The sequence below is a fragment of the Cygnus atratus genome, chromosome 16, assembly GCF_013377495.2.
Source record: "Cygnus atratus isolate AKBS03 ecotype Queensland, Australia chromosome 16, CAtr_DNAZoo_HiC_assembly, whole genome shotgun sequence".
In the NCBI taxonomy this organism is placed as follows: Eukaryota; Metazoa; Chordata; class Aves; order Anseriformes; family Anatidae; genus Cygnus; species Cygnus atratus.
The window spans coordinates 2,596,946-2,667,299 of record NC_066377.1 but is presented as its reverse complement, the minus strand read 5'-3'; the positions used below and the strand labels follow the sequence as shown (position 1 = coordinate 2,667,299).

The 70,354-nt window shown below is 46.6% G+C and overlaps 3 protein-coding genes across 3 annotated transcripts in view; 1 reads left to right on the top strand and 2 right to left on the bottom strand.

Moving 5' to 3' along the window:
* The window catches only part of YTHDF1 (YTH N6-methyladenosine RNA binding protein F1), a 14,765-nt gene extending 14,414 nt beyond the window's left edge, over positions 1–351 (bottom strand). Inside the window, exons 1-2 of the mRNA XM_035548408.2 lie at positions 315–351; positions 7–88 (exon numbers count right to left, since the gene is read on the bottom strand). Coding sequence (XP_035404301.1) covers positions 7–33 — 27 coding nt within the window. The 5' untranslated portion in view covers positions 34–88; positions 315–351. The remainder of the gene's footprint in view (positions 1–6; positions 89–314) is intronic.
* Positions 352–2,782: 2,431 nt separating this feature from the next.
* On the top strand, positions 2,783–18,226 carry BIRC7 (baculoviral IAP repeat containing 7). The gene is made up of 8 exons (XM_035548347.1): positions 2,783–2,899; positions 11,218–11,746; positions 14,468–14,567; positions 15,170–15,248; positions 15,346–15,391; positions 16,350–16,565; positions 17,459–17,530; positions 18,027–18,226. The coding sequence occupies exons 2-8, from the start codon at positions 11,227–11,229 to the stop codon at positions 18,224–18,226; spliced, it is 1,233 nt and encodes a 410-aa protein (XP_035404240.1). The 5' UTR covers positions 2,783–2,899; positions 11,218–11,226.
* Positions 18,227–27,125: 8,899 nt separating this feature from the next.
* On the bottom strand, positions 27,126–69,834 carry NKAIN4 (sodium/potassium transporting ATPase interacting 4). The gene is made up of 6 exons (XM_035548346.1): positions 69,781–69,834; positions 45,975–46,112; positions 45,397–45,477; positions 37,208–37,405; positions 30,425–30,485; positions 27,126–27,214 (listed from the first exon to the last, which is right to left on the bottom strand). The coding sequence occupies exons 1-6, from the start codon at positions 69,832–69,834 to the stop codon at positions 27,126–27,128; spliced, it is 621 nt and encodes a 206-aa protein (XP_035404239.1).
* Between the last annotated feature and the right edge of the window lie 520 nt (positions 69,835–70,354).

The following is a 70,354-nucleotide window of genomic DNA, read 5'->3' as shown; positions in this document are numbered from 1 at the left end:
TCTTACCTGAGGGTCCACGCTGGTGGCAGACATAATTCATGCACGGGGCCGCCGTGGTGCAGCGGGAGCGGGCGGGAGGCGCGGGCAGGGCCCGGCGGGGCCTCTCCCCTCAGGCGGCGGCCGCGGGCCGAGGGGGAGGGACGGGGGCCGCTGGCCCGCGCTCGGCGGTTCCTCAGGGGACGGAGGGACCGGACGAAGGGCCGGCGGGGAGGGAGCCGTGCCTCGCCGAGCCGTGCCGTGCCTCACCGAGCCGTGCCGCGGCGGCCCCGTCCCCTCACATCCCCCCGGGCCCTGCCCCCGCCGCCCCGCTGCAGCCACGGAGCCGGAGCCGCCGACTCCAATGGCGGCGGTGACGTCAGCGCCCACAGAGCGCGAGGCACGCCGGGAGCGCGCGGCCGGGTTGGGAGGGGGGGGGGAAGGCGCGCAGAGCGCGGCGGCACCTGTCGCGCATGCGCGGTGCGCGCAGGCCCCCGGGCACCCGCGCCCACCGCTGGGGCCGTGAGGAAATGGCGGCGGGCCCTCTGAGCGCCTCCTGGGCTGCATGGGTGTAGGGCTCCAAAGACAGCCCCTCGTAGCCCCTCACGACCTTGTATCCCCTTCAGGTAGCCCCTCACGATCACCCTAGCTGCTGGTGCAGCTGGTCCCGTTCCCTTTATTTTTGTCAGGTTAATGCATTTTATTTCCCTTCCAGCTATTGCTGTGCCAAACCTGAGTGAAATGTTGCCCCCGTTAGCATCGCTGATGCTGGTTTCACAGGGTTCAGAAGCACACAAGTGGTTTTTGAGGGATGTTGGCAGGCACCACCCCTGTTGGGCTTGGTAGGGAAATGAAACAGTGGCAAATAAGGCTGCTGAGTTGTAATTGCTCAGTGCTGGCTTCTGCTGAAGCTGGATTTTAGCAGTTTTCAGGGTGGCCTGGTGTTTCCTTAACAAGAAATCAGGTGAAATAAAAGCAATGCCCTTCCAGTATTTGAGTTCTGGCTCATTATCAGCTGCGCTTCAGCTGCTGCTTGTGCATAGTAGTTTTTTCGGTTGCTAGCTTGCTTTTTGGTTTTGTTTTTTTTTTTGTTAAATGGGTGGAACATGCAATGACAACTGTTGCAACTTCTTGTTAGTTTTTAGGATCCCACTCAGAACCCTCTGGTCAATATACAATGTTTTGGTGCTGCACAGAACAAAAAGGCAGCCCATGCCCTCCCCAAGGCCCTGCAGTTTGTTAGATTACTTATTATAATACAGAAAGTTGTATGATAATCCACTTTATATCTATTTGAGTTCTGATGAACAAATCATAAATGTTTTGTGATGAGACAGAACTCAGCACTGTGTTGCTATCTTATTGTTTATAATTTTGTAATGACCAGAGGCCTTATTGCCCTATTGACTTACAAACTTAGTAAGTGATAGTTCAATCATTGCTTGATTGGAGTCTGGTGGACTGGGAGCCTATTAAGCCACACATGCACACACAAAAAACAAACAAACAGAAGTTTCATCTTAGCACTTCTGCAGAACAGTGGAAACATGTTATAAGGTATTAGAGATTTGTAGAATATAATTCTGGCTTCTTTGGAAGTTGCTGCAGTAATAAGAGTTGTAACAGAATTTTCACTGATTAACAGTATTACTGAAACTGTCCTGTAACATGTTATATAGGTGCCTGATATCTGGAGAACGGAAATAAATGTCCAGAAACCTGACTTTTTCTTGAAAGTATCAAAATAACTGCAGAGATTTAGTTTGGTAAGTCTCTTTTGCCTTTGAACATACTTCTTGTGTAGGTTTCTTCATACAAACATGCACCGTATACGGTTACCAGATACACACAACATTAACATATTTAAGAGAAAAATGAATCTGAATTAGGTCCTCAACATGTGTATAATATATTGTGTACTTGTTTGAGGTAATAACTAGGCCCAAACTGGGCCTAGTACCAACTTGTACAATGCTCAGAGTTAAGACTGACATACCAAACAGTAGTTCCAGAGATTACAAACCTTTCTTGTAACCTTTTCATGCTTAATTTTGGGGGTAAAATTGATAAATTTTAGTCCTCATGAATGGTACTATACAATGATACAATGCAACCATCCCTTCTTTTAGATACAGTTAAAACCAAAGTTTTCTCTGTCTTTAGAAGTTCAGGAATTGTTAGTTTGAGTTTGTATTTGTTATTCCAATAAAATATCTGAAATGTACAGTCCACTTTTTGTCCTTTTTCTGATCAGTCATCAGATGTAAGAAAGAATACTGCGTTAATGCTCAGCACCTGGAGATGCTTTGAATTCTTTGTCTTAGCTTGAAAGTAATAATTGGCATGTTTCATTTTAATTGTTTGCCAAATGGTATATGTTATGGACACATTTAGTAAGTGTGTGCTCTTCGAAGTCCCTGGGTGAGCTGGAAAGGCCATCCAGGAAACATTGCTTCAGAAACAAACGTGAGAAAAATCAAACAGCAGGGCATGAGTGGGGAACATCTGTCAGAAAGAAGAAAAGGTTTGTCCTGGATACTTGGGTGATGGGCACTGCTGTGAAGTCCATGTGATTGTATATGTTCACTAGTCTTGATATAGCAGCTATGTGACTATGAATCATCCTAGCCATGAGTGTATGTAGGCAGAATGTTAGAACTGTATTTGTTTCAGCACCCTAAGGTACAGGGAACTAAAGCTATTAGACTATACCTGTTATTTTAGATTCAAAGTCAGAGCATGTCAAGTATATATGTATATGTTTGTCTAAATGCATGTTTGTGGGATTTTTTTTTCTTTTGCATTAGGAAAATGTGAGTTGCTGCTTCTTCCGGGTGACTTTAAGAATGATCTTGCCTGTCCATTGAGAAGTACACAATCTTTTAGAAACAAACCAGTAAGGAGTCTCAATTGAAGCACATGGGTAAGACGCAATATTCAGAATGGTTTCAGCTAAATTGAATTTTCTCTCTTCTCAGAATACTCTTGGAGAGTAACAGTGTAACCTGTGGGCTAGCACAATTTTTTTTTTGTTTTGGCTTTGTTGAGACAAACACAGTGGTATGTTCTTCTCATAGAAGACATATTTAACAATACCTTTTTCTTCCTTTGTTAACACTCTGAAATCTTGGAAGAGTTGGTGTATAAATTACAGAAGATCATTTTTTCTTAAATTGGATTTTACAGGAATCTTATGCAGCCCTTTCTGCTATGAGCAGGGAGATAAAATCAAGCATTGTCATGCTGGAATCATCTCCCTCTCTGCTACACCTCTGTGGAATGTAACCAAAGCAAGGATCCAGCTTTAATTTCCATCACTTTAGGGTAAAATAAAGGCAGTTACACAGAGAAGTACTATCTGTTCTTTCCTATTTTTCATGTCACTGGCATGCTTTATGAAAACGTGAGAAGGAAAATGATATGCAAAGAGCGTGTCCTGTGAACAGATATCATCTGACATCTTCATCACATGCTGTTCACTGCAAGACAACTTCATTGGAAAGCTGTAGCAAGGACCTCAACTGAGCAATGACTGATCACAAGTGTCCCTCTCGTTCTTTGTCATCAGCAACTCTTTGTTGCTGTTATGTAGTTTCCATTAACTTATAAGGTCAGTCTTTGTTTACTTCTTTGAATTGTCTCACCCATTTTTCACTTCATCTTTCTGCGGTGTCTTTCACGTTGGTCTGTCATCTTTCTTCCTTATCTTTCATTCTTGCTATTGATTATTGATACAGGGCAAAGCAAACCTATTCTGAGTCAATTTGCATGGGAGAAATAGGTGATTGTTAGTGTGAATAGCTCAAGCATATACCTTTCTGCCTGTTGCCCAAGTAATAGGCAGCTAGGCACATCTCTGTGCAATAAAAACATGTTCCAAACTATAGCAGAATTTAGTCAGAAAATTAGATGTTCCATATTCCTTAATGGCTAATTTTCCACCAATTAAAAAATGTGTTCTATTAAAGTCATAACAATGTCTGACAAATCCTTCTTTAAAGGTAATTAATGGCTGAATGGTGGAGCATACATTAGTCACCAGCTGATAGCAATATCTTCTGAAAAGTTTTGTTAGTTTTATTAGTTAGTTTGTTAGTTTTGTGAAGAATTTGGAGTAGCAATGCCATGCAGTTTAGATGAGGCTACACATCTTTTGTTCCTATACCTCCTGCCATGGAATGCCAGGGAATACAACACAAGTGTGAAGCTCCTCTGTGTAAGGGTCAGAAAGAAGCAGGAAACAATAGGAGGTAGGGAGAGGCAGAAGCAGAGAGGAAGAAGAAGCACAGCCTATCTTTGGGAAAAACATATCCTAATCAGAAAGGAAGGAAGAAAAGGATTATCATTCATGCTTTCCACGCTCACCATGGAATTGTTTTTAGCCAGCCAGTTCTCTCCAGAAACAAAGTTGTATTTTTAATCCCTGTGCTGCTGCTCAGGCCTCTAAGCACTCTGCTTGCTCTTTGGATATGGCATTGCTCTGCTGAAAACATAAAATAGCTCATGCAGTTTGAGGCAGTGTTGAATTCTTACAGATTTTTGTAAGACTTCAGAATGTTGTGGGAATCAAACAGAAAAAACCCTAAGTGATAATGGGTGAGTTCCGGTTTTGTCCTTTTTTTCTTTTTTTTTTTTTTTTGACGATGTTTGTATTCATTGCCAAAGACAAGCAGGAGCAGAAAACCAATTAAAAAGGAAAAAAAAAAAGAGGAAAAGAGGTCCCTGAAAAAGAAACTTTTTTTTTTCATCTCCAAAAGCCATCTAGAAATGTAAGAAAGCAATTGTTTTCTACAAATAGCTTTTGAAAAAGTGTTAAACAGCTTTCAACCCACTCTATCTTCTATAACATATTTTTGTAATAGGCTGGACACTGAAATCATGAATTTAGGAAACAGTATAAAACATAATAATGACTTGTGGCAGAAACACTAATGTTAGTTTGCTTTTCTTTCAAGCCACAGTACTATCAGTTCCTCAATTGATTTTTTTTGACTATCTGCTGTACTGTGCAGATTTTTCTTTTGATATGTACTGTGTTCTGTTCCTGTGGGCTGGTATATAAATAGCGTTTGATTCTAAGCACTTTTCATGAATAGTGTTGCAAGCTACATTTGAGCTGTTCCTAACTATTACCATACATAAAGTTTTGAAGCAATCAGATGCTGTGGTAGTTAGGGCTGAAAGAAAGTATTCAGGGAGGAGATTAAAAGGTTGGAATCCTTAGGAAATCACTTAAAACATGCATCTGTTACCTGTGCATTAGTTCTGGCAGTGTAAGTTTATTGTAAGTGTATTTATAGCAACATTTTTCAGCTTTCCTGAATTAATGCTTGTTAACATAGAGAAGGATTAAGCTTTTATTATGTTATTAACGTGTTAAATTTGTTTTTGATTATTGTTGAAATATCCAGTGAGGAATTAAAAATGACCAGTCTTCGGGTGGAAAGCACAGCAAGGGAGACAGTGATAAGCAGAGAAGATCCCTTTAGATATATGGCACTACTTGTTTTTTGGCAAACGAAAGGACCTTGAGCTGAATGAAGAAGCAAAGGGAGTCTTTTAAGCTTTGCCCTAGGGGAGTGGCTTTGTGTTTGTCTCTGGTGTGACTAGCCACTTTTCACTGTGCCTTGCCATTATTCACTGAATTGGATCATGCTGCCTGTCCGCAGTGGATTTGTTTTATGGATGCCTTGGAGTTTGTGTCAACAGATAGCAAGCAACCTGCTGTGGTCCCTCAGTGCTGCACTGGAAAGCAGCTGGACAGACAGGCGTCCTGAAAGGTTTTACTGGTGCAGGAAATACATTGCCAGCAGCTCTCATGAGAGCAGCAGAGTGCAGGTGTTTTGCTGCAGGATGATTCCAGCTGGCCATTCAGTGTGAAGGGAGATCAGGGATAATAGATAAGGAAGAGGCAGCCAGAAGATGAAGAGCAAGACCCTAAATGGAGAAACAGAAGAAGCAGTCACCTACTTCTATGGCAACTAATTTAATGCCTCAGCCCAGAAAGCAGTTATATCACAAGGTCTGAACTGAGCCCTGTTTTGTTCTGAAAAATGGGTGCTTGTCTCCATGGAGCAGTTAAGGGTGGTTCTGAACAAATGAGAACAGGAATTATAAGTTTCCTTGATATCCTGCCCCTTTACAGATCAGCTGCAATGTCAAGCAATGGCATCTCAATCCACGTTCCCAGCCTCCTTGCTTCTTTGATAATGCCAGCTGATACACTGTTTTTCCCTGTTACAAAAGCCTCCTTCCTCAGGATTTTGTGATTCTCTCTTAGCTGAGCAATGAAAGCACAATAGTCTTCCTTGAGCTAAACCATGCAAAACAGCTTTATCCCATTACATACGTGTAGAACCTTAAGATTAGAGATACTGAACTCAGCTGGAGTTTTTCCAAGGGCTCCTGTCACTTCAGCCCTTCCGAGCTCTTTCTCATACTGTCTTCAGCTATACTCTGGCCCTTGTATTTGATTGCTTTCCTTCCAAATTAGGCTGATATTAGCAAATATATTTTTGATTAATTATGTTTACATTTATTTCTTCCTAGAGTGCTTGAAATCACTGCCTGGCATGGGCTTCCAGTTACCCCCGAAACAAGCTCGGCAGCATAGAATTTAATGCCTTCCTCGTACAGGGACATGGTGGTGATGCTGTTGATCATTATCACTGATCTGTCCTGGCCTCCTGGTTGATGCTTACTGTTTTCCACATTTGTTTGTCTTTAGCTCATTATGCTCTTCATTTTAAGACAAGCTCAAAAACTCAGTAGGACATCTTAATCCTCTGAAAAGGAACTAAATATATACGCAGATTGCTAAAAAAAATCAGTCTTAGTTTCATACAACACATTACTGAAGATGTTATTTGCTTTCAAAATTTTGATGTGCTAAAATAAAACCCCATCACTTGTCCTTGAGCATGCTGGCTTATTTTTCTCTCGGCATCATACTTCCTGTCACTTCATCTTCTTCTTCTACAGTCAGTAGTCCTTATGAGCTTTCCTTTGTTGGTGAAATGTTCCCTCCAGGATCTGTTATGTGAGTGTCCCCCAAAGAAAACCAGCTTTAAACCTGTCTTGAAGCTTGCATGATGTTAAAAGAACACTATATTAACAACTACCAAAAAAAAAAAAGAAAAGATAATCACTGCTGAATCAGTCAAATTTTGTAAATTAACTTAGAAGCTGTCTTTCAGCTCCTCTGAACTCATATACAGCTTCTCCCCCTTTAACAGGCTTGGAGGATAGGGAAAGGCCAATATAGAAAAACGAAGAACTTGTTCTTGACACTGCCCAAGGCACCTCATAAATCTGACAAGTTACTCAGCTTCCCTGTGTTCGATATCACCATCTTTAAAATAGAGGCAGAGGATATCTGTGATGTATTTTGAGATAGTTGCCCTTGATGTAGACTAAACGTGGAACCGTAGCCCCAGCCACCCCAGGGGCTCCCCCTAGGAGAAGTGGAATTGAACAGACCTGGCAGTTCAGTACACCTCTACAACAACACGACAGTGGGTGCATCGGTGCTGCCCTGTGCTGTTGTCAGACTCTTTAAGCATTCCACGAAAGCATCCCTGACTTGCAGACTGCTGCTGAGGGTGGGTGTGACTGTGAAGTCAGCAGATCCAGGAGCATGCCACGTTCCCAGTACCTCCTGAGATCACGTTTTAGAAGCAAGGCAGTTACAAGCAGTACAAAACCAGCTCATTGCTTGTAAAACGTGTCGTAAGATGAGAACTGATCGTTCTTATCTATCACCAGGTAATTTGCCATAAGCCATTAATAGTCCCCAAACAGCCTCTGTAAGAGGGACATTTTTTTAACTCCATATCTTGCATTTTTAGGATACATTCTTCAAGAACAGGATATGTGGAGCAGAAGATAATGTGCAATTACATATAAATTCATTGTGGACAAATTAAATGAACCACCTTCACGTTAAAAGATTCTGTAAATTTCATATATAAGCACTGCCCCCTACTGCTCGAGGGATTTTCATAAACGTGTATTTAATTTAAAAAAAGTTTCAACAACAGAATGTTTAATTAAAATATTTGTATAGGCTTGCCTGTAAGAAAAGGACATGGATCTTCTTAGAAGATTCTTAGAAGAAAATTCCCGATTTATCATTTTTATGAGCATAAAACACCTGTGTTCTTATGTTAACAGAAGCAATTTATGTTTTCTCAAATACATAGTTTAGAATAAGATGCATGCATCTTCTCAGGCAGGAAGTTAGTAGAGACAAACACATTTTCAAGTAACTGCACCTTTCAAAACTGACCTTAAAACCCTTCCTTCTGAATTATGACCACAGGAAAGCAAAGGAATAGAAAGATTTCAAGTTGTAAAGATGTGATGGTAGCAAAAGAATTAGTGCTTATCCCCAAAGTAAGGGCAACATAATCTATTCAAGCACTCTTGAGTAAGTTCTTGTTGCTATTATCTTTCATTTTATAGTACATTTTCTTAGAAATTGTAAGGTGCAAAACGTGTGTGAGTGCAAGGTGAAGAAGATAGAGTAATGCTATTATAGTCACAGCATTACTGCAAGCACTTTGTGAGGAGCTGCTGTCATGCCCCTGTGTGACATCGCAGCGTATTTGATGTATGTCGTAACTTATTTCTGGCAGTCTCATTTTAGAATATGATTATGTTTGTCTCTGTTATATGAAATCAAAATTAAAGAAGAAATAATTGCACAAAACATCAGCAATTTAGGAAAATCAGTAGTCCTACTGAGAACCTTTTTACTTCCAGCAGCGATCCACGTTCCCAAGGCTCCCACGCTTTTCTGGTGTGGCACAGATCAGTGTCAGCTGCTGTGGTTTGAAAGCAACTCCCCTAGAGGATCACAATGCACGAGTGATGTTTGCACTTGATTCAGCTGATAATAAAATTCTTGTTTCAATGTGGCTTTGGAAAACTGTATTAACATGGCTAGACGTTTGCTATGGAGGTAATTTGTATCTACTTAGCCTCCATTACATTGTCAGGGTCCACAGATTTTCAGTGGACATCAGAATCAGACTAATTAATCCTTAGACCATGTTTCTGAGGTAGGAGATGCAGCAGTCCTTATTTGAGGGACAGGGAAACCGGGGCACAGTCTTTGACAGCCTGACTCTTCCAAGTCTCTAAGCAACTACTTCACTTAATTGCCTATTGGAAGGCTGCTTTAATACCTGCAAAATCAGGAGCACGCTGAGCGCAGCTGTACTTGAAATGTATGATAGAGCCATAGCAGTGCAGAGCCTTTTAACACCACAGTGCCATACCCACTGCTGTTATTACCGTGTGTGTACATTTCAGTGATTATCTGTACATCTCCAGGAGTGCTAAAACACATTCTGTTTCTTCATAAGCACAAAGATTGTCTAAGTCATAGCTGCTAACTGGAAAAAAAAAAAAAAGTCATGTAAAAAGGACAAAAAAATGATTTCCCTAGGAGATGACAGAGCAGAAGGGCTGGGTGTTCTTGTGAAGCCCTGCACCAAGGAGAAGGAACCTCGCACCCTGACTGCTCAGCCTCCAGATCTAGCGGCAAAACCACTACAGCAAAACAGGACTGCAAGCATTACGTGAAGTCAAGATGCTACGACCACTGTTATGCTAGGATTTTTGTGCTTGGTTTTAACCAGGTCACAAGACTTACTTGTTTCTTAGGCTCAAGCAGTTATTTTCTGGAAGAACCTCAGAATCAACTTCACATCTTTGCCAGATGACTTGCATTGAGGAAATTTGGGCCGTTAGGCCAATAGAGAATTTCAATACAAACCCAACCAATCGGGGAAAAAGATGCTTTAGAAATGGCCGCTGTGCCAGGTGGTATCACTTGCCTTGTGCAAGGGCTTCTGCTTTCTTGGGGAAAGGTCTCTGTGGGGGCAGAGGAGAGGAGAGGAGAGTGTTGCTTGGAATTTGGGTTGGGAGAGCTTTAGTTATTGGAAGTGGTTTATAATTTACTACAGGTAAGTAAGGTGTACATTTTTTGCATTTTTATTTCCCTAATTGTAGAGAATTGTTGATATTAGCTGTAATGTGGCTTCAAAAGTATGTTGCTAAGTAGGTGTAAGCAGAGGGTAATGAGAAAATATTGTCTCTTATTTGTGCTATAGCTACTTAATATATTGAGTTGGTGTGGAGAGTTATTAGCTATTTATATGCTTTGTGGAGGATTTAAAGTAGGCAAACCATAGCATTTTTTTCCCTGTAAGCCAAAACTAAATATACATCTCTTTCTCTCCTATGTCACATCTTTCTTTAAAAAAAAAAATGATTCAACAACTTGATTCAGCTGTGAAGTTTTTGGGTGGAGTAACTCTCTTTTTCTTTTGCTGTGAAGCTTATTCTGTGCTCTGTTCTGTTGGTCACCTTCTAGGTGTCAATCAGTTCAATTGATCCTGATTCTTGATTGTGTGACTGTATGACCCTTGAAAGTGTATTTACAGTCAGTATAGAGAGTACTAGAAGCAGTAGTTGAGTTGCAATCTAGCTTTTGCAGGGAAGGGCTTTTACCTTAGGTAGGATGTGGGCTTGGATAACAGGACATTCACTAACTTTAACTTCCCCTTGTGTAGAACTAGCCCAGGCAGAAAGTGTCTTATCCTTCCTTGATTTAAGGACACCTTTCACTAGCAACTGAGCTTAATTATTTTGGACTGCTTCCTGGAGAGTACTCTGTAAGAGGGATATTCCTCTGTTACGTTTAATTGGCATAATAAGGTTATGAATAGTCTGGTTCTGTGAACTGGACGTGGTCTCAGTGTTTGCTTGGGTGTGGCTGTTTTCTGCTCTGTTGTCTTTTTTTTAGGGGGCAAAAACGCAGTCTTTTGATTGATAGCTTTAAGGCTGAGCAAAATGATTGGGGATTTATCTCACAGATCTGAGGCTGAAAGCTGGATTGGCTCAGCAGGAGGTAGCATAGGTTTTGCCCTCCCCCTCCACTCTGTTCCCGCAAGCATCTCTCTGATAAACTGGCAGAGGGGATCAGAAAGTGCAGGTCTCTTCCCTTCAGGCACACTAGCAAGGACTCAGCAAAACTCTAGCAGCAAAGTACACAAGCACCGGATCTACGATTAGGCTGCAATTCCGAAACAAGCTCAGCTTTGTCAAGAGCACGAGTTTTCCAGAATATGCGTGGGGATGAGCGGTGGGGATGTAGGACAAATAACGCAGGGTGAGTGCTGCCTGACCCCGGGAATCCAGCTGACTGCTCTGGATTATCTCATTCTCTTTCAGAACGAGGGCATGGCGGACACGGTACCAGCAGAGGAGGTTTGTCTCAGGACTGCTCACTTCCAGCTCTTCAATTCCAGCATGAGGGACGAAGCAAGAAGACTGACGACTTTTTCCCAGTGGCCAGACAGCTCACCGGTGTCTGCCTGGGATTTGGCCAAGGCTGGGTTTTTCTTTGTGGGTCCAGGAGACCACGTACAGTGCTTCTGTTGTGGTGGTATCCTGAAGGATTGGAAACCTGGCGATTGCCCGATGGTGGAGCACCTGAAGTTCTTCCCTTTCTGTAAATTCATTTACTGTGAGGCTGTTCAGAACCAGCAACTGCTTCCTCTCCAGGGAATGTTTGACTGTGTGGATGGGCAGATCCTCAGCCTCCTGCAGTGGATAGACACTGAGGAGACAGCCCTGCCCAATCAAGCAGCATACCCAGAAATGGTAACAGAGGAGATGAGACTGTCAACATTTCGGAACTGGCCGCAACGTAGTGAGATGCATCCTGAGCAACTGGCTAGAGCAGGATTTTTTTACACAGGTAGGAACACCCAAGAAAGTCTTTCTGTCTGTGTAGTGTTGTAAAAGCATGGCTGTGTATATTTCTTCCTGGGAACCCATAGCTAAATTTTAATTTACTGTACCAAATGCTGGAGGAAATGCAAAACCAGAAATCTTGGCTAGAGAGAGGAGTTGACCGTGTTTCATGCAAGTTTTGCCTGTCTGAACCGTTCAGAGGAGCAAACAACAAAAGCTCTGCAGGGGCTGTAGCTGAGTACTTGAGATTGCTTGGTAACAGCACAGTGTGAATGTTCTATCCACACTGCACGTCAACCTAACATAGGGAGGAAAGCGTGCTTCTCTGAGGGCTTTAGCAGAGTAAGCGTGGTCCCCTGTAAAGCAGAATCAGTTGCATTTCCAACTTGCTGTCACACAGCACCTTCAGGAAGGTGCTACTGATTTGGGATCCCGCAGCACTTTAAAATGCCTGCCTGGCTGTTGGTGTTCCTTCCTTAGATGTTGCTCATAGCTTTATGCTGAAGTATTTACCAGTGTTTTGGTGGTGAATGTTTTCTGGCTCTGTTCTGGCGGTATGAATGTGTATGTCAGCTGATATCTTTATACCAGCTTGTAGCTCCTAGACACCAAAGGAAACTTGATGAATTAGCGCCTTTTTTTGGCTGAAGCACTACTTTGGAATCTGCTATGTTTTTAAAAACTCTTATTCAAGTTAGCTTTTGAAGATGTCACTGTTTTAATGTTATTGCTTGCCCAGATACTTGTAAGTACACTTGGTATAGTTAGAAACCACATCCTTCCTTCTGCACGTGCTGTTTTATGTACTGCTTGGGCAGAATACCCTCGTATGCTGGACTCTGGTTTTGGGTACTGATGAATCCACTAGTAAGGCTGTCTTTCCCCTTACTGGCAGGAATAGAAGAATGGCATGTTTTTAAGCATATGTTTTACTGGAATTAGTGTGTGTTGAACCTATTTATTACTTGCACTTTTCGAAGGATTTGAGGCACTTGGCATGCCGTGTTTCATGTAAGCCCAGTCTTGCACTGCAGCCTTCTCTTCTCAAAAATGCAATTCAAGGAAACTTGTAGGTAGATAACCCATTTGTAGCTCATGTCCATAGGGACACTGGACTTGTAATACCAAACTAGAAAAGATGCTTTTTTGAGCAAAATATACAGTGTTTCTTGTTACCATGTGAATATATATATATCCTCAGTTGCTCCTCCTTGCAAGCTTTGCTGAATAGGTATCAAGTGTAAGTACTGCTTCCTGGATTGGCCAGTTGGAGGAAATCCTTCTAGTATATTTGTGATTGACTGTAATTAAATACTGTGGGTGGGAATCCTTTTCTTTTTGCAATCTAACATAGTGATATTTGTGTTAGAAATGTTCCTTCTTCCATGTGATGAAGGCATCTATGGGTTTCGTATCTGCACATCAGTAACTGAGATGTGGAGGGAAGTGGCAGTCTGGGTCTACAGACTAAAGTTCCCTCTTTGAAAAAAATCCTGGTTATCATGAATGTCTCATGCTGTCATCATTGCAGTGAAACTGAATTGCCTCTCTCCATTTGAGTACTATTTCTTAGCAAGGCTGCCCTTTCCTTTCATCTCTAAATGTTGAGATGGCTGCACCTCAAATCTGCACCTGCGGTGTACGCATAGGAAGGTCTGTCTAAATAACTGACCTATTCTGTTTAGCTTGAGTTAAACAAGTTTGCTAATGTATTTCTACTTCTGCAAGACTTTCACTGAAGCTTTGTAACCTCAATCTTGCTGTAAATGCAGTTAAATACTGAAAATCTGCACCTGTCTGCTCAAGGCGAAGCAGTGGGGGCTAAGCAGCATGCATGTCTGTAGCAAAAGAGCATTGCCTACTTCAGCTTGCCTGCTGCTGCTTCTATCTTTAAGTTTCAAGGAACAGAAGAGACCAGCTTGGCCAGGAGCACAGGATAAACTGTAAAGCACTGTCTGCAGCTAAAACCTGTCTTGTGCTGGACTTGATTTATCACTTGCAGGTCTGCTGTTTAAGAGCCCCCCACAAAGGCTCACCTGGGCACTGTTAGGAAGCAGCCTGCGACGGCAGTCCTCTGCTGCCACTCGAGCTGGAGAGCTGTGGAACCAAATGCTCAAAATAAGCCAAATGGTGCCCTCATGTTTGGAAGATCACGTCTCTGACCCAAACTTACTGAAACTGTTCAGGCTCCGCTGAAACTTTCATCATCCTTAGGGCAGTGCATTTGTAGGCAGTTCTCAACTGCGCTCGGCTTTGGTTTCTCTTCTCAGATTGTGAAGAGACCCGCAGTAGCAAGGTGGGGAGCTCGGGACCATATTTCCATACAACTTTATGCCTATGGGATAGCAGCTGTGTATGTCTGCTGGTTACGGCAGATCATGGTTAAATAGTGTGTTTATAGGTATAACTGGTTATAGCTGTGCTCTAAATGTAGGCAAGAGGGGACTGGGCAGGTGCGTGTGCACGCGCGCTAGGTGATCACATGCGGGCTGTTAGCTTGTGACCCAGCTCTGGAATCGTCTCAACCAGCTGCAGCTCTGGGATTTCTGACTGTCTTTGGATTTCCTGCCTCTAAACAACTTGTACAATGCTGATAAACTGTCACGTGCTCACCTGGTCTGTCCTGGAGCCTGGGATTTTATGCTGAATCTCTCCCCAGCTTCTCATCTAGGGTTAGGGGAGCATCAGGTGGCATGAGATCTCATACACTGTTTGTCTCTTTCAGGACAAGGGGATGTGGTGAGGTGTTTTTACTGTAATGGAAGTATGAGGAACTGGGCCTTCGGAGATGACCCGTGGAGGGAACATGCCAAATGGCATCCAAGGTAATTTGGTCTTGGCTGACAAATCTTCCTTGTAGCAAGGCCAAAAGACACACCGTGTGTTGTAGTGTGTTTTTTGTCTTCCATAAGACAGAAGCACCACCAGCTGAGGGACAAGGCAGCCAGTCACAGGTGTACGAGTAATGGGTGCTGCTCCCAGGCCCTGTTATTAGCTTAGTTTCTAGGTTTTTCTACCTAGCTAGAGCCAGGTGAGAAGCTAGTTGAGTAAGCTCCATCACGTTTAACTGTATAAACTGTTGCTATAGTCTGTAACCATCTGGAAATCTCTGAAACATTGAGGAGGCTCCAAATCCTTAAGGCCAAAGTTCCATGGTAAGGGACCATCTTCAGGCTTTAGTAGTGGGCCAAGATGGAAGACTTGTTTCTAGGTCTGCCACTTAGTCTGTGCTATCCTCCTCATGTGTGGGAGAACCAAAGGTTGGCCTGCCAACCTAATCACGTCTTCTCAACTGCTGACTCCTGTTTCTCCCCTTCTGCCCACCCTAAAATGTGGCTTGTGTGTTTGGAGTCTCTCTGCATGTGTTGTCTTAGAGCCAGCTCTTCAGATGTCCTGTACTAATGTATTCAAAACTTTCTGCTTATAGGTGTGAATTTTTGTTGCGGTCAAGGGGGAGAGAATTTGTTAACAGTGTTCAGGAGTCCTTTGCCAGCACTCGACCTCCAGTGAGTCATGAATATTTTGTGTGTAGTGAATGAGAGTTTGTTAGGTGAAGGCTGGTACGTGTGCTTCTCTTCTGTGACCATCTTGTGACACTTTCAGGGATATTCCAGGGATCAGACTGAACAAGATTCCTCTGCTTCCCAAGGTCGGTGCTGTAATTACATGGTGTTTTGTCTTCTGTCAGAAGTGTTGCTCTTTCTTCCACCTCACCCCAGTTTCCATGCCCTCTGTAGACTTGGTGATTTGAGATGTGTTTTGATGTTCTAGGAGCAGTTTCCCTTTATTATTAGGAAATGGTCTCTAGCACAAGAAGCGTATGTACTTGCTCTTGAGACCTTTTATCCTGCTTAAGACAAAATATTTAGCTAGTCTGGATGATCACATGACTTTTGGCTGCTTGCCTAACCTTACCTTGACTTGTCTGTGCTCTGATGGTTCTGTTGTTTCTGTCTGGAGTTGTTCAGACTGCAACATTTGAAGTGTTCTCAGTAGACCAGAGAACAGCTAGAAGGTCCCAGATTGGTTCTGGGGATCTATTACCATCTGTTATTTGCTGCTGAAAATTTAAGTAGGTGAAATTTGGCTTGTGTAACTGTGGAAAGCTGATTTCCTCATTCTCTTGAAGAGCCTGTCCACTAGGTGAGCTTAAGAAAGATTTATGCCTTTGAACAGGCTGCCAGCTGAATTTCCCACTTCTGTATTAACTGATGAATGGTTGAGCTAGATTATGAGGGAAGAGAGGCTTCACTTGGAAGTTCGTCTTGATCTTCATGAAAGCAGTTCTGAGGCTTCTGTTCTGGGATATGAAAACAAGATTCTGGACTAGGGCCAGACATGGAGGCTTTATTCACTGACACTGTTCAATAAAACATCTGAAGTTAGTCTCCTGGCTCTTATGGAATTGCTTTCAATGATTTTCTTGTGAGTTATGGTTGGAAGTAAAAGCTGTAAATCTTGATGTTGGTCTGTCTATATAGATAACTTGAGGAATGTTGTGAAATTAATGCCACTTTATGTATAATGACTTCAGAGAGTGGCATGCTCTTTGCTCAGTTATTCCCCCCCCCCTTTTTTTGGTAAAGTATCTGCTCACTGCTTTACAGATCTTCTAAGGAACTGGAAATTGCTGTCTCTTCCTTCTCCGGATCAGTTTTCTGTAGCACATAATGTCCTGGAGATGGGCTTTGACCCCCTCTGGGTGGTTAGCCTGGTAGAGAACAAATACATGCTGACTGGGACTTACTACCTCTCTGAGTCTGAACTGATTTCTGATCTGCTCCAGCTAGAATGGGAAGAGAGCAATGCAAAGGAAAGCAGAGGTATGCCTGACTGACTTGCCCACCCATGCTCTTGGTGGAAGTTTAACCTCCTGTTCACTTGATCTTGAGCACTGTTGGGACTGTCCTGAGGGTCTGCCTCCTCTCTTCCTTGGCTGGAATTAAGAGCAGTCATGCACCTAAGCCTGAAGAGGCTGAAGAATAAGGGACTGTGATTCCTGTAGTATCAGTAACTGCATCTCTCCAGTAGGCTGTGGTGTAGCAGAAAGTATTGAAGCTGTCTACCCGTAACTGCAGTGGCAGATGTACGTTGTAGGGTTTCTGCACAAATTCCTATCAGTTGATGCAGATGGGTGGACAGAGACAGTTGTGTGAAGCAAGGCTTTTAGGATGAATGTGTACTCTCAGTCTATTTAAAATGGAATCAAGGACTTCATCAAAAATACCCATACTTCTGTTTGGATAATACATATTTTTCTCATCTGTCTTGTGTTACCTGTTTTATGGAGTCTCTGATAAGTGAAGTGTATTTGAAGATGTAGTTTCCCACAGACTTTTTCTGGTACAAGCCTGCTTTCCAAAGCTCCTGTCTCTGTATCAGTCTGCCACCCCTTTAGCTAAGGCAAAAAATAAAATGACTCAAAGGTGAGTGATCACATAGTAGTGAGTGAGCAGATGCTGACTCCCGCTGTCTGATAGATAAACCACCACTGAGGAGATGTGGGCATGCGTTAACCTCCTTACAAAAATACAGTGGCGTAAGCACCAGAGAGCATCGGCTTGACCAGGCTGAATGCATGAGGTTAACAGTTCTGTAGAGAACTGCTTGACTGAATGGTACTGACATCAAGGACGTTACATCTCTTTCAACAGTGCCCTCTGAAGAGGGCAGAAAGGGGTAGCATTTAATGCCATCTTCTCTCGTGGTTATACAGATGCTGTTGAGAGAGACACTGAAACCTCACGTTCAAGAGGAGAAGTGCAGTCTGTGCAACAAAAGGAATCAGGTGCACTGGGGTGACAGTGGTGGGTGAGGAAACTGCCTAGATACAATCAGGATAAGTTTTTATAGTAATGGCATCAGTGGTTGTTGTATTTGTTGGTTTTAATCCTGAGAAGGAATGTGTAGCAGCTTGAATGGTGGCAGAACACAGAGACCATGTTGAGGAATTAGGGTTCCTTTGTGAAGCAGGCTATTATTTTAAAACAGTTTTTTAATCAGGGATGTTACATATTGCAGTATAAAGATACTGACATCTGTCCCTACTCAGTCCAGCATGATTAGATATGCTGTCTTAAGTAGGTAAGATTGAGTCTACAATAGCTGCAGCTTTTCAGCTTAAGTGAAATTTGCCTGAGAAAGGTACTTCTGACACTTTCACAGTCAGTCACTGAACAAAATGATGAGCAAATTGCTTTGTGACTTCCCAAGGTGACAGGACTGGCATTCTGGAGCTGTCATAATACTAACACTTTGGCTTTTCTCTTTTTTTGGTAAAGAAGAACCTCCACTGAGCACAGAAGAACAGCTCCGCCGCTTGCAAGAGGAAAGGATATGTAAAGTGTGCATGGACAGGGATGTGTCTGTTGTGTTTGTTCCATGTGGCCACTTGGTAGCTTGTGGAGAATGTGCCCTCAGCTTGAGACTGTGCCCTATCTGCAGAGCAGTCATCCGGGAGAGTGTGAGGACTTTCATGTCCTGAGCTATGATGTGCTAAAGAGGAAACATTAATCTATACAGTCCACTCATAAGAGAGGAAGAAAAGTAGTTTGGTACTGTCTTATTTGCAGGGCAGCCTGGCCTAAAACTTATTAAATGTGCCTCCTGGCACTGGCTAAAGTGGTGATTTTTATTTTAAATGTAATATTCTGTCATGTAGCAAAAAAAGGCTTGCCAGTACTATAGCCTGCTAACTGCAGGGGAAAGATGTTTTAAAATTAGCTGTTCTTTCACTGAATAAAAGGCTTATCTTACAGAGGTCTGAGTATCTGATTCTAGTATGTGCCCTGCTGGTGGGGGTCCTACAATGTCAGAGTGGAATCAAGTTGTAGATAACACTGAAGAATGGAAATTCAAGTTACAGAAGCATGAGTGGGAGAAACAACCTTATACCATCCACCAGTTTCCTTGGGAATTCACAGAAGATATTGCGTGGGACCTCCAGACTCCGAACTGCACAAGAAGGGAGGAGGATGAGGGAGGATAAGGACCAAGCATGTGAAGCTGTGTAAGTGGGAATAATTCTGCATCTGAACATGACTGAGATTTGATACCTGTTTCTTAAATGTATCTGTGGAGACCGGAGCACTGGCCCTGGAGTCACTTGTTTAGTTCCAGCCGTGGGTACTGAACAGGGTCAAAGGCTCATCTCCTTCATTTTAAGGTGTCAGGTAAATACTAATGCAGCACTTGGCAAAGATGAGAAATTACCAGCTGAGCAGTTTAAACTCTTGAACTGTGAGGAGCTGTTGGGTCTATTGCCAGCCAGCTGCTTTTGTAGTGAGCAGAGCTGTACCACTGTGCTAAATTAAGCATTGCATCTGGGTTCAAGCTGTTATTGGCTTTATTTTGCCACTAAAAATAGCAGCAAAAGCTGCATATGTTTTAAGTGAGCGTGCTAATCTGTGAAGGGAAAACAGCTCAGTGTGGCTGGAATCTAACCTGAGCATCAACAGGATGAGAGGATGCTAAACCGGCCAGCTATTTCTGGGCCTTTTTTTAATTTGAATTTGAAAATTGTAGTGTTACCACCCCTTGCAGGTGTGGGGACATGCTCTATGAGGAAATGTACCTGTTTCTGAAGGGACGAGTTGGTTTGACTAGCAGTAGTCCCAAGCGATGCCTGTCACCAACAGAGGGCACTCCTAACCTCTGGTAAGAGAACCCACTTGAACAAAACTCAGTTGCTCCTTGATCTCACGGCATGCTGGAGATGCAAACAGGGAGTTTCTGCCCTAACAATGCAATTGTTGCATAGTCTTGCAGTTCCGAGAGTAGTAGGTCTAGCAAGCAGACCAGCAGGAAGGGCTGTGAGTATGAAGGATGAATGTCTTTGCTAACAAAACCCAGAGGAGGTAATTAAGTGTGGAATATGATCTGTAGTGTCTTGTCTTGCTTTGTCTTTTCAGAGTGACTTTTTTTTATGGCAGTTGCCAGTAGTAAATATTGCAAACTTACCTGAACCTTTGTTTTACTTCTAGTAAAAGGTACTTAATTACCCGTGTACATCATAGAATTGAAAGGGTAGTTGTTGTGAAGCTATTCAGTCATCACACTTGTATATAATTAATCTTTACTGCACTATTTTAAAGTCAAGAGGCATGCCATTAAGTGCATAGGTCTGTGCTTAGTCTTGTTAAAGTATTTAGCAAGCGTTTTCAGTTTTTGTAGTGACTGTGGCATTAAGTCTCGGTCAGATGAGAGTATTAAACATACAGACAACAAAATGACTTGAGGAATTCCTTTTTGACTTTGCACTACTGTCTAGAATAACTCCTGTGTGTAGTAATTCCTTCACTAAATGGCTAGTGAAACACTTCAGTTCTTCAGAGCTGAAACATTGCTTTCTCCACCATTTGTGCTGAGTTTTGATTGTTCTCAAACAGGGCACAGGGCCAGTGAAGAATGCTGGCATCTGATGGACAATAATCTCTGAGGAAAAGATTCTTATTAAACTAGGAAGTGTAAATTCAGTATTTTCTAATTGTTTATCTGCGGCCTCTAAAATACATCTTCCATTTCTTTAAGCTTTAATGGAAAAGTCTTGAGAGCTTTTTTTATTACCCCTTCAGGGAACATCAAGTGGGGCAAGTAGGGAAGCGTGGTACAGGAATGGGTTGAGTCAAAGTAGAGGTGGAGAAAGTGCTAAGCAACTGTGTACCCACACTGCTATGCCACTTGTCTAAATGGCGTAGTAACTTGTGTTCTGCTTTTTTTTAACTTGGCAGTGGCACAGCACTGAAAGTGGAGGTAGTATGTTCTGTCAGGCAGAGCTTTCTCTTCCTCAGATGATGAAACTAGTGGCAAAGCAGCAACTGTCTGCTGCCTGTTCTGCTCAGTCAGAAGCTGCGGCTTGTACTGGCCAGAAGAAGGAAAAATACCCTTAGAAAGCTTCAGGAAATTTTGCTTGTATCTGCACCTGATCAGAACATGAAACGTGAGGTTGTGGTGGGCATCTGGAATGCACGTTGCATATAAATTGTGTATATGCTATGAGCACTTCTAATTTTATAGAGCAGCACTTTGTTTCCTGGACCTGTTCAGAATGGGACAAATAAAGGTGCATCATTTTTGTCTCTGACTTTAGCACTTAATGTTTTTATTTCTTTTCATCCTCCCGTCACACTTCCCTTCCCTAGCATGGCTTCTGGCTTGACTCTTCTGTGAAGCATTGTTCAGAAATCCCAAGGAACCTCAGACTAGGCAAGACAAAGAATTACAACAGCATGTGGAATACCAGCCATGAATGGCTGGACAAGCACTCTCTCTGCTTGACACTTAACATGCTGGGAGATTTAGTTAACAAAACTGACATGTTTTTTAATTGCTGCAACTCATTAATGCAACTTAATTACAGTTATATTGCCCCTTTCCTTGTCCCTGTTCCCTCCCCTCAAAATTATCCTATCACAGAAATACCTTCCAGCAGGAAGCTGTTGGGCCTGTGCCCGAAGCGTGGCTGTGTGGTGAACAAAGCAGGAACAAAAATGTGATCCAGGAGGAATTAGGGGGGTTTTCCAGGGTCCTGCAGCAGGTATCAGTTGTGCATACAGTTACACCAGTGTTAATTTAATGTGGATGGGCAAACCCAGAGTAAGCTACGGCTGCTCTGAGAATGGTTTGGCACGTGGAAATGGGGTAAGCTCTGTGCTGAGTAAAGATTTGGTGCTTGTACTAGTTTTTTAGCTGTTTAGCATTTATAGCATTTAAGTCACAAAACACTGAAATCAGGACGAGTTCTTACTACTAAGGAGTGAATAACTGACAAAGAGCAGAGCAGGGGAAGAGAGTCCTGGGTGAGGGGAAGAAGGGGAAGAGCTCTCATCTATAACTTAAAAAAAAAAGTGGAGGGTGTGCAAGGAGCCTAAACAACTCAAATAAAAATAGCCCTTACCTAGTTCTATACAGGCAGGGAAGACTTGAGGTTGTGTTAAGGGATTTAGGCTCTTTCCAGAACAAGGGAAAGGAGAAGGGAAGAAACTAACTACAAAACATGAGATGTCCCAGGGTGTTATAGTGTTTCCTTCTCTATGGATCCGTGGCAGAAGGAAGCAGCTCCAACTTCTACTGTATCTCTTGAGAGAGGCTCCTAGTGAACTTCTGCCTGAGGTTTTCAGGCCGGTGCCATCTGTTGGCGAGTACCACCAGGCTACGGTAGGAATGGTTCATCAGGGCACTTGTAGAGTTAAGAACAGACTGCGTGGTCATCCTTCGGTGTACATTCATTGCATATGAAAAGAAGACAAGGAACAAAAAATGGAATGGAGTTCTCCATCCTGCATTTCCTCTGCTGTAGATCCAGGCCACAGGGGATTGTTTCCTGCAGCACCTTTGGAGTGTGAGATTTATCCATACTCTGGCTCTTCTTTATTTACGCAGGCCTGTAGAGGAAAAAGTGAGGCAGGGCATCAACATGGAGCAAGTATTAAACTTGAGTTAAACTGTAAAGATGAGGACAAAATTGTTTTGTTTTTTTTTTTCTGTTGTGGTATTGTAAATATGATGGGTTACAGATGAGGAATAGGACTGAGATCAGAGGTAATAGGGTTAATTAAGTCTTCAAGTCTGGAAGGAATGTTATGTAAATACCAGACCTGAATATACTGCAGTTAGACAAAGGAGTAGATATGAGCTGGAGTGTTAGATCCATGGATCTTCAGCCTTTGGAGCTGTGTAAAACTTGGTTAGGAATTTTAAAAGCTAAGGGCCATCTCTGGAATAAAGTAGCTTCTTAAAGCATATCACTGTAATTTCAGTGCAGAAGCATCAGCATAAGCATATCTACTTTTGTAGCCAGCATTAAAGATGAGTGAAGGCTTTCAGCTGGAACATCACCTCTTAAATATGCAGCTTCAGGTTGATCAAAACAGTTTGCAAATTCAGGTTGATATTCAGCTTTTTTTTTTTGTTGGGGGGAAGGGGGGGAAGTCTACCTAGAAAGAAAAGCAGAAGGATTTTGATGTGTGTAGTGTCTTTTTTTTTTTTTTTCCAAAGTGGGCTTGGTATCTTGGTCATTTTAAAAAAAAAAAAAAGTTTAGAGGAAAAAATCAACCCTAAAGGAGTTTTAGTTTTTCCCACTCCCTCCCCCAGTGTTTCAGTTTGGATTTTGAAGAATACTATTTGCATACTTGTACAAGTTTATCTACTGAAAAACCCACTTTCAATGTAGTTAAAGTGGGTGACTGTTGTATGGGGTCTAGTCCTCTAATTCAGCATGCTCACAGCTGCTTCGTGCCTGGGGCTAGCAGACAGGCTGCACTGCAGAAGAGCTGCTGAGGCAATATTAAAGGAAGCAATTACCACGGGGAGCCTTGGACCCCTCACTCAACCAATGCCTCCTGTTGCTACCCTGTCAATACCGGTTGCTCCATCTGATAAAAGTCACACCCTTGGTTATCCTCTGGCCCTTTCCAGTGGTAGATCTAAGGGAAGCGAAGTCAGTGAAATCTGGCTCCATAACTAAAGTTACATCGATAACTTACGAGCTTTAATAGAGTATTCAGTGTGCCAGGTTGTGCCCATGTTGTGGACAGAAGCCTTACAACTGTGCAATTCATTACTGGTTGTGTAAGTGTGGTGCTCCATGGCAGGGAGCTGTATTTATTGCTTATCTCTCTAGATTTTAAGTAGAGGCTACTTCCCATCATCCAGCTAGTTCTTGGTTTCGCAATAAATTATGTGTGGAATCATGTTATGAGACTATTCAGTATTGTAACTGAGATCACCCAGTACTGAAACACACTCAGAGAATGATGTCAAAAGCCTGAATGGATGCAGCAGGCAGGAAGTGCTGACAAGTTATCGAATGATTTGGACCTCCTACTGTCTTGGCAGGCATTGCAGGGTACTTGGAGATAACAGCTTTAGTCAAACTTCAAAGCTGGTGGTTAACCCTTGCACAGTTACCATGTGAGAGCTCTCTTGCTTCAAATGGGAGCTCTGTTACTGCAAATGAACAAGAAAAGCAGCCCTGATGCCTTTTACCATGAAGCCTAAGAGGAGATGGTAGTGGAAACAGGTGGGGCCTGAATTTGATCTTTAGCCAAGGAAAGGTGAGAGCTCAGTCTTTCCTTCCTGAAATCTCATTGGGAATGTTCTCTTTTGGTCTTGGGAATTACTTTGGCTTTAAATAACTGGTTTATTATCCTGTGGTTAAGTACTTTCACCCAGAAAGTCATACATCAAAGACTTAACTTCTATCAAGTAGTCTAATATTTTATTATTAATTAGTGCAGCGTGTTGGTGAGAGTATTCTACTACACAAAAGCTTCCAGAAGGCCTTCTTAAGCCTGTGACTTAAAATAGGAGACTTAAAATAGGAGTTATCACATTCAAACACCCCTAAATTCAATGACATGCACAACGAAAACAGTTGTGGAACCTGAAATAACTGTATTTATAGAACAGTGTTGCTGTGAGGGTGGTGGAGAGGCTAATTAAGGTGAAGAATACTTAAAATCATGTGGTTGTAAGCAACAGTACAAAACTGTCTGTTATTTCAAAGAGAAATAACACCTGGCTTTGATCACTTGTGTGGTATTCAGTTAACTTCCTTGCAAATGAAGTGAAGGAGATCAGCTTGAGATAAAGCTGGGTGATAACTGGATTAGGTCTGGAAGTATCTGCTATCAGCAATAGCCTTGGGAGATGTTTTTTCAACCTAATTCAAGGTAAAGGTATGTGAAAGGCGTGTGAGAGCATCTTTCAGTGCAGGGGGTAAAAGCTGAAGGCCAGAAGTAAGTTGCACACTTTTCAATGCTGAACTTAGCAGCTGATAACCACAGAAGTACATTACCAAGGAACATATTCTGCTTTGAATTTTGACAGTGTATTTAAAAGTTACTTAACTCAGAGGCTGGGTGGTCAATACAGGAGCTATGGGTCTGGTCCCAGACTTAAGCAATGCATACCAGTCTAGGTCAATGTCACTGTTCTGGGGAGCCTTCGGAATATGGAAATCCCTAATTTGTAGAGATAAAGTAGGGAAATGTGCAAGCCAAGACAAGGGAGAGGACACAGTAAGAGGAGAGGAAGGAGTGTGATCTCATCAGAAAAGGACAGGTAAAACTGGAGTGCAAAGGATAATACCATTAGACAGGGAATGAATGAAAGCGATCCTGTTAGACAGTTGTGGCAACAGGACAAGACCATCATCAGGACAAACTGACTACTGACAAATGGGGCGATGCCATCCTAAAATTAAAAATGGAAGTTCATAGCTGCAGTTAGCTCTGAGTCAGTTGTAAAACGTACTTGGTTTCATTCAGGGCTTCCATCAACAAAAAGGAGGAAAAACAAAGCACATGTTCCTGGCCCCTAGCTGCTCTAAAAATTTAACTTGAAACAAGTTGGATGTATTTGTTGTTTTGCATCTTCTTGGAAGGATATAAAATGTTTTCAGCCACCGTTAAATGACTTCCATAGCAGGACAAGGGCATCTGGCCCTCAGTGCCCCATACTATAAAACTCCACAACATCGTTAGCTGAGAACCAAATATCCACTCCTACTCCCACTCCTGCATGTGGAAGAGAGGCAATTGCTAGTCTGGAATAAACAAAAATTAGTGTTTGGCTGCTGTGAAATTTATAGAGGGTCACCTTATCTAGTTCTTAGCAGCTGTTTTCACCTCTAGTTAGTCAGGAAAGAAATATTATATTGTGCTGGCAGAAGCTATCAGTGTGTGAATGATGGTCTGAACAATGGAAATGAACGGAATTAGCTGTGCACTTTAGTAGCTTACCATCTTATTAAGACCCTGGTAAGGAAGTTTTACATTGCTAGCTTCTCAGTGGGGATTACAATCTCCCCACACAGAAAACTTCATAATTGCTAGCTTTTTTTCACAAACAGAATTGTCATTTTAAGAAAAAAAAAAAAAAAGTAGCCCAAGCCCCATACTGTAAAAGCACACCGCTGTGTCGAGCTAATAAATCAGGGAGCTGCCTACAGAAGTTCCATGGCTTCTGCAGACTATAGGAAGTTCCATCCCACTGTGCCAAAATGAGAGGGAAATCAATATTTAATCTCCTGTCGCATCCCTTCTAATAATGCTATTGCACCCCCAAAGTTACAGGGAATTTAACTGCTTTGCAGCAATGACTTATTCTTCTGGTCTTGTGCTGTGTTGTGCAGTGACAGTGCGCAGTAAGTCCATACCACGTTACAGGGCAACATCTACAGATTTATCTGGGGGTAGTTTTTCTTCTCTCAACCCCACTTTTCTCCCCCGTCTTCACATCTTTCTTTTTGGCGGAGCTCTCTACTAATATTATTCCCCAAAACAACCTTTCTAGGCGGCTGCTTTTAAAAATTTCTGCAGATTGAACTGCCTTCTTGCAGCTCGATGCAAGAAGCACCAAAAATTCACTCCTATTGCTGCTTTAAACAGATAATGCTAGCCTTTGTTTGAGATTCTCAATAAGTACCAGCTTTAGACTGGACTGTGTAGAAGTGCACTCTTGTGCCGTCAGCAGTGGAAGGAGAGGAGCTGAGGGCAGAAGCTGGAATTCAACAATGTCTCTATTACACTGGCGTGAGAGGAGCTGCTGAGGATGACTCCCTTTCCTGCTCCCCCCTCTCAGCTGAGCTCTTGGGATGCCACACAAAACTGCTGTTCTTGTAGGCAACGGAATTCCAACACAAATGAAACCTTAAGAGCAAACTTGCCCTGTCCTGCATACAAATTAACGCTCATTTTAATTTGTTGGTGTGTTAGCTTTGCCCCTTACAGGCTCTCCAGAAGCACAGGCAGAAGCAGAGGGAGACTGTTACAAGAGAGTCAAAGGTCACGGTGCCATTACAGGAGGATGACACGGACGTGGCCAGTGATCAAAACTGCATGGATGCATAGGTCTAAGCTCAGTCGTGACTGCCCACAAAGCTGAGATAGGGTTTAAATAACTAGAAGCTGCATATATTTTACCCCAGTAGAGATCTGTCATTGAGCCTGATGTGCCATAATTTAACTTTAGGATCGAGAATCATATTCTGCTGTCCCTATGGCTTATTCTCAACATACACTTATTCTCAGCTTCCTCACAGCTCCTACCTGTACCTGCTCAGGCAGCATTCACTGCTGAAAAGCCTCTCTTTGCTTTCTTCAAGGAAAGGCATCCAGTAGCTTGTTTACAATAGCATCCTACAGCTGGCCCAAGTGCTTCCTATCAACCCTCGCTGCCATCAGCCAAGCTTTGCCCTGGCAACCAGGGGCTGAGCAAAGGCAGTTTCACCCTTTCTGGTGTTCTGCAACTTGTTTGTTCCTTCTGTGCCTGAAAAACCTGCTGGAGAAATCAACCTGCGAGGAGGAAAAACCCAAACCAATGGCAACCCTGAGCCGTCAAACTCAGAGGCATGCACAGCCTCTTAGCATAGGAGACGATACTTACAGGTATGTCTGCTTGAACAAAAGGTTGGTGGGTTTTTCATTGACATGGTAGAGAGGAAATGGATCAAATCCACCAATGAAATCAACTGAAAAAAAAATCAGAACTCAAATAAATAAACAAACATGGCCAGAAAGTTGGAAGGAAATGAAAGGAAAAGTCGGTTCACGTCATGGCATAACACAAAAATCAGTGAGAACAGAAAAATGATTCCTCAGGTGTGAATTGCCAGGTGGGAAGTTCTCCCTGTACAGACCTCTTTTCCTGGATGGATCCCCGAGGCTGGGCAAGCCTGCCAAGGAGGAGATTCAGCTAACGCAAAACTCGAAGCACAGAGCTAACAAAAGACCCGAACCAAACAAGGCTCCAGAAAAACGAGAGGACCTCCCTCAGCCTTCTCGGGTATTGCTGCCACGCCGTGACTTCACACGAGAAGGGAGCTGACAAAGCCTCGGCCATTCAGCGATGTGCTGAGAGAAGGAAGCCGGGGGCTGGCTCGTGAGTAAATGCCAGCAGAGAATTTGGCAGTGCAGCGGTCCCCATGAAGGTTATATACTGAAGTGGGAATTTTCTTTCCCCACTTGTCTTTCCTGCAAGACAGACTACAGCAGCTTTGGAGAACTGCAAATACCCCATTGTCTTCAGCTCTGCTATTTTTCAGGTCCCCTCTGCCAACTCCATTTCTTTTAATTGTATACAAGTAGGAACAATGCTTCCCTTCTCCAGTACTCACAGAAGGGCAATGTAACCAAACCAGGAATGTTTTAAGTGACAATTCCCCTTAGTAACCATGGAACAGTTTTCCAAGTCTCTCTTAGTTCCCCTGAAATTAGGCCAAGCCTGCGTTACTGAGCTTGGCCAACGTAGTGGGATCAGTGGGGGGATGATGTGGTGCGGTTTGTGATCAACCTAGAAGGCCCTGCAAAAACCTTTAAAACATATCCAGCTTAGACCTCCTCTTGGTGCCAAGTTAGAGCATCTTGTTTGGAAGTATGAAAGCTATCCCATCCAAATGCCATTTAAATATAACTGGAATGTTATTAACTATATAAATGCCTGTTTGTTTTCCTTTCCTGAAGGTGGCACTATAATTTTAGATTTTAGCTAAATATTTTTTTTATGAACAAACAATAGAAAAAATGTTTCCTAAACATATAGGAAGTGGGAAAAAAAAAAACCTAAAAATATGTTTAGAAACCCAAGGACAACGTACCCTCACAAATTCCATCTTGATGGATAGCCTCATGCTGACACTGTGGTTCTGGAACAACTGTGAGTTAACGGGTGAAATCTGTAGAGATTCTAAGCAAACTGGGGGGATACTTCCCAGCACTTCCAGTGAGACCGAACTTTACTTATCCACTTAAAAAAAACCAAGTATTTTAAAATTGAAACAGTTGGCAGTTTTAAAAAAACAGATGCTAACTATATTACCTCAATTTGTGCAGCGTTAAGAAGGAAACCTTCTTAATGACATGCAATTTACAGTAACTGTCTATTACCTTTAACAAACGAGTCATCTCATCTCAGCACCCAACTGTGGAAGCACCCAAAAGCCAAGTCTCTTAAAGAGAAAATCTGAACTGTGGTTGTTCATTGTTGCTACCACCAAGACATCTCAGTGCATTGGGACATCTAAAATATTCTTGCCCACAGTTCAGTGTTAGTAGATCCCTACTGCTGTGTTTTCTCATGAAAATCACGTTAGCACGAGCTTCCTGATTAATGTGCCTCAGCACTTATAACTACTTCATGCTGCATATCAAAGGAACATTTAAAAGAAACCACAAATGGAAGAGAAAATTAAAACGCAGCTCAAATTTGTTCGGGTCACTGGAAGGATCTACCACTGTGAGTGTGAAATATTGATGGTTTGTCATTGTTAATTATTCAAGCTGGCATTTTAACTCCAAGCTGGGAAACTGGGAGGAAAAAGGAATTTGTCAGTGGAAGGAAAAAAAGAAAAAGTATCCTGGAATTAACAGCTCTGTGATTCTTGATAGTGCTTCCTTCCATGTGATTGCCTCTCCTACCAGATCCCTCCCATAAAAATGAGCTCTGTCAAGTTACTACTTTGCAATATTCAAAAGAGGCTCAGAATTCAAGCTATTTAGCTAACAGAAGAGCTATAGGGTAATTTAAAAATATTACTTATAATACAGCACCTTCACTAAGAGCAATTCCAAGCTCTGAGCAAATAATCAATAAAGCCAGCAGAATGAGTTCATCCGCACAGGAAACAACAGCAAAACGCGAGGACGAGTCAGATAAGCAATGCATCTCATCTCACCCGTATGAAATCAACATTCTTCGCATACTTTCAAATAGTCAGCTCAAAGCTGTTATTTTTCAGCTAACATCCATGCCAGCTGCTCTTTAAAACAACAGAGCTACTTGCACAAACCTGACAAAAGCCTTAAGGAATTGATATTTGGGTATAAAACCTTTGAATCAGATCCTTACCTGGAGAAAACTGGCCTAGACCCACTGATTTCAGTAAGAATATTCCAATTTAAACATTCAGAGAAGTCAAAAGCAGAAAGGCAACTCACTGCCAAAGAAAGCAGAATTCACATTTATTTGAACCCTATGCACGCATTCTTTTGTTTGCAAAAGCATTGGTCTCAAGGGGAGTTTTAGAGGGGCAGTAATTCAGGAGCAGGCTACAGGTGTCTGGATAGATCCCACAGAGCCAACCATCCTTGTGACTTCTCTGAATTTTTGCTTTTTTTCTGACACATCACAGTGAATGTATGACACTTGAGAGAGTCGTCCACCAAACATGAGAGTCAGCTCCATCACCCTTCCCGTAACTCAGATGTAGTGCTTCCTCTGCTTTTAAATTAAGCAGTCAGGATGGTTCCTGGCAAGAAATCTCATGCTCTGCTTTATCCTCAGTTTGTGGCACATGATACTCAGCAGGTGGCCCAGCTGAGTACCCGGCTGTATTTGCTGTAGGTTCTCCTGCTTACATTTCAGTGCCATTACTCTTCAGCTATAGAAGCCTGAGAACAGAAGAAGCTGCCCAGTTTCTCTAAAGCCTAGCCTGAGTGAGTAGCTAACACCAAGCTTTTTCGTGTTGGAAGAGTAGCCAGATTACAGCACGTAACACTTAGTGACTCGAGGGGAAATATCACACAGTAAAAAGAGCCGATCCTTGCAAGGTAGGCAGTACCACATCACATAAATGGAGAGATGGAAAGTAGTCTGATGACAACTCGTTCTTGATAGATGAACATCTGAGATGGAAAGCAAATTTAATAAACCCTTTCCAGGGGATCTGTTGATAAATACTTACAGCTGTCTTCTTCTTCTGTAAAAACACTAACAACATAACAGGCGTAGACAAAGCCCACCAGCTGGAAAACAGAGAGAATAAATCATTTCAGCATCAATCTTACACGGCCGGTCAAAACCCACTTGGCATGACGTTAGCAGCCAATATTTATTCTCCACTTGGCAGCACTACTGTAACAGTGGAGCCAAGTCATATTTGCTGTGAGGTGGGGAGTACAGGTGTAGGCTTAGAGGAAGGCACCGCTGGGAGCAGACTCAAAGCTCAAAACTTGAAAGACCCATCCTCACCTTCAGATTGCAACCTGCTGTCACTAGGATGGTTGGCAAGAACACGGGCTGGCTTTGTTGATACTAAAACTACTGTGCTAAGTTTATGCTCTGTAAGAAGTGATGGGGCTGCAGGAGAGTGCCCAATGGAACGTTTTAGATAGACCTTTACATACAGGACATACAGGGATAGGTTTAATTATCAGAGGTTCAGGGATAAGAGCTCATCAGCTCTGTATTCCTGCGATAAGGGGAATGCAAGGGGAGAGAAATTACACTGGTGTAGGAGCAATCAAAAAGATGTGAGCAGTTTTTATGCAGACGAGATAGAAACTTAGCTAACCATAAAAACAGTGCTGCACTGCAGCAATGTTCAGAGCCACTGAGATCTTTTGTAACGTAGGCTTGGAGATCTGAAGTTCATTGGAAGGAAATCCCAGTCTTACTCTCGGTCCTCATTTTCTAAAGGTCTTTCTATGGAGAATAAACACTGCTGCATGGAGTAATCAAGCATTGGGCCTGCAAAGTAAACGAGCTGGGGCATGGTGAAAAACAAACAAGACGGCAGCGATGGTCTTACTTCACAAACTGCAGAGGCTAGCAGGAAACTGCCACCTCCTGGGAGGTGGATGGATGCAAGGAAGGAGCAGTAACACAACGGGGTGCCTCTCAAATAGCAGCCATCCTGGCGTGGCACGGCCCTCATGTCAACCCATTGCTCGGAGCAGTGTTTGGAGCAGAAAACTAGAGTGAACGTTAAAAAAGCAATTTATGGTAGCCCAGTGGGTCTGTGCTTAGTTGATAGAGCTTTGTAGGAGCTCTGAAGTATCAGAACTGCCGTGTTCAATTTCAGTAGCAAGATGTTACCCAGCCTGAAAAGAGAAATAAGCTTTTGGTACTATGGGAATTAAGCATTCTAGATTCAGCAAGGTTTTATTTTGCTCTGCCTTCTTCCTGGTAATCAAATATCCTCTCCATCCTTCATTTTACATCTTTACATAGCACCCCACTTAGTGAGATCTTGGTTGACAGTAACCGTATTAGTAAAGTTATTGTGAGACATAATTGTTTTCCACTGTGAACTCAATTTTCCTGAACAAGAGTTAGAATGTAACATACAGTGACTCACTCCAAGGGAAGACAGAATGATGCATGGTGAAGCTCGAAAAGTAGAGTCCATTCATTTTTAATATGACAGAAAAATACATCACACCAGAAAACAAAAGGCAAGATAATGAGATTTCTACTGGGGAGTTATAAGGCATTCTTGATTTCTCCAGCTCTCCCAGACAAAAGAGACCTTGTTGGAAGGGAATGGAATATTTTTGTAGCATCATCAAACCCTGTGTTTCCTTTACACCTCCTGTAATCATCCTAGAGACGAGCCAGCTCCCACCTTTGCTCTGGGTGGGCCCTATGGAAACATGTCCCCGCACCTCAGCACAGGAGAGGTAGTTCCGTGGCTCACTCTTTCCCCCATTGGGCATTCCCAAAACCAGCAGTATTCACACAAAGTTTCTACAAGCACTTCGCTCAGAAGAAAACCCTTCCGAGCATGATGGAAGCTGCGAGGCCACGTGCAGCAGCCAATTAGTTTTACCTGCCCACTTTGGGACTTGCCCAGGGGCAGACCCGCTTCCTCACTGTAGGATCGCAGTAGGAGTGTGCTTACACACATCCTTTGCTGCATGGAAATGCTCTGGCATTTTTTGAGTTTGAAGGTCCAGCCAATTGTATTTCACAAGAGATAAGGCCAAATCACAGGGCTGACACACACACACAAATACCCAAGCAGGGAAGATGCATCTTGAATGCACGCTCTGATTCCACAGGAGCTCGAGGAAGGCTTTCTCCTTCCCCAGATTTTCTGTCATGCCCCAGAGTAGGAACTTTGGGTTAACAGCCACGCAAAATGGCATGAATCATCCACTATTATTATATGCTATAACATATGCACACAAAACCTATCTAAGTTTGCCATTCCTGATATCTGGGTCAGGGAACTCCTAATTCCAGCTCCATTGGAGCAGAGAGTTTTGTTTTTAATCTCCTGATAAAGCTTTCAAAGTGACCTGACAGATGTTTAAAATTTTCTTTGCATTTACCTTATAACCCATTCCTTCTTGACAAGAGTTTCATCAATAATAAATTGCTTATTCAACTGAACATATTTTTTTTTAATTCAAATAAGTTCTGCAAGTCTTGCAGCCTGCTCAGAACAGGAGATTTTCTGTGGCAAAGGAGGGAAGAGACCTACAAGATAAATGTGAGCACATTTTTATGCTGGCTGACCTAAACTGTAATTAACCATATCACCTCAGGGATGATGTGAACTCTCCTGGGACTCCCTGCATCTTGCTTCCTGCATGAATTGTGAATGAAGCAGTTAGAGAGAAATGCCGTTCCTATCGCCCAGTCGTTCTCAGTGGAAGAGTCTGCTGGAGCACGCGGTGAGTAGACTCCAAGAGACACCAGTGGTTCCCTTCTGACTGCATTCTTGATGAAGATGTGTCAAGCCCCCAGACACCACCATGGTTAGCAGTAATTAACACAGAACAGAAAGCTTCAAAGACCAAGAATTCGGAAGTAATTTCACTCTTGCTCAAAACATGGTCTTTATTGCTGATTTCAGTAAGAGGACTTTAAGCTCTTCTATCCGAGGGAAACAGCAGTAATTCCTAGATCTTTGTGAACCACATAGGAAAGGTGGAAGAGGAGGGGAGAAGTCAGTGATGTAAAATGACACTAAGCTATTGCTCTAATTCCCCAAAGAATGTTCTCGGGCTTTAGCCTCTGCTGCTGTTTCTCCACTTGTTCTGCATGTTCAGTACCAGCTTCCTCCAGGCTGCGCAAGTATCCGATTAAGCTTTTTATTAGGAACACATGTTGCAGGCAGGTGTGTTAAGTCAGCCTGTCAGACAGCCTGGGAACGCACACGCTGCCGAACAAGGGAGAGGATGGAGCGAGAGGATGGAGCTGGGATGTCCCAAGCATTGTGCCGGCAGAGCAGCAGGGCAGGAAAGGCAGTATGTGTTCCTAAAGAACAAGGAAACAAACCAGTTCCTCTGTCACCTGAAGTTAACTTTTAAATACTGAGTTGAAGAGTGTTCATGGAAGAGCAGCACTGAGGTAAAGCTCTGCAGGCACAAAGACTGAATTACAGGAAGATCTAATGAAAGGGACCAGCTGGCTGCAAGTGTACAAAGTACTTGAAGGATGGGAAGGCAAATTTTAGAAGGTGTTACTGCTGCTTGTATAAAATCTTAGCTTTGATCTGCATCTGTTCTGGTGAAGATTCTGGGCTCTTCAACTCTTCTCTCCAGGGAAAAGAGAAACTTGCCATTGCTTTTTTTCCACCACACAGAATATGTGCAGAATCTCCTTCTCCAGGGCAGATGTACTCCAGGTTTCACTTCTAATCAGAGCTAATGAAGCATGTGCGCTCTCACTGAGAGACGGTGGGGGGGGGGGGGAATAAAAAGACTTCTGACCAATTCCCAAGCTACAAGAAAGCAAAAGCCAGCCTGTGAAAAAGCTATTGTGACCAGATAGTCAAAATGGAGCAAAACCCTTTGATTCCCTGACCTTCTTTACTCTTTGGATGCAATTACAACCACTGAAAATCTAGCTTCTGCCAACAGCAAAGCATCTCTTGCGCCTTGCTTCTCACATAACATCTGCTGTCAAAGCCTGCACTGCCGCCTTCCTGGGAGCCTTCCAACCTGTCAGTCTGAGCGAAAGCAGCAGACAGGCAGCTCTCGGTTGGGAAGATATTTCCAATTTCCACCCCATTCAACGGAGCCTGAGGAAAAGCCTAGACCTCCCCACTCCCAGAACTACCATATGGATGGCCCAGAGCTATGCCAGGTATTTCAGACCCAGAAATCACTCCTCTCCCTGCTGGCTGGCAAGCTGGGGAGATGCAAGATGAATCCTTGGTAAGATAAAAACAAAGTAGATTTTTTGACACTGACTTCTGTTGCATTTCCTGATTAGGTTGGTAGGATTAGTTTTACAGTTACATTTCCACACCAGTACAGACTTTAAGAGGTTTTGTTCTAATTGGAGCTTTTCCTCCGCTGTCTTCGGTGCTAAAGCACTGAGCAAGATTTTCATTCTGGGCCCTACAGCTACTCGTCTCATGTGCGGTGACTGAGGTACCCAGGTTTGATCCCGCTCCAGATTAAAGGAGCTGCTTTTGCCTTCAAGGGGTACAGACAAGCTCTGAACAAAAGCAGACTGAGACCTTATGCGTCTTCCTCAAATGTATGCCCAGGAGTGGAATAACATAGCCAGCAGGAGTCAAGATGACAGCCAGCGCTGCAGTTGCCATATGGGCTAAGGTTTGCTTTCCCTCTGCTTTGGCATGCACGATGAAATCCAGTGAGATGAGCTCAGCCTTCCCCAAGCACACAGCACGGTGCACTACAGGTCCTCAGGAGTCTCGAGGAATTGGGACATCCAGAAAACAAGTCTCCTCAGCTGGGTACTGCATAAAGAACGTGGATATCACACTACTCTATCTGGAATTTTTTTAAAAAAGAAAAAAAAAAAACTACCCGACAACTTCTAAAAACAATTGAACAAAGCAAAACCAGCAGAATGGGACAATTTTGCTTGTCCCTCCCCCTTAAAACGGTGCTGACTACTGAGGTCTCGAATGCGTGGGAGACAGGGAGGGAACTAGGTCATGTCCCTGGCTGCATCCCCTGAGCCCTCAGCTCCTCCTCGTGGTTTTTGTACTATCAATCTGGCCTCTCTGCCAGTCTGCTGCTCAGTACCTGCCTGGCGCTCTGGGAAGTACAGCAGCCCGTAATAGAATCTGCCTTAAAATGAGATAAAGAGCACAGAAAAAGATCCTGGCAGGGATCAAAGAGTTTGACCCTCAGAGACTAAGAAGGGAGAGAACTGGCTGACTGGTTTCAGGCGAGGTCTGAGTGCGAATACGAAAAGGCTTCTTTCTGCCTTACCTCAGCGAAGCAGAGAGGAAAAGCTCTATTTTTCCCACTACATGACAAAATTACAACAGCATTTCAGAGCTGGCAGGAGCTACAGGCCTGGGGCTTCAATATTCTACTTTTATTACAGGACAAGTAGAAATTTACTCCACTCTGCACAGCTCAGCCCATATGGCTTCCTTGCATACAAATATTTTAGCCTCATTTCCAGGGTTTAGGATGCAAAAACGCACTGTGAGTTAAGTCTCGGGGAAAAGGATAGAGAAAATATTTACCTAAATCATATTTTATCGTATAGTTCCCTCCTGTGTCCCCATCTGGCCCCTTGTGGTGTTTTACAGACGCAGAGGGAGTACTGTCCTGTGCCCCGGGGAAGCAGAAAACACTCCTGGACACAGACTGCCGAGTGGCAGTGTGAGCACTGAGCTCGGGACCAGCTGCCTAAGTCAGTAAGACACCCTGAAACAAAGCTCTGTCCCACTCCAAGTCAGGACTAGTTGTTGGCTGGACCTCGAGCCTGGGACCTGGTGCTTGTGGCAGCTCAGACGTGTAGAAGGATGCTAACAGTGACACACTTCTGCACTTCAGGTCCACCTGTTCTGCCTTCAGAGTCTGTCAGTTGTTTCACCAAAGTCAGGAACAGCACCAGATCAGCGTCAATCCCGCTCCAGCTAACAGCTCTTTATAAAAGAAAACAGGCTCTGATCTTTTGGATACATTGGTCTTCCTTCCTCATACACGTGCATTGAAGCAACTCACAGACACTTTAGTTCAGATCCTTTTCCCTGAAGGAAAACTCAAACACTAGCAGGCCATGGAGCCCTTCCAGCTCGGGAAGCAGGAGCTCCTCTACCTGCCTGGCTTTGTGACACGGCAAGAGCAGAGCCTGAGTCTCGCTGCTCCCTGCACTCTGTGACATGGATCATCTCCATTAACAGGAAATGCAGGATCAAGACGGTGGAAAGTTGTACCAAAAATGTGCAGAGAAGTACTTGGCACTCCAGAAGCTTGGAATTTCTCTGTATTTGTAACCCTTTAACGTTTATTCAAAGCAAGTTACCCTTCTTTTTAAAGCCATTTAGTGCACGTCCTAGGTGTCAGCAGAAATAAAACCTGCTGCTTTCTCCTTCCTTAAAATTTATTTCATTTTCTGGAGGTAAGGATTTTTTCCATTTTGTTTCTTCACAACAAATGCGCACATACTTGCTCCCCCACCCAGCACAAAGTCCCATGGAACAGAAAAAATCCTCAGAATTGTCTCTGTCCCTATCAAAACATGAATTTCCTCACCCCAGCACGGGTGCAGGATGATTTGTTGCTGGCTGGTTGTGTGATGCATTACCTCACGTGTTGGGCTGCTGCTATGCATTTCCAGTTCTCTCTAGCAATATCATTCACAAGAACAGGAGAACAAGCAAACAAACAAAAACGTTTTCAGAGGCTTTTGCAATCAGATGATACAAACTGGGGTGGAAAGTGTAGGCCAGCCTCTGTGCCTGCCAAAGACAAAGAGCACCTCCTCCGCAGTCGCTGCCCCGTGGGCTCAGCAGCGTACTCACCGCGATCAGGATCTGGAAGGAGCTGTGCATGACCTCGATGTACCGGTACTCCAGGGCACAGCCTATCACCGAGACGTACGAATGGCTATCCAGTCCTTTGATGCCGGACATTGAAGCCTCCTTCCTCACACAGCCGGGACCATTTTCACTCCACCACGACTGGTGCCGGGAGATGTTAAATGTCAAGAGTTCGCTGTCCTAAAGAGAAGAGTCGCAAAGAGATCTCTGCTTACTCTAAGAGCATCTGACATGCTGCCAGATGGGGGTCATTAAAATCAATGGAAAACCTAAAACTTCTGAGATCCCCACCCTCAAGAAACGTTAGCACTGATCAAAATACATCGATGTTACGTTTTTTATTAAAAAGTATTTTGCATACAGGCTCCCATGGTGGGAACCGTTTCTGAGGCAGTCCTACGACACCCAAAAAAGCTATTCCACCACAGCAGAGCACATTTTGGAAGCAGGTTTGAGCAGCTTCTAAGCAGAAAGGCGGTTCTAGGCTGCAGATCAACATTTTGCTAGTGGTTCCTGTGCTCACAAAAGCACCCTCTAGCTTTAGGTTTGGGAGATTAATCTTGCAAATCTAGAAGAAAAAGGCAAACGAGAGCACAGAGCACCCCGTCACAGAATCTTGTGCTATGGGCATGGGAACCACGCAGAGAAATTAAGGAGATGAACTTCATAACCCCCAAGTGAATTACAAAACCCAGCAGATTTTCCTGTGTTCCTAGCTTTTAACCCACCTAACAAGTTCCCCTACTGTTTCTAACTGTCCCATTTCCTTCCACTCCTGACATATGGTGTTTCTGCTTCTTGTGTTGACCTTAGCACTGACAGCCTCAGGTCAAGTTACCCAGCTGAGCTGACCTCAGCGATGGCTGCAGCTTCTTATAAACACTTTTGCTGCAATTCCTTATGAACTCTACCTCAAGAGAGGCTTTTTTTGTTTTGGTCTTAGCTTTGCTAGTTCAAAAATAATGCCATTGTGGGGGTTACATGGTGAAACATCACACAAGTAGTGCAGGAATCGTGTGCAACCGGCTGCTGATTTCAAAATAACACACTTGAAAAAAGCATGGGACCTGCTGGAGTGTCCAGAGTGATTTGGGATTTTGAGTTTATGGGACACGGCAAAGCCCTTCCTGCAGATGACAAAATACAAACAGAGCTGGCAGGGTGGGTCAGGGAAGATCAGCCACATCACTCCACAGAGGAGTAATAAATGCTGGGTGCCCCCAGCAGGCCTCCCGGGTCACTCTGATGCAGAATCAACCACAAGGGACTGGAAGTTTTATTCTGAAGGTTAGATTACAAAGTGGATCAGGCAGAGTCTCCACGAGTCTCTACAGGGTAGAAATACGTATTGGATACACACACCCAGCCAACTGGTCCTAAAGCTTTTAGCACCTATCCATGTGCTACTTGGCACTGGTCACGCCAGGGTCATGCAGGCTGCCTGCAGGAAAGAAGCAGCTCCCAGAATAGCAGCAGTCAGAGCTTGGGGTATTCACACTTCCTAACACAGGAATCCAAACGTGGCAGCTCCTCTGCCTGAGGTCCCCGCAGTCCAGAGGGAACAACAGGATGAGAGCAGCACGGGATGAGAGCAGCTACTCCAGGCTCCTGCTCTGCATTTCCCTCAGCACAGAAGACTTGTCTCTGCTGCCAGTACAGGGAGCGTAGCCAGGTAAGCCTGCAGATACACTTCTGTGTACCCACGTTTGTATCCAGGGGCAAACTTGAGTTACAAGAGCAGAAAATCTGAACGCCAGCCAGATAACTCGTGAACAGAAACCGACCGCCCCAGCGCACGCATTGTGTAGGTACCCTCCGCTGCACCACGGATACTCAGAAACAGTTTGCAAAGCTGTTATTAAAATATGCTGCAGGAAGCACATGTTAAGAAATGTGGACAATTAAGTGAGGAGGCAGCTGCCAAGTTCCCAACATAATCACTACAACAGATGGGATGTGTTTTACAGTAGATGGAGGAGGGCACGGAGATGAAGGATGGCACCAGAGCAAGAGCAGCCTGAATAGCAAAGGAAAGACAATAGAGAAAACTATTAACAGCTGGGAATTTAAAGGGAGCTGTCTGCATTTTTAAGGCCAAAGGAAATAATTAGGTTGGCAGCTCCAGGGTAACACACTGCAAGGTGCTGTGCCATCTACATTGCCGGAGTTTTCTCATGCAGCTTTTTGCAGTTTTGCCAGAAGAGTCTCGAGCTTGCTCCCTCTGCTGGGCATTGCTCTTCGGTGGCCCACAGAGATCCCATATATCAACCAAATTGCACCTTTTCTGCAAAGCTTGCTCTTTCTCTCCCCGCTCTGCGTGTTCTGACACACGGATTTTCCCCAGCAAAAGCTCTTCCCCCCGCAGCCAGCCAGCCCTCCAAGCTGCTGCGCTCTTCTCACAGACCACTGGAGTTAGGGAAGGAAAGAATCATCTCAAAAAAAACCAGACACCTCAATTCCTTTTTCTTTGCCTGGGGCTTTCCCCAGTTAGCACAGTAACAAAGCCATTCCACGGGGCACCACAGGATCTACTCTTTACCCCGGTCCCCAGGGCTTCCCTTTCCCAGCTCACAGATGGTGCTTTCCCAAACCTTCTGCCTCGCTGATGCAAAGAGCCCCTCCAGTGCTCTTCTCTGCTCCTTCCAGAGGCATCTGTGTGTATTTGGCAAAATAAGGAGCAGGCTGCTCTCCTTCCTCAACCTCTGTACCATCCATCAGTCATTACAGAATTGGTTCTGACTTAGCTTTACCGCAGAAGCTGAACTTGTTTGTGAACGAAGCCTGAAAAAGCAGAATGAGTGCTGGGCTGGAGGTGGGCAGGTAGAAGGACAGTAGGTCCTGAGCAGCAGTGACTGCTGCTCGCCTATTGTCACACTCCAGCTCTGCGCAAAAATATTATACTCGGCTAGGAACAGAGCGGAGAAAAGGAGCACATTTGAATTCTGAAGGTACCCCCACAACTCGCACACACGAGCCAGCCATCGCAGATGGAACACGAATACTGATTGCACAGCGGGGCCGCGGATGCCCTCGGGTTCACAGTGCAGAGGCACCTCTCTGAACACACATCTGGCTGCAGCTCTGCAGGGCACAAGGGCAGCACAAACGAAAGGCTCTCGACATGCAAAGCGATGCCGTTCCTTTGCTCGTCTCCCTGGCTGGGGTCCTCCGAGGATACCTGCGTGGATGAGGCATAATGAAAGAGCATCCAGGAAAATCAGCTAATTGACCTCCAGTTGTTCGGTGCTTGCTGGGAGATCAGAAAAACAATCCCAGGATGTCTCCTGTGGTTTGCCAGCATCATTTGCGAGGAGGTGGTTGAAGATAAATGTAACTGTGAAATAGGAACGCTGCTCTAAAACTATCAGAAAAGGATCAGCCACGAGAAAATTTTGGAAACAGCTGTTTCCCAAGACCTTTCTGTAAAACATTTGAAGTCTAAACACACCGAAAGACCCTCAGAAGTGGTATGCAGGTTGAAAGATACTAATGAGTCCCAGAAGAGAGCAAGCCCTGCTGTCGGGAGAGCGAGCGAGCTGTCTAACTACACTCCCCCTTGTTCCTTGACAGGCTGCTAGCTGAAGGGCTATCGTTTCCTCCTTAACCTTCAGCCTCCGGAGAAATACGAGCAAAGAGCGATACGAGCTCCTCCTCAGGAGGTTGTTGAAGGCCAGCCAGAAATCACACTTCGCTCGGAACCGCTGTAGCACCTTGTTGCTATCTATTTGCCAGCAGCGTGAGAAGGAAGACGACAGCACTAAAACTGTCGTACCTACATCTTAGAGTCCATTTTCTGCTCCCAGCCTCACCCCACCGTTTCCCATGGGGAAACTCACACCTAGCTCTGACCCCCAGGGAGGCAGCTGTGCTTAGAAAGCTTCATTTTTCTAAAAGATTTTTTTCTGAAAGCTTTTCTGACGTTATTTTTAAGGGACAAATCAGAGGTGGCTTGATTTCTTCTTGTGAACATCCTTCTGAATTATCCCCCCCATTATTTCCTTAATTATCAAGCAAGGCAGCATTATAACAGCTTGGGGAACGAGTTGAAAACTGTATGAGAGCTCCCAGAGCTTGACAGAAGAATTTTATGTCTTTTAAGTTGGAAACACTTCTTATCAAAATGGGAAATATAATGTTTATCTCCTAGTCATGTGTGCTGAATAGCTGTATCACCCTGAGACCACAGCGAAGCACTTCCATCGCTTCTCAGCACACTTGTTGACAATGCCACCACATTTAAAGGGCAAATCCCAGGCTTTCAGCTTCTAAATTCAGGTGGAGTTGAGGGACAGTTGTGATTAGGCATGCATTTAACCAGTCTCCTAACTATTTGTTCAGGTACAAAGTTATCCCAAAGATGCCACCCAGAGTCTCTGGAATACAAATGACACACGTACCCCGTCTGACTGATAAGGACTTTCTTTTTCCTCGTGTTTCTTGAGGAAATTTAGACCACCATGGCTCTGAATTCAGATCAAAGCACTGGGTAGAGGTGAGAGTGGGGAAAAAAAAAGGGAGTGGGGGGTAAAAAATCACCCTTACAAGATGAATAATTCCAGGGGGAAGAGACAAAGGAATAATGTGAATAGACAACAATTCCTCAGACGTCTCCGAACGCTTCTCAAGTACGTGATGAAGAGTCAATCAGCATGGCAGCTGGACAGACAGATGCTCATATGTCTTACCAGCAGGATTTTAATTATTAACTCCGACTGACAATTCATACTGTGGTGCTGCAGGAGAGCGTGCTTTGCTCTGAGAAGGGGAGAAGCTTAACACATGACTTCAAGCACAGCCTGGATGTTCAGGAGGTACCTTCCAGCAGCTCACCTTACTAAATGGCCAGATGGCCAAAAAAAAAACAAAAAAAAAAAGAGATAAAAGAGGAACAAACCAGAAAAGGAGGACCAGCGGTCTGGAGAGTGGGCTAGCCACACATCCCACCAAGCACAGTGATACGGAGCAGTACGGAGCTCTCAGACAGAGTTTCTCCCAGACGCTGGCATGCTCAGAACTGAGCAGGGACAGCCAGCAAGGCAACACTGCCAGAAGCCTCTCCTAGCACGTCCCCATCTCGCTGCCGGCGCTGAGATGCAACCTTTCAAATCCAGATTGCTGTATCTCTTGCCTGCTCGCTGGCAAAGCACATAAAGCCAAGCTAGCATATGCTAACGCCCAGGGAGGCCTTTCCAGCAGCAAGGGAAGTGCTTTCTTAGCCACTTGTGCAGATCTATTTGTGTCTGTCCACCTAATGAAATTCTGCTGTGCCATCTTTCACACTCCTTTATTCCTGCTAAGAAGAGATGGCAGAATAAAAAATGACAGGGTAGAAAAATAGAAATCAGGACAGTTTAGCTCTTCAAGAAGTAGAGAATAGATTCACAGAGCAGGAAAGAACATTTTCCCTTTGGATTACAAAAATTCAGAGTAGTTATAACCACCCTGAGCACAGCTGGCCAGAACAGCCTTCCTCAGGGTTTCCTTGGCCAGGAGAGAGCAAGCGCTGCAGGAGGAACCTGGAGGACAAAGGAGCACTTCAGGAATTGTTGTGAAAGACAGGAGAAAGTAGAGGGTGGGAAGAGACAGACAGATGACCCAAAGAAGGAAAGGGGCAGTGGAGGAGCAGTTGCTTGATAAAGGAAGGCAAACAGCAAGCCCCACAAAGTGCTGTTCAACAACTGTGCACCTACAGCCCATGTTATATGGATGACAGTTTGTGCCAGTCTCTTAACCCCTGTGCTGACTTGTTTATGGGCTGAGAAAGGACCTTATCTCCCAGACTCCACAGCTGCGGTGTCCCTGCTTTCTGTTTATTCAATCAGCCAGGCACAAAAACAAGCGTCCGCACCCACCCCAGCCCTACACTGCCTGGCGTTCCCCTGCCTGCATCCTGTACTCTCTCACCACGGAATTCAGATAGAGGCATCACAGCAGAGAGGATTACCTGCAATAAGTGCACCTAACCATCATAATAATTTCCTCATTCTCTCATTCTCCAGGCACATCCTAATCTTGTTGCAGCAGAAACCCTTGGGTCCTTTCTCCCTTTTCTCACCCCACCTGAGTTATCCCCTGTCTCAGTCGCGCTGGGCTGTCACTGCTAGCCGCCGAGTTAACAAACTCCATTCTTTCCATCTCGGTGCCCTCTCTGCATTTTGTCATTATAAATCAGCCAGCTGCTGACAGGTCTCCCCGGCAGGCTGCCCTTGTCAGGAGCACTGCGGGGCGAGCCCGGTGCAGGCAGGAAAGCTGCTCTCCCCCTCCGTCTGCTCCCTCCCACAGCCCCACCAGGAATCCCGGAGCAAACAGCACCCAAAACCCTCCCTCAGAACTACCAGCCCCTTGAGGGACTTGCACAGGAACACAGCAAGCGTGAAAACGCTTGTCTGAAACGCTCCCTAGCCTATTCATGCTTAGCCTAGCAGGTAACGAGTTAGCATTTACCTGACCAGCTCCATCAGCATCGCTCCAAAGCTCTTCTAATATCCCGAATCTACCTGCTTACTGCCAGCCTCATTACAAACTTTGATTTCCCAAGAAGCCAAGGCCCCAAGGGCACCAAGGCGCCTGCTGCTCCGAGTGCCCCCACCCCAGCTGATACTTGCCCCCCTCCCAGAGCCTGCTCTACACATTCCCAGCCGAGCCCGGGTGTCCTCCTGGGGCCTGATCCCAGGACTGATGAGATCAATGAGACCCACAGATGTCAGCTGGTGTAGGATCAGGTTTCCCGAGATGCGGCAGGAGAACAATGCTGCCCACGTCTAGCCAGCCTGTGAAACATCACGCCGTCCTACAGAAACTTTAGTTCCTGTTCCAAGCGCATCTTTTCTTCTTATGTGGAAATGAGGTCTTGTTTTGTCATTGCAAAGACCCAAATAGCTTCAGATACAGGGAGGGGGGAGGAAAAGCAGCACCATGAGTTTTCCTTACAAGACAGCCTTTTTAAATGAAAGTAACACATGAAGAATGGAGGAAAGGCTGGTAAAGGATTTTACCACCAAACCAGCACAAGTAATCTTTGGTTTTGTTCCCACCCCCCAGGTGCCACTAAAGCAGCAGCGTGACATTTTCATTGCAGCTCTAGAGAGAAGTCCACTGAGTCGGTAACAGTACCTCCTGAAACCCAGCCCTACCAAAAGTCCCCTATCACAGGGGACATCCCGCAGGCTAAGTAAAGCTTCCTTACGGGCTGGCTTTGCTGAAACGAACCCCAGCACAGAGCAAGGTTACGAGATGAAGCTTCTGTGGTGGAGAAAGCGAAGTTTGTGACGCCGTTTGAATTGCAGAACAGCAATCACCCGACACAGGGCAGGTCGGGATTAGTAAACGCAAATATCAGCTGGATGGGAGCAAACACTGGCTGTCAGGGAAGCTCCCAGAGCAGTTTTTCAAGCCAATGTTTTCTCTCAGAAGGGAGCTTTAAAATGGTTAGATAAGCTTCTTTTTTTCAGTTGGTCACAGCCAAGACCAAGAGCATCTCAGGCTGAGCTTCCAGCCCGTGAGTAATCGCTGTTTTGGGCAAGAGCTCCCTCAAAGTTCCTAAAGATAGTTGTGAGGGGAAACGGAGATTAATTGAGGAATTAAGAAATTACATTTTCTTATCTGCAAAGGATTTATAACGTCACTCACAACTCGCTGCAGGCCTAATAAAAAACATAGTGCGGTTCCAATTATGACTGCAACTTAGATGTATGACCTGGGAATTTAGGCCAGATGTGGAGTGCTCTGAAGTGAGCCCACAGCCCATAATCGCTCTTAGTCCGCTAAGCTACAGCAACACTACATACTTCATTGCTTGCAGCCCAGGCTCATTTTAGGCCTTGCCTCCCATTTTTATTATTTCTGACTCGGTCCTCAATAAGCAGGCAGCAATACTTAGCTTATTTCAGCCTCAAATAGCTTCACAGATATTAACTCACAACACCCCCGGACAAGGACCTATCCCAGCCACTTATAGCTGGCCAGCAAAGGACTCCAGAAATCACATTAGCCCTCCACACCATAAGCACTGCTTCTCCCTCTGCAAGAAAAGCAGTCCCACGGTATGCAGGAGGGCAGGGCCAGCTCCCAGCACCTTAACCCCACAGCAGCCTGCCACCCCTCCTACCTCCCTAAGCACCATGCGCTTTGCTGCCAAAGCCTGGGCACTTACCCCCAAAGCCCCTACTCACCTTTGAGAGCCCTCCCACTTCTAAGTAAAAACAGATGATGAAGATGTTCCAGGTGACCCAAATTGCAGTCCAGATGGCATACTAGAAGGGAACGGGACGGGGAGAGAGAAGCAATAAACATGAGGAAGTCACTGGAATTACTTTATATATATGTGACCCAGCTGGGGACAGTGAAATGCACTGAGTCAGCACCGTAACAATTTTCTTTCCCTCTGTTTCTCATATGCAGAAGGTCCCTTGCCTAATTAGAGACACAGGGACAGAGCTTTGGAACGAGTGGAAGAGCCTCTGCTATGTCCAACATCTCTTTCTCCCTCTCTGTTGCACAGTGGCCTGGTGTTACTTTGGTGCTAGTAATAAATATCTGAAGTCTTCCAAGTCTGGAGTAAGCACAAAAGTGCGGCACACCAAACAACGTGTTCCTACGCACATCCAGGCACCTCCTGCTAAAATTGTTTGCAGTGCTCGTGCCTGATTTCCCAAGGGCTTTCCTCAGTTCCTCATCACTTGCTGCATCCCACCAGAGCAAAGGCTATGAAGGGCTTTGAAAGGCTCTGAACAAAGCGGGTATTACTTACCACCACTATGTAGCGAGGTCTGTATTGAATAGTGCCAAACAGGCCAAGGATAACGATGATGATGTGGAGGAAGTTGGCTAGGATGGGGGCCCACTGGTATCCCAGGAAATCAAACACTTGCCTCTCTAACGCAGCAAGCTGGAAAGGAGAAGAAAAAGGAGAGTTACAGCCTCTGGACTCATGAAGTTCATTGTCAAGGTTTTGACGCGCTCCCTGAGCAAATCACTGCAGCAGCTGAAGTGGTGACTCCCACCCCAAAGCAATTTACTGCCCATGAACCAGGTCGGTAGGACAGGACGTGTATCCACAACCGCCCTTCTTTGCGCCTCTCCTTTCCCCTCCGATGGCTAAGCTGATGTGGACCAGCGAGCTTGAGTGCCTACGTGTGGCACAGCCTCTCTTCTGTGCGCTTTGCCACGGGGAGGCTGCCCTGGCAGAGGGCAGAGGTGACAGCAAGACAGTAGCACCTTAAACGGCTGCAGCAGGACGTCCAAGAACTCATTTATCAGAGCCGTCAGCATCGCTCCATCATTCCTGACACCTCTCAGATTTCTGCTCTCCAGCACACATCCATCAAGGTGAGAGGGAGGAGGGAATTGTCTCCTCTGCCTTCCCCCAGCAGAAAATGCTGCCACCCAGCAAAGAAATTCTGCAAACACATCAGCTTTTGGGAGGACACAGCGTTCCTCTCCAGCACTAATAGCCTGGTTCAAGGCTAGTACTATGTTCTGGAAATAAAACTCCGCTACTGTTGAGGTGCTTGGTCTGATTTTCATATCATATTTGCATAAAGATGTGCTCTTCTTCTGTAACCATTGTATCAGGCAAGCAACTGTTCATCTGGATCCGAACAGCTGTGTTAGGCATGCAGCTGCAAGAGCAAAATAAACACACAAAACTGCACGCTAGCCTTTACATCCCCACAGCCTTTAAATATTATAAGGGAAACAGTGAGTGGAGGGGGCAAAATGGTTCCTGCAGGCTTTTCCAGCAGATTTCAAAGAGCATCTTTTCCTGTGAATTTCAAACGTGTGTTTCATTAGCGTAGCATGCTGCAATTACGTTATGATATTTCGTATTTATTTTCACTTAAATAAATCATTACAATTTACCATTGATAGTCAATTTAACTACTAATTAGACATTAAGCTTGGATGATCTTAGCCTACTATGTGTAATCAGCTATGAAACGTGAACCAATCTTTTCCTGGTTTGGCTTTTAGATGGCAGATGGGGGCCAAGCACTGGGGCTTTTGTAATGGTTTAAAGCATTTAAGGATGTGAGCGGCTGCAGGACCCAGCCAAGGCATGTGATGAGGGAAGCCACATCTACCGAATGACCATCGTTCCTCCTTCTTCCCAAATCAGTGGGCAAACCACCTTCGTGTCTCTCCTGGGCTGTGAAGGTATTGCAATTCTCAACACTATCTTGGAACTTCAACCCAAATCTCTTTTTCAAAGAACTCTGTGTGTGGGGGATCAGTCCTGGGTCAGGGGGATGAGTCGGTGTGGCAGTGTGCAGCTTTCCCCCACTGACATCTCTCTTCACCAGCAAAGGGGTGCAGGAGACTGGGGAGGGAACGGAGGCAGTCTCCTGAGCCTTCTGCAAAACAATTATCTTCCCTTTGAAGCAAGAGGCCCATTCTGACCAGCCTGAATCCCCTGGAGGGTGCTGTGGGATGGCCGCGGGCAGACCAGGGCAGGCGCTGCCCAGGGCGCTCTCAGCCCCGTCTCCCCCAGCACAGATTGCCTGCAGCTCGTCAGGAGCAGCTGTAACAGGTTAACAGCTTAACCTTTGAGGAGGGGATTACTGCACATACCTTAACGATATTTGGGGAGCTGGAGGTCTGACTGGCTGGCAGCGGGTCGCTTGTCTGTGAGCGCCTCATCCGATCAGGCATTTAATTGGCTTGGTGCGGAGCGGTGGTGCAGCAGCGTGTGCTGCCCGGAGCTGGCACGGCGCTGCCTCGGTTGGCTGCGGGGACACGCGGGGCTGTGCCCTGCAGAGATAACATCCCCCTGCTGCTGGGGGCACCAGCACTCAGCTTCGCCTCCTGCCTTCAGGCAGGAAAAGGGGATAAAGATAGATCCTTCCTACCCGTGCTGTCTGCCTGGGGTTCTCGCACTCAAGAATCAAGGCATCCATCTCTAGAGAAGTGTTTTCTTCTTTCCGTTAGGGCTGTATGAAAGGGGGCAGCCTGCCCTTCGACATCTTCTTGATGTTTCCTGGCTGGTTTGGGCCAGGGAAAACACTGCTCCGTGGCCTGAGAGGTATCCAACTGCCCTGGAGATGATTTAGCTGGGTCCCTGCAACCAGTGTGAGCAGAGCTCTCGCAGGACGTGCCAAGCTCAGCTGACTTGGTGTTGTGGTGCAGCTCCCGGAGAGGCTGCTGGCCCACCGGCTTCATGTCACACTTCCTTTCTCCTTACTGCCCTCATCTCCAGGTTGTTTCTGTCCCAAATTACCTTCCTTTGCTCCTTACCCTGCATTTTAAAATGTTTTTGTGTGCCTGGGAGCTGCGGAGGGGATTCAGCCGGTGCAGAGAGCTGCTGTGCCCGTCAGTTCAGCTGAGGGGAGCAGGAGCTGGGGCAGTACGCTTCTGGGGGATGTGGGCGCTCAGGCAAGCTGCTTCCTCATTTACACAAAGCAAAGCAATTTTCTGGAAGATGTGTATTGATGACAAGCTCAAATGTTACTGATGAAACTCAGCTCTGTATTACTGACATAGTGAGGCTGGGCTGCAACCCAGCTGTCAGAAATGCAGCCCAAAGTTACCCTGGGCTTGTCCCTGTCCCCCTAGGAATCTAGGATAATTAAGAAAACATTTGCTAAAACCCAACAGACAAACAAGCATTTTACTCATTACACTACAGTTCTGTGTGCAAAGCACACCCATTAAACGCTGCTGAGATTTGCAGGTAAACAGGGCTGATGTTTGTGCAAGGCTGGCCTCGGTCTGGGGCTGGTAACAAAGCAGCAGATGCAGGGAATGCGGCCGTACCCTTCACGCCTGCTTCCCTCAGCTTGGGCAGAAACAGCAGGGCCAGGGTTTGCCCCTGCCGACGGGTACAGATGCACCTGCACCCCTCCACTGAGCCCCTCTTGGATCCTCTTGCTGAGCAGGCGAAATGCCGGCTTTCGCTGCTGCTGCCAAGGTTCTGCAGAGTAATATCCTTGCTGTAGCGTTCTTTATGATGATTCACACTATTCTATTGAGAAACCCCATTATATTCTGGAGATATTGGTTGTAAAGAGAAATTTCACAGATTGTGGAACAGGTTTCAACCCATTCAAAGCTGACAGGACCTTTCCATCAGGGAGAACAATTTTTTCTCTTTTTGACTGTTCTTATTAAAAATAGTATTCCTTCTGCTCTTTTTGCTTTTCTAGACCACAAGACATTTTTACCTTTCACTCCTTAAATTAAATTACGTGTTGCGGTACTAAAATCAGGATAGTGGCAGACTTTCTTCTGCTGAAATAAACCACATTTCTGCTGATCCGAGTGAAACTGGAACAGCAAATAAGCACGTGAAGCAACTGTTAGCCATGCAAACAAAATGAGCTCAAGCTCTCTGTCAGGCTATCATTCATTTATACAGCTGGGAAAGATAAGAAAGGCAGAGAAGATGTTCTGCAACTTACAGAGAGTCCTATCACATGGCTCACACACACAGAAGGGCTTTGTGAGCCAGCAGGATGGGACGTGCTCAAGGGCTTCAAGCCATTAAAGCCTCACCAGAGAGGAGATGCTGTACCCGAGCTGGAGGGGAGCATCGCCTGACGGACCCTCCTGCAGAATAGGAAAACGGCCTTAGAAAACATCTCTGAATGTGGAACCGTTTCTTGTCGGAGGGCTCCGACTGTTCCAGCTGTGTTTGCGATGGCTCTGGCAGCACAGTGTCACTGGCGGATGTTGCTGCCAGCAGGACGCTCTGGGGTGATTTAACGTGGGCTGGGGGGTGCTTGTTTAAATTCTGGTCCTCCCAATCTTTCTGATTGCCTCATCTTTGTTTCGTCTGTTGTTTCTGTCATGCTGGTTAGCTGGGGAGTCCAACCTGTTCCCTTTGTGCCTCCATAGTGCTAAGGAAAAAGAGGTGCTGGTGAACAAATCGGTTACCCGTAATCCCTTAACTCCCTGTCTTTTACACTCTTCTATCAAGACAATGCCATCAGCTAGATTTGCTCTTCTCAGTTTACTTAGACAGGGACAAGGCAAGTTTTTATGTACTGTCTTAATAAGGGAAAGATTTCTTCCATAAATTCATCAGATCGTCTCAGTTTCAGTTTTCTGTAATGTAAATGCATGACTGGAGACAAACCTTCCCAAAATCCAGTGCTGTGTAGCCTTGGGAGTTTGTTTGAGGTTTGCCTTTGTATTGGGCCCATAGCTGTGGTTTGAGCTGGTCAGAAAATCTCCTCCTCTTCCAGAAAAGGTTTAGACTTTTCAGGAGCTGACTTTTAGGAGTGATACCTGGTAGCTTCAGGTTTTGACAAGGCAGAATTTTCCCTAAAATCGGGAGACATTCCCTATACAAAATGTGAAAGAATGTTTTACCCAGAAACCCAGCCAATTTGCCACGTGGTCAATAAAAAAAGCCACTTTTTAACTATTGTGCTTCCCATAACTTTCACAAGAAGGACACAGCCTCACGGACCGCTCCAGCTCTGCACTGCCTCGTTCAGAGATGTACACAGCCGCCCTGGATCTCTGTGTGTGGACCTACAGCTTTGGCACAGACAAAATTGCGATATAAACCCCCAATATTTGCTCTCTTGCCAAGCCGAACTGCAAAAGTGCCTGAGCTGCACCCCTCGGTCAGCAACGCGCTCCTCGGATTTTCAGGCCTGCCTGGCTGAGTCCCGACTCGTTGACTCGGCTTTTGGTTCCCTGCCAACCGGCCTTGCTTTTTAAGAAGATGCTCTTTGTTTGTCTACTGTGCAAACACCACCAGGGCGGCCAAGACTTTCACTGAGAAAGGTCACGGGCCTTTTCTTGAGGAGGAAACTTGCGCTGATTTCCTGCGGTATTTTGGCCACGCAGTGGTTGATGGCTTGAGTTCAGGGCAAAGTCACAGCACTGCTGTCCCTATGAGACATCACATAACGATGAATGCTTGAGTCCAGCTAGCTGAGACAGCAGGAAGAAATTAAGAAAGTCTCAAATGTCTCATTTTAAAATGCATCTATTTGGGGTTTGAACACTTTTTTTTTTCCTGGTTCTTCCAGAACAGTTGAAGTTTGGCAATGCCAGACACTTGCCCTGCTTATTGTTGTTGCTGTTATTATTGTTGTTGGCATTATTATTCTTATCACACTATTGTCTTTCTGTACAATTGCTTTGTTTTTGTAAATGGTGAAACAAGACGAGATCTAAAGAACCCTAAACCCACGTTGCAGCACAATGAAAATAGCAGCAGTGAGCAGAAACTTCTCCGCTGTACGCCAGGGCTTATTCAAGGTGAAGATTTTGTGGGTAGAAAAATTATTGAGTTAAACAATAAGCTTGCTTTTACCAGAGTGGCTGCATCTCTAAATAAATATTAATGGTCTTAATAGCTGTTTAATTGAGTTTGTCTGAAAAAGAGCAATTCACTGAGCCGATGCTTCACATCCCCCTGACCGAGGGGCTCGTTTGCTAGGTGCCACGTCCTTGTCTCTTCCGAAGTCGGCATCTCACGTGCTGATCCACGCTGCCTTCACGAAATCTCATTTTTCTTCACTAAGTGTTGTCAAGGAAACCTTCCTCGGGGCCTTGTGATCCCCAGCTCCCTTCCCGGCATCCCTCGCCGAAGCGCAGAGGTCAGGGGACTAATTGCACGGGAGGTCTCTGTTTGTCACTCTGTCCCCCAGACGTGGTCGGTCCCGCTGGCCGCTGGGCACAATAAGCCCCATTCTCTGCCCGCTTGGGTCCGTTTCCTCCCCTTCCTTGAACCCCTTCTATTCACACAGACCTTAGGGAGGCCCCCCGGTAGCGGACCTTATATCTTTAAATCACTTATGTTTCCGAGGCGAACCGGTCACTCTGAGGGCCTGGGAGACAAATGCCTGCCAGAGGCAAGGTGGCTGGAGAAGTCACCGTTGTTGTGAGTGGGGTCACCATCCTGCTCAGGGCCCGGGCAGCCTTAACCCTCGGCAGGGCTCAGCACAGCTGCCCTGCTGTCGGGTCCTGCTGCTACACAGCCCGGCCGTGGGCCCTCCCCGCCTCCTCCCGGCCTGGCACCTTTCTGCTCCCTTTTGTCCCCTCCCAGCATCGTTCCGCGAGCAGGCAGCGATGCTCAGGGGTGCCACTGCTCTGACCTCCATCCCTGTGGCTTTCCGGCACCGATGCCTTTCACAAACATCCTGGCTGCGAAGATCTGTGATTATTCAGCCCCGCATGCCTGAATGCTGCTTAGCATTCCAGGAGAGGCACGATCCTCGCTCCTCGGTGAGCACAAGGGATGAGACTGGCACCGAGGCGGTGCAGAAGCCTCTTGGTTTCACCTAGAGCCTAGGTTTGTGCACAGCAGCAGCATCATAAACCAGAGCGGCACTGTTCCCTGCGCTCCTGACTCCCGATAGCATCTAAGTACTGCACGCTGTTCTGATTGCTGATTGCCAAGATTAGCAATCAGCCTAAATTAATAAGCAGGTGCCTTTGTGAGCCAGGCAAAAAAGCACTCTGACAAGAATGACAAACTCGTTCAGTTTGTAACCTACGTCAACACTCAAACCTAAGTTTTCCAAACATAATTAGATTGATCTGTTGTGCCCACAAGACCCCCTGCCCCCAGCTTTTTCTCCTCGCGCAGTTTCGGAGCTCTGCTTCGGCTCTCCAGCTTTGCAACAGAGAGGGGGCACTGGAACAAAGGGGATGTGACTGCTTCCAACAGACGCAAAAATAATGAGTTTCTTCAACAAGTGTCTGACATTTTCATCAGCCAGCTGCTCCGCAAGGCACAGCCTTACCCCGGGCTCTGTGCTTGTGGCAGCCTTGTTCCCCTCTCCTGCTGCAGGACTTGCAGTCCCATCCTAGCCCACCTCACACCAACAACCCTGGGCAGGGGCCTGGGGGGAGCCTTCTCCCACCAGTAGCACGAATTTCACTGTTGAGCGAAGTATATTAAAGACATGCCATTAACTCCCCAGCCATTTCCCTCAGGAGATCTGCTACCATTTACGAAGCCATCTAAACCCTATAAAGGCTGTGAGGCAGAGCAGTGTTGGAGATCAGCAGGAATTTAATTTTCTAATAGAGAGATTTATTTCCTACCAACAGGGCATTACGGTGTGTGATCTCTGCCTCTGCTCAGCCAGGAAGGCTACCCAAAGTTTGGGTTTGTTTGCCTGGCAGGGATGGAGGGAAAAAATACAAATACTTGAAAATTAGCAAAGGGGCTGTTAGCTATAGGGACTGACCCTATATCCTCTGACTTGCTACCTTAAGCATCATCTGCTCAGCTAAAAGAGACAGATATCAACTTGCTGTGGCATCTTGCTGCCGGAGGGAGAGAGCAGTCCCATAGCCAGGACCTGCCCAGGACACAAGGCTGTTCGGATGCACAGCTTGGGCCAGGACTGCCCAGCCTGGCTGCTAACGGTGCAGCTCTCTGGAGTCTCCCGGATGTGGGAGCAGCGGTTTGGGAACAGCTTGCAGAGCCCCAGGTGCACTAGAAAGGTTTCAAAGCCATTCAGGGGTTGGACCAAGACTCCCAGGGTGTATAAAGCTCATGAGATACCAGTTGGACTCACACAGTTTAGACAAAATTATTGCTATCCTTGCTATTTTATAGGCATTTATTGCGAACTGCAATTTTATTTTCCCTCTGGTTACCCCAGAGTTGATTTATAGCCTTAAATATGCTACGGGCAGTTTCCCAGAGGAGGAAGAAACTCTTGCTTCAGGCTCGAAAAGCCAAGCTCAGTTCTTCCCCATCCTGCCTGCATGCAGCCCGAAGAAGACTCGCTGTGTCCGAATTACTCAGAGAACATCTCCCACCTTCAGCTAAAGGGACGAAATTGTTCACATTTGGCGTCCCCTGCACAAACCTCACTCATGCCTGGCACCCGCAGCACTTTCCCTTCAATAAAACTTAGTGTGGGCTGTGAGCAAGAAAAAATGCCTCTCTGGGAGCACCTCAAGCTGCTTTCCCCAGCCAGGGGAACACGAGGATGTTTCCTGGTGTGCACGTAGGGCAGCAAAGCACCAGCAGGGCCTCGGCGGTGCTGCACGGAGCTCCCTGCGCTCCCCGTCCCGCTCCAGCCGCGCCAGCAGCCGCTGTCCCCCTGCACGCAGCTCGGGGGCTGGAGCAGCTCAGCCCCTTAATTAGGTCACGAAGGGATCACGCACAAAACACAGCCAGGGCCTCGGAAGGGAAAACACATGCTAGCTCTGCAGCCGAGGCAAAGCTCGGGAGGGGAAGGATGCCAGAGCAGGAATAACTCTTCCCAACTTTGTCCGCAGGAAAGCGCAGCGCCCTGTCTCAGTTTCTGCTCAACAGCTGGGTCCCCCCCTCCCCGACACTGTAGCTAAGTGGTAGTGTTGCTTTAATTTCCTCTTGCTCCTGCTGCAATGCCAGATTGCTTGGATATTCGTAAACAGAAGGAGTTTAATGAAAATTATAATTAGAGCCCTGCAGTGCTCTTGCAGGTCGCCTTTACGCTGGGCTGCCTATTTACATTATAAATCAGGCTGGTGTCACTGCCGAGTCTGCAGCCAGGGAAGGGAATTCATTAAAAGGGAAGTGCAGGGTGGCTGAGAAATAGGGGAGAAAGCAAATGATATTGTTATTATTAATAATCTAGGAAATTGGGAGCTGACATGGTCTTGCTGCGACTCCGCTCCGAGAAGAAAAGCCCATTTGCAGTCATCCCGCAGCGGGAGGGGAGACAGCACGGCCACCCAGAAATTTCCACTGGTAATTACAGCACAAGCGGACCCTTTCTCATGGAGCATCTGTTTCTCATGGAAAGCAGAGAGGCAATGAAGATTTTATCTCCCCCACCAGGACACAGAGAAGTCCTCTTAGCACTTCTGCTTCCTAATGCCTAGCTGTGAAGTTGTGGGGTCGGGGAAAGACATGTGAAGCCAAAGGGCTGGATTTCCCAGGATTTTACAGCTTTCCCATTCCACCTGCCAGCAGCTACACGTGATGCTTGTTGCCTCGCTGTAATGCCACGAGCAGCAGCTCCTTGAGAAAGACAGAAGCCCTCACTCAGTTCAGCGCTGCAGCATCCGCTAACGCGAGGCGTGGTGTCCGTCCAGCTGGAGCCACGTGTGGCAGCGCCCCGTGAGATCTGGGCCCAAGGAACAGGAGGGAAAAGCCCATGGAACAACGCAGAGGTCGGGTACAGATGCTCTGACACCAAGCCTGGCTCCTACAGAGAACAGGACAAACCAGGATCCATCTCCTGTGGTTCGTTCTGCTCCCCCAAAGTGCTGCAGCAGAGGTGTTAACCTTCTGTTTTCCTGCCTATGGAGTGCAATTAGAAATAATGCCCTCATTTTGCACAAAATCTTTAATATTTCATATTAACACATCAGCAGGAACCATAACAACATTGTAACAGGGTTTTCCTTGGATGCCAGCATGCCCATAGGGGTTACAAGAGGTGTCATTTTAGGCTGGGAACCTCCCTATGCTGGTCGCAGCACCAGACCCTCACCCTGCCCCTCACCATCAAGTTCACAAAGCGGAGCGCTCACCCCGCTTCCAGGCCTGCGTCCCCCCAGACTCAGCCCTGTCGCAGGGTCCTGATGCTCAGCAAGTCCCAGCAAAGGATGCTGAGGCAGTTCAGGCTCCGCACTGCTGCCTGCTCCAGCTATTACTCTTACCTTGCCCTCCGCGGTCGGAGGATATAACTTCAGTCTAATAAACAGCTGGGAAGTCAGGACAGAGCAGATGAGCTAATGCTGCAGAAGTGATTGGATTTATATATCAAAACTGACCCCGGAGACTTTTCCCTCTGCATGTCATGACAATATGCAGAAAGTTTTCAGACAGATTAGAAGCTGGAGGTGTTTTAGGAGTATGGCCACAAGCGTGCCAAGTGATTCGCTTGCACTTCAGGCACGCTGTCGTCAGTATAAAATCACCCGTACTGAGACAGCTGAGTTTTAATCATCTCTAGTAACACTCTGTTGTTTATGCTCTGCCAAAAAAAAAAAAAAAGCTAACATGAAAATGTGCTTATTTCAGTTAAAAAGCAGACACAAGGAAAATTCCCCTTGAAAAATTGTATTGTGAAAAGATGTAGCCATTTTCCAGTTCCAAAATCCATATCAGCGCATACTGACCAACTCTCCCCTAAAGAACGTGCTAGTAAACTTCCAGGCCTGTCATCAAAGCACGAAATGAGAAAGCACCGGGAAGAAAAGAATATTTTGGAAATGAAAACCATTTAACAGTCCAGCTTCTGGCTTCAGTAAAACACTTTTGATAGGAAGGGTTTTAAATTGGAACAAACAGGCAAACGACCATTTTCCTACAAATAGGGACTGGCAGAGGCTTTTGGGGTCTTGCAGGAATTTTCCAATAACCACAGTCCCCACAAACAACTTCACTTCTACAGAGTAGCTAGAAAATGAATCGATCACTATTGACTTTCATCTTCCGATTGCTTCACTGGGAGGAAATCAATCCTGCTTAAATCACGGATTAATTACTTTTGTAATCGCAGGTAACAAACCCAGCTTCCTTCGCCTCCCTCGAGACCTGTACGCTAGAGATGCTTCGCTTTGCCAGCCACTCCAGGAGGCAAAGCCCAAGGGCTGGGGACTCCTGAGGTATCACCGACATCTCAGCGCTGCTGAAACCCATGCACAGCCCCGGCAGCATGGTCCTGGAGTTTCCCTGGGTGCCAGGTCCCCTGGGTTTCCTCCCCAGCTGCAACCTCCCCGTGGGCATTATGGGTTGGGAAGCAGAGATCCAGCTCTCTTTTCTCTAAGCTAATAAGAGCAGGAGAACAGAGTCCCATAAACTGCTCAAATAGATTTAACGAGTAAGGGTGAAGGACAGTGGAGATGGTGGAAGGTTTAGGCAGTTTGGGCGAAGAGATGCTGACGGGCAGCCTCCCTCCCTCACGGTTTGAGTGAGCACCTCGGGAAGCACAGTCTGCCGGGGAGTCAAAATAGGGCCCGAGTGCTTCTCTGCTGCCGACCAGATCGAGTGCTGGGAGTAAGTGCTTGGGCGGAGGGCGCTGGGTTCAAAATGTGAGAAGGAGCCGTGGTGGAAGTCAGTCAGCTCGTGGTTTTCGTGCCCACCATTCCCCGTGCCGTGTGTTCCTGTAGGTGTCAGCTACGCTGTACTTGAGAGGAGTTCAATGAGACAAAAGATCCTTATCGGGGATTTATTGGCAATACAGCATTGTGCTAAAAAACAAAACCACAAGATTTAACAAGTTCTCTGACGTGTAGTAATGGCATTGACCATACTACTTTTTGTGCAGCATTCCCTTTGTTTTGGCGTTTCAGTCCAAGCAGATGATGAAATGAGACCCATGACACTCCCTTTGATGGAGGCGAGCTGCTGCTGCCTTTCCAATGGTGTAAATAAGGACCCGGTGCCTTTTAAAAAGCATTATTTTAAAAGGAAAACCCTTTTGAGTGAGGCCTGGAATGGGGTTATTTTCCACATGACCAAGCGTCAAAAGGAAAGCAGCAACCCCGTCCGTCCTCTTATCACCCTTCCCGAGTCCCCCACTGGATGGATTCGTCACAAGGTGAAACGGGAGCGAGTCCTCAATTTATTATCATTTTCTAGTCGTCCTCCTTAATGCAGCTCCTGCCAGGACGAGTTTGCTGGGGGAAAGCGGACTGAAACCAGGCCTTTCAGCCCGCTGCTAAATAGGACTGGGGGGAATTTTGCTCTTGGGGGAGGGGGCGGATGGTCCTCATTAGGAAGGGAAAATGTGCAACGCGGGGTTTTCGCCGCCCGCTGCCCGGCCCCCCAATTAGGGCGGCTGAGACAACAGCGGCGTTCTTCTGCGGGGCCGTTTGTGCAGCGTCACTCGGCCATGGTTTATCTTACGAGCATAATTTCTCTCGTCTGTTGTGCTACCCAATTTGTTTGTTTTTTTTGCAGTCCGGCCAAGTGTCTCCGTGTTACTGGGGGCATCTTTTGGCCCCCCCACCAGCCCGCTCCCCAGTTAAGTGTCCAGGAGCATCCCACAACCGCCAGGCCCCTCCTCAGCTGCGCTCCTCACGCGACGTTCGCGTTCCTCTCATCGCTGCCCTGCTCTCCCAGCGCGACTCCTACCCTCCCCTGCCGACTTGAGCTCATGGTTTATTCAACAGCAGAGCTGAATTTCTCTTTTCCCTCTCTCTTTTTTTTTCTCTCCCTCTCCTTTTAAACGAGCCCACTCAATAGATGCGACTTTGGCAGCTCGGTTCTTTTGCAGCAAGTCTCGGCCGTGCCACGGCCGTGCAGGTTTGGTGACCTTGCCGGGGCTGAGCCCCGCGCCGTGGGGCGGCAGCTCTGAAGCAGGGCACCCGTGAGCGCTTCTGCCTCCTCCAGCCCTGAAAGGGGACAAAGACTTGCCCTCTATTAACATCTCTTACAAAAGCTCCGTCCACACTTGGCCCTGCCTCCCTGCTGCCGGTATTGCTCCCCTTGGGGGTGCGAGCTGGTTCCTCATCCCAGGAACAGCAGCGTCTCTGGCTTGCCTCCACTGCAAACTTTCCGATCACCTCGCTCACGTGCTTTCACCTTCTTGCTTGCAGGTCTGTCTGCAAGGATTAGCTAAAATAGAAAAGTGCTAATCCACATTACAGAAATTCAAATCCTCGTTGCTACATTAGGTTGTTTCAGGGAAGTTTAATCTGGCATGGCTCTGAGGCGAAATCCACTGCTTTAAGAGGTAACAGCATCCATGCATCACCTCTCCTACCAGCGTGCAAACACCACAGGGGTAAGAAGCAGCTTAACATAGCACCTCTAGACTATCACTTTCTGATGTGGGCCAACAAAATCCCGCTGAGCACTCAGCCCTGGGTTACAGCTGAATGAGGGACTTGCTGCTGCATTCCCATTCCCACTTGGTCTGCCAGCCCTGGGTTTCCAGGATTTCTGCTAGAAAATCCATGTAGCGTGTCACCGCCAAACACTGGGGCTCCATCTGAAACGCCCTTTGTAGGTTGGTGCCCAAAACGAGTGAGGAACTTCACACGGCCATGGGAGCCACCACGAGGGAAAAACTTGGCAGACGTGAAACCTGGGTTACGTCTCACGCTAGGAAAGCATCCTCTGGCAGGGCGATCTGCAAACGAGTTTACTGCCCCTCCGCCTCCTGTCACTATGAGCTGCTTCAGAAATTCATCGTACTTTAAATGATTCACTCAAGTAGCCATTCAGCCGCAGTTCATAGATTGCAGAGCCTTTATTACACAGCCATATATTTAGCGCTGGAATAGTTCTCAGCAGTTGTAACGGCCCTGTCATCTGAGGAATAAAACAAAGAGCCATTATTCATCAGAAGAGAGACACAGGCTTTGTTGTCTGAAGCCATGGCAGAGTTTTTCTGTCCCCCTATCTGTTCTTTCAGGCTGTCACACAACCCAGTTTTAAGCTAGTTCAGTGGCAGCCCTGGAAGTTCGAGCGCTCCTGTAACTTCTCTTAGCCAACTTCGCAGCTGATGTTGTTTTAATCTGGCAGCACGACTGATCCTGAGCACCCAAAGAATATGGCTGGTGACTTAAGAGCAGCAAAGTTAACCTTCCCAGAAAAGCTTAAGGTAGATGGTAGTCTCTGGCTAGGTAGGGAATAAAAGCCACATGGGTTTATTTAAAGACATGAGCATGCGTGGGTCACAAGGATGGATGAGCCTGTAGTTTGTGCACTGATTATATCCAGGAGATCTGGGTTTGGGCTCTGACGGCAGAGATTTGTGGGGACTGGAGGACCAAGGAGCACAGCAAGGTGTGTGTGTCGGGTCCTGCAGGACCCTGCAGCCCACCAGCCCTCCCGTGCATCATCGTGGTGTCCCTGGGTGTAAGCCCAGCATGGAGGTGGAGGAACCAGCCCGGTTGTCTGGATCTAGACACCTTAGTGATGGATGTACTCAGCAAGAGCCTCCCACTGCCCTGCCTAGCACCTCTGGGAAGAGACGTCACATTTGGGGCCAGAAGACCTCTTCTAACGTGTGCTCCTGTGGTGCAAATGAGCCCATGAAAGGCAAACGAAGCAGCACCATTCCCAAAACCAACTGCCAGCACTTTCTCCTCAGGTTTCTGAGAGCACTTGTGAATCTGCACAAGTGCAGAGAGAAGAGCACACAGAAAAGATCCGTCTGAGAAGGTGCTGTGCACAGGCTCTCCCCAGCTGTGGGCACAGTGAGGCAGCCCCATCCTTCCTTTGAATCTTTCCTCTCCAAATAATGAGATGGAAAACTCAAAGACCCAGAATCCTAAAAAGTGGCACACATTTAAAAAAAAAAAAAAAAAAAAAAAGAATTGTCCTTTCCCAGCTTTGCAATTTGTTTTAAGACTGGCAACGCCATCTCCAAACCCCCATGCTCACTTCTTTTCTCCACGTGCTCAGAAAGCAGAGGGCACAAAACAGACCCACCGTGAACTCCTGCTACACTCCCCCAACACCCGAACAGCCAGCAGTCTCCTAGCCTAATTAGCCAAACTGTATTCTGCACATATTTAGCATTTCTGAGTAATCAGGATAATCAGATTTCTCCCCTAATTCTGTACATATACGATATAAGCAGGTGTATGGCTGTTCCCACAATGATCCCACAAAAAGCGCGTTGTCTGCTGGAGGTGCGGATGCCAGCCGCCTGTCAGAGCCCGTTCTCATCTCGCACACGGAAATCTGCTGCTGATGGATTACCAGGAGCCATGGGAAATTAGGAACTGGGTTTGATTTGGGTAAGTAGCCAGTAGTTTGGATATTTGTGCTATCTAAACGCTCAGAGCCTCCAAATCTGGCTAGAGATCTCGCCATTCTTCTTGCCATCCCCCAGGGAAGCGCCGTGAGAGCTGCTCCTCTGCCCTGCAGTTGAACCAGGGGTGTTTGGGGTTTCCCAGAACCCACGTTTTGGGTTCTGGGAAGTGCCACAGCCCACCCAAGGCCGAGGGCTCATGTGTCAGTCCTTCTTCTCAGGGTTAATCAGCTGAAAGACCATGAACTTGCCTCTTTGGACCTGGTAGCTGGTAAACACGTACGTATGGTCTCTGCTGCTTTCCGGGACTGTAAGTAAAGCTCACACAGGCAGGCCAGGCCAGCCCTGTCTTGTCCTGCTGAGGGTCACAGGGTCTTTGGTTCAGGGGGAGTTTTTCTCCAGCCAGCTTCACTCAATAATTCCCTTTGGGGAAGCAGACAAAGGCTTGTTTGTTTTGGTTTGTTTTGGTTTGCGTGTCCACGACTGCGTCCTTCTCCTTGGAGCATTTGGACTTCACGCCTTAACAAAAATGGGACGATTTCCCTCTTGATGTTGTGTCAAGGGTACGGAATCTTTGAAGAGGAGCAAGGATGCTCACAAGCCCCGTGGCATGGAGCAAGGCGCTGCTGAGTATCTGGACCATCGTGGCAATAACGAGAGGCCCTGCCACATATCCTCTGCAGAAAAACCATCTCGCTGCTGAACTTGTAGTGCTGTAGAAATAACGTCCAAACCTCGCAAACATGAACAAAACCAGGTACGACCAGGGTTTGGGTTTCTCCTGATCTCCAGGTGGGTGAACCTTCCTGGTACTGGGAGTGAGCGCTGGTTACCACAGAGATAATTTTCAGGTGGAGCTGAGGACAGACAGTGACAAACTGTTAATTGTGGTGAGGCTGTTTATCCGAGATGGATGGACACACCACACACAGCTCCATGCAAGGTTACACTCAATATTTTATAAGTTCTGTGTGGGTAATAAAATACTCCGTCCCCTCCTTTTAGTGTCCTCTGTCTCACCTTCCCTGTTCAGCTGAAACGGTGCTTCCAGATGAACTGTCTCCAGAGAACAGCACTTGGAAAATATAATTCAGCACCAGGCACTGTAATGGGCCCAAGGCTGTTGTCAGGGTCCCTGGTCCCCAAAAAGGGGTTGCAGCAGGCAATGTCCCAGGCTTCCTATATTCACTGTAATGGTGTATTCATCTGAGCACTGTGATTCATTTTTTATCAAGTACACTTAGCTTCTGAGGAGAACTTTAACCAAACTTTCCTTAGTGGTATTCAATTCCTCTGCAAACCGGCATCTGTGTGCCTGCCTCACTGGGGCAGAAAAAATATGACGATGCTCCTGGTTTTCTAGAGCTTTGAGCATTGCGTGAAAGAACCGGAGAAGAAAATATCCAGAAGAAAGCGGATGTTTTGCTGGCCTGAGAGGGCAGGGAGCAGGCGGGCAGCTGGCCAGGTGCTGAGAGGTGTCAAAGGAGGCTGGCACAGCGACTCCTGACGCCTGCCTCCTCCAAGCAGGTGACGAAGGCAAGCTGTTGTCTTGATTCCCACAGTATATTTTCATTAAGCTGTGGCAGATGGCAGCGGAGGTCACTGCCTCCACACCATCAGCCTTTCAGCCGAAAGGTGTCAGGGAATCTGACACCTCAATTACTAAAGCGAGATTCACCCGAACAGCATCCGGGAGGAAGGAGGAAGGGGGATTAGAGAAGCTTCTCTCCTCATTTCCACAAATCCTCACCTTTGAGAGAAAATCTGGGCTGTGAGCTTCCCCGATAAACAACATATTTGTGTCGAATGTCCTGCCACAGGAGCAGCTGTGCTGAGAACCAGCCGCAGACAGTAGGAAAATGGCAATTAAATCCGTGCGGAAATGAGACCAGAAAGCATCCCTTGGAAAAGACCGCGATGTTAATGAGCTGCAGGGAAGTCAGGAGACAATCTACAGACCTTCCCTCAGCAGAGAACTGCCGCTCACTCCTCTCCAGGCTGTGAAACTTGGAACACGAAGCGAAATAAAACTTCTGTTCTTCACTTCACGAGGACTTCCAGAAGTCAGCTAGTCCAGCGAGAAGCCAGAGAACATCACCATCGGCTTCAATGCGTTCAGCGTGGAAATCGGTTCTGGTACGCTGCAAGAAACAGCAGCAGCCTTGCTGAAACCCCAGCTCAACGGGGCTTCAGTGATTTCAGTTTTTCTCATCCCTGCTGCTAATACCCACTTTCCTGTTATTACTTTACTAGCGCTGCTTCTCTACTTTGTACCGCTGTTAATCCTTGCTTTTGTAACCGTTACTGTTATCCCTGACAAGAAGAAGATGAAATAAGATTGTGACCCTTATCAGAGCTCCATAAACAAGCCAAGCAGGAGCCATTTATTCTTATTTTGAGATCTCGTGAACTTTAAGAGCCATAATATGATTTTTGAATGACTGTGAAATATCTCAGATTGGCAGTTCTACCGGGTGTTATTCACCGAGTTTCCTTCAACAACAAATACACCAAAAAGCATTGTCCTATAAACAGGTAACAAATCAACTCAGCAAGCCAGTGCACTGCAGCAACCCTAAAGCCTGTGCTTTCTTTTTGAGAAGTTCTCCCCTTAAGCCCCAGTACTTCGGAAGTACATCGGAGCTCCCAACATGATGACATCAGAGATACTTGGAAGACAAAAAAGTTCAGACCTCAAAATTCCGAAAAAACACCAAAACCAAAACTTCTTTTTGGTGAGACTTCTCTTTTTTTTTTTTGACAGAAGCTTGAAAACACTTCTGAAAAGTTCAAAAGAGCTGGGGTTTGGCACAATAAAACTCCCATCATCTTCAGCAAACATTGCTAAATGCCAGAGTGTTTGCAGTCCAGAAATGTACTTTTTTTTTTTTTTTTTTTAAACCCTCGTGTTTTAGATATGGGGAATGGAAAAAGAATGCACTGCCTTTGAGACAAAAAAAAAGTTCCCACTTTGTTGAAAATGTTCTTCCTACCAAGCCTCAATGTAGACACAACCAATGCAGCCAGGTCTGCTCATCACATTTACTCCAACCCAGGAGGAATGGGGACAAAGGGAACCCCACAACCACAAGGACATTAAATCACAAATTATCTCTGCTTTTTAATAAAAAGGAAAGGTCCGATTCTACTGACCTCAAACCCAACGCTTTGTTAATGGGAGAAGGGAAAGCTCCAGCTGGGGCACTTAGACCTCGCGAAATCATACGCGTTTTCTTAAGTGCTCAGAAAGCGATAGGCTATTCCAGGGTTTTCCTGGAGGAAAAGCGATCACAATCTGGCCTTTGTTATCCAGCTTATTCTCCAAGAGTTCCTACTGGAGGGCCCCTGGAGCAGATTCTTGGAAGGGCTCCATTCTGCACCCCGGCCAAAACGACCCGCGTTTCCGTATATTATTAGCACACAATGGAGCAACGTCAGCTCTGCGCTGGGAAGGGCCCCTGGCAGGCTCAGTGCTCCCGGCCCCTCAGCCCCACACCAAGCAGGGGAGAGGCTCCCTTTTGGGGGAAAACCAGCTCCTTTGCTTCTTGCGTGGCCCTGGGGCTCGGGGAGAGAAAAAAGGGGAGGCAAAGCCGCAGAGCGTGGTCGGGCAAACACAGCGCGCCAGCCGAAATAAAGCCCCGCAGCTCCAAGAAGAGTTGACTTCAGCACCAGCCCTGCCCTCAGCTGCTTTTTGGCTCGGTATTTGCCAAATGTCAGTCCTGGTCTGAAAGTGTTAGGTGGGTTTGGTTGGAGGGCATAGAGCAACTTGGTTCCCGTGAGTCATGTGCAGGCTGTGCCACCACGATGGGGAACACGGACGTGGGCTGCCTCAAACACCCTGCGTGTACCCCAAACCCCGCTTGCCTTGTGCTGCTTTTGGGCTCAGACCACTGTGCTGCAGCGTTACTGACTCCAGTTGTTCACGAAAAAGAAGAAAAAAAAAAAGATCTCCGCATGCAAAAATTCAACTTTTTGTAAGAAAAGCCCCACAACTCCAAAATTAAAAATGTTCGCCAGCACAGCAAGCCTTTGCCAGCACATTTTTGATTTTTCGCCAAAATATTCTGGCCAAAACTTTGGAGAAAAACTCAGAATTGTCTATGGAAAGCAGATACTTCTCATGAAAATATCCATTTAGTCAAATCCCCAGGTTTCTACTGAAAGTCAGCATCAGTGGAAAATGCTGACGAGCTCTATTATTGGCACAGCTTTAATTTTCCTTTGTCTGGAACAGACACGGAGAAGACAGCATCTGTCAAATATAGCCTTAGACTTATGTTATTATTTAGCCCGGAGTATTGTTCAAGGACTTCGGGAAAGGATCAAGCCATCAAGGTGTTGGGTGCTGTGCGTATGCACAAAAGACAGTCCCTTCTCCAGAGGGATTACAATCTAAGCACAAAACCTGGAGAAGATAAACAGCTGGGGTGAGTGCGAGGCAATTTTGGAGTGGGCCTGATCAGCATGATGAGCAAAGGGACACCGTGCTTCCCCCTGCACCTGCTCTCGCCTTCAGCGCTTTGTGCTCAGCCGTGCCACAGCTGCCCGGGCTCAGGGCTCCCCCAGGAGATGCATCCAACTGCCCCGGCTCCGGAGGCAGCTGACGGAGGGGGAGAGACGGGCCTCGCTTTCCCCACCCTGCCTCCCGTTCAAAATCTCCCTGGGATGGAGAGAAAACCACCTCCGCAGCCCCAAAATGCCAACACCGCCATCCCGCTTGCCTCTTGGAGAGGAAGACGCTCTGCCAACCTCCCTCCTGCAGACCCAGGGGCACTGACCAGCTTGAATCTGCCCATTTTAACTCAGCTTTTTTTTTTTTTTTCCCCCAAATCCTGCCTTCCCCGATGTTCTGTGCAACCCCACGTGCCCGTCTGCTCCCCTTCTGCCCCGACCCCTCGCGTGCTCTCCATCGCCTCGTGTCTTGCCCAAGCCACCACGACCGCTCCAGCTACGAGGGAGCAGCTAGGGAAGGATCTGTGCTGGTTTCAAATACTTTCCAGCATTGGTCACCCCCTTCTGTAAGAGATTAAAAAGGCATTGCCGAGAGGGGAGTGAGGGAAAAGGAGCACAAGAAAATAAATAAATAAAGGTATATAGTTACTTTTGGTTAGTCTCAATCTGCAGGCCCGTCCCAGGGCGCCGTGTTCTGCGCTCATTTGAAGTGTTAGTCACTTTTTCCATTAGAAGCTCTTATTCTGGGGGGATTTATAATGTATCTGTAAAATTGTCTCCAGGCTTTGCTTGGCATCTGAGCTCTCAATCCATGGACAGAATGTAAAGAAACTGCAGTTGTTTGATTTATTGGGACAGGGCATGGGGAGGGAGGGAATTTTTCCATGCTCAGCTTGGTGGAAATAAATTCACGTAGTGCCTTCAGCGCACGATCACTTATTACTCTAGAAAACACTCTGTTTGGGTGCAATCTCAGACTGTCGGGGAGGAAAGAAGCAAATCAAGGATTTTTTTAAATATTTCATTGCCTGAGCCCCAGCTGTGGTTCCTCGCCGTGACCCAGGCTGCAGCCCCGTGGCCCTGCTGGCTGCGAACCACACGAAGCCTGCACTTGACAAGCCTCTTCCAACCCTAATTTCTACGAGGGACGTTCCTGAACTCCCTGCAGGGGCTCCCTTGCAGGATCCGGGTGCTGCTCTGTTCATGAGGAGGCCTGCAGTCTCTTTTCAGCCTTGCCTGGGGCTCTGGCTGGTCAGGATTAGCGAGGGCGCAAAGGTGCTGAAGGCGCCGTTAGCACCTGGAGGAGAGGTGCTAGAACCGAGCCGTGACAAAACCCTTGGGAATTTCAACACTGGAGGAAATTAATAGGACAGAGCACCCCCCTGCAGGCCCGGCCAGCACAGCGATGGGGTCAGACATGTGTTTCTCGTTACCCTTTTGCCGCTGGGACTGGGGTGGGAGGCTGCAGCAGCTATTAACCTACTCCTCAAGCTCCGGGCTACCACAGCCCCGCACCGTGCCCGTGGCTCTCCTCTGTGCTGGGGCTGAGGACAAGCCCCTCTGCAGGGTGGCCCCAGCCTGGCCGCTCACCCCAACTTCTGCTGAAGACAGGGATGGATGGGGAAGAAGGGTGGGATCTGGGACAGCAACGCACAGCGGGACCAGCGGGAAGGAGAGCCCCAACCTCCTCGTGGCCTCCCTCCAGCACAGACCAGCCAGGAGCAAGAGCCTAAGGTGGACGTTGCGAGGAAACAATAACCTAAAATTGGAACACGGCGGATTATTTATTCAAACTACAGCCTCGCCTCTCCCCCTCTTGATTAGCAAACCGCTGGGGAGCCAGCCCTGATTTTCTGCAGCCGGCCGCGTTCGGCTCCGCTCGCCTCTCTGCTGTGAGCGCGCAGCCCGTGGGGGCTGAGGATCTCGTTGGTATTCGCGCTGTGTAGCAGGTCCTTGAATTCACATGTTGTTCTGCTCTGCCACTGGATCACAAACTTTTTGTTTGGGAGCGCACACGGCATGTTTTCTGCTTTTTGCTTTTTTTTTTTTTTTTCTTTTTCCCCAGGGAAACATTGAAACTGCAGTTTGCAAACACTTCCCCCCACGCTAACTCAGCTACTTGCACCTAATAATACAGCAAACTGCCAAAAAAAAAAAAAAAAAACACATCACGAGCCAATTCTATTTCATTTTTGAGGCGGGGGGTGTTATTTCATGTTTCCATTCATTGTTTATAAAAAGCCCCGGTGAAGCCTGGAGGAACTGACATGAGAATATGTAAAGAAACCGAAGGCTGTGCTGCAAAACTGAAGTGGGAAATGCCACAGCTGCAATGCTCTGCCCGTTTAAGTTAGAAGCAAAAACATCTACTGCCCAGAGAGGAGCCAAGATTTCACCCTGGGACTTCGGCCCTGGGAGGCACAGAGCTTGGCAACATGCAGGAAAGACTATGAAGGGTTCAAAGTATCAAATGAAGCAGAGCAGAGACACGAGAGGAACAAAGGAAGTTCACGTCATTATAATTTATTGATGATCTTGGCCTGATTGCTTCAGTGTTTTGTCTCAGCAGAGCCCACTCTGAGCAGCAGTGAGTCCTGCAGGTCACTTGGCCGTAGTGATGTGGAAATGATGCGAAGACTTACGGACAAGCATCACTTAAAATAAAATGAATAAAAAAAAAGGCACCAGGCTGGATCTCACCCTCGCCCAAGCACTTGCTGGGAACCAGCCAGGATCTCCCGACCTCACCCCCATCGGAGCAGAGCTCCAGGAATTCCCTCCCCATAGTTCACATTTTTCCAGCTCTACCAATTCACCCCGCGAGTGCCATGGGAAATCGCCACGGCTGAGGCATCCAAACTTGCTTAAGAATGAGCCAAACTGATTCTTTTCTTCCAGGAGGAGGGTCTTAAGGAAAATAAAATGCTGGGGGTTCTTTGTCCCCGTATCTTGGATACGAAAAAACTCCCACGCTTGTCAGGAATAAGAACAGCACCAGCAGCCCGTGGCTTTTTCTTTTTCATTTTTTTCCTCCGGTGTATGTGAGTGTGTGCCTCAAAGCGGGATGGCATAGTGGTGGGTTTGAGAGACAGTCGGGGTTGAGATGCCAATTTCTAACGTAATACAGGGCACAGCTTCTTTCTTCTGTGATCACGGGTGAGAAATCAAAAGAAATAATCCAGGAGACTAAATACACTCCCCGGCCATTCAACTCGCTCATAAATATGCCTAGTGAGGCGCTTTGTGCGAAAAACTTCTATTCTGCGTTTTGTTTAACTCTGAGTCAAATCTTCCATCCACATCTTGCGATTGTGCTGCTCACAGTTCACGGGGATATTCCTACTCTGCTCCCCTGATTTAAGGCAGAAAACTAGCAGGTTCCCATTTTTCTCATGAGAGGCTCTCCCACCTTCAGCCAAGTGCCTGCTCGCTGCCTCTTGGCAGAAAACAAGCTGCTGTCACAGCAAGCAACCCCAACACAAAGAGTTTTAACTGGATTCGCTCCTTGGCTCTAGCTTACTCTTCAACAACTTAGAAGAAAGATTGCCATTCCCTGCACACCCCTAGCGCTCCAAAATCAAGCAAATTTGGGAGATCTAAATGAAATTAAGTACACGAACGCTGCCGTTTCTTTTTTAAGGCTGGAGGAGCCCTGGAACCCCTCAGCTATGGACAAGAAGGGGACCCTCGGGTCCAGGCAGGGTACGCAGGGCTCGGCACAGCCAGACCTTTGTTTGCCACCGGCGTGTGCGGAGGGACAGGGATGGGGAGCCCACAAGGAACACACCGGACAGCTTATTCCTAAATAAATAGATGTTGAGCACACCACCCCGAGGCTGGCTGAAATAACTCCCTCACAGCCTGCACAGCCCCATCCCGTGCAGGGTGCGACCCGGGCACCTCAACAGCAGCTGAGGGTCCCGGTGGGTCTGGGCACGGCTGAAGTTTGCGTTGCCTTTGAGCATCGCCACCGAGCCCGCCGGGATGCCTGACTTTTGTAGTTGGAGTCGATAAGCACAAACTTACACATCAAGGAGTTAAAAAGCAAGCAAGCAAACAAACAAGCAACCAAACCTAAAGCAATCAAATCCAAGACAACCAAACCCAAAGCAACCAAACCCAAAGCAACCGAAAACCCAAAGCAACCGAAAACCCAAAGCAACCAAAAACCCAAAGCAACCAAACCCAAAGCAACCAAAAACCCAAAGCAACCAAACCCAAAACAACCAAGCCCAAAACAACCAAACCCAAAGCAACCAACAAGAAACCAAACAACCCCACGTTTCCCCGAGGTTTAAGCACCAACAAGCTCCGCAGCGAGCCCCGGGCTGCCCCCGCCGCCCCTTCCCCTGCCGACCCCGGGCACCGGGGGGGCTTCGTCCCGGCCCGGCTGCCCCCTCCCCGGCCCGGGCAGCCCTCGGCATCCCCCAAGCACGGAGGTGGGGGCTCGGCTGGGGCAGCCCCCGGAGCTCCGGCACTTACCAGCTGCAGAGCGCAGAGGAAAATCAGGGTGCAGCGCCCGGTGCAGCATCCCATGGTCCCGGAGCGCGGCCCCGGGGCAGGGACAGGGACAGAGGGAGAGGGACAGACACACGGACAGGGACACGGGGACACGGGGACACAGGGACAGAGGGACAGGGAGAGCCCCACCGCCGCCCTGCGGCTCCCCGCGCCCCCGCCCGCAGCACGGAGCGCAGCCGCCGCTGGCAGCCGGGCAGGGCGGGAGGGGAGGAGGAGGAGGGACGGACGGGCGGACGGACGGACGGACGGACGGAGGTCTCAGAGGCTGCCGGAGCCCCTCCAGGAGCCGGGGAGGGGGGGAGGCAACGGGACCACTGCTTAAAAGGGCGATGCCCCGCCGGAGGCTCCCGTCCCGCCGGGTGCCGGGGCTGGGACGCGCCCCCCGAGCCCCCCCCTTCGGCTGCTGCCGCCCCCCCCCCCAGAGCCCTCCCCGGGGTTGAGCCCGGCAGCGCCGCGGCCCGGCAGCTCCCCGACCCCTTGCGGGTGCCCCCTGGATTTATTTGCATTATAATTATCATTGTCAGGGTCGCCCCGG

Coding starts and splice junctions, on each gene's coding strand:
- BIRC7 (XM_035548347.1), top strand. CDS start 11,227: ATGGCGGACACGGTACCAGCAGAGGAGGTTTGTCTCAGGACTGCTCAC. Junction 15,249..15,345: donor TTGCCAGCACTCGACCTCCA/GTGAGTCATGAA, acceptor TGACACTTTCAG/GGATATTCCAGGGATCAGAC. Junction 17,531..18,026: donor TGTGCAACAAAAGGAATCAG/GTGCACTGGGGT, acceptor TTGGTAAAGAAG/AACCTCCACTGAGCACAGAA.
- NKAIN4 (XM_035548346.1), bottom strand. CDS start 69,834: ATGGGATGCTGCACCGGGCGCTGCACCCTGATTTTCCTCTGCGCTCTG. Junction 45,478..45,974: donor GACCTCGCTACATAGTGGTG/GTAAGTAATACC, acceptor GTTCCCTTCTAG/TATGCCATCTGGACTGCAAT. Junction 30,486..37,207: donor CCTTCCAGATCCTGATCGCG/GTGAGTACGCTG, acceptor TCTGTTTTCCAG/CTGGTGGGCTTTGTCTACGC.